General features: G+C 33.3%; 5 protein-coding genes across 6 annotated transcripts; 4 read left to right on the top strand and 1 right to left on the bottom strand.

Moving 5' to 3' along the window:
- Positions 1–289: 289 nt before the first annotated feature.
- On the bottom strand, positions 290–4,044 carry LOC127150213 (uncharacterized). Its single transcript, XM_051087538.1, has 7 exons — positions 3,887–4,044; positions 1,867–1,980; positions 1,520–1,776; positions 1,214–1,429; positions 947–1,138; positions 511–865; positions 290–425 (listed from the first exon to the last, which is right to left on the bottom strand). The coding sequence occupies exons 2-6, from the start codon at positions 1,973–1,975 to the stop codon at positions 518–520; spliced, it is 1,122 nt and encodes a 373-aa protein (XP_050943495.1). The 5' UTR covers positions 1,976–1,980; positions 3,887–4,044; the 3' UTR covers positions 290–425; positions 511–517.
- Positions 4,045–13,360: 9,316 nt separating this feature from the next.
- Positions 13,361–15,110, top strand: LOC103492556 (AT-hook motif nuclear-localized protein 25-like). Its single transcript, XM_008452961.3, has 2 exons — positions 13,361–14,093; positions 14,641–15,110. Exons 1-2 carry the CDS (start codon positions 13,397–13,399, stop codon positions 14,736–14,738), a joined length of 795 nt encoding a protein of 264 aa, XP_008451183.1. The 5' UTR covers positions 13,361–13,396; the 3' UTR covers positions 14,739–15,110.
- Positions 15,111–17,691: 2,581 nt separating this feature from the next.
- On the top strand, positions 17,692–22,729 carry LOC103492555 (cellulose synthase-like protein D4). The gene is made up of 6 exons (XM_008452960.3): positions 17,692–18,484; positions 18,748–19,131; positions 19,444–20,248; positions 20,387–21,132; positions 21,306–21,814; positions 21,927–22,729. The coding sequence occupies exons 1-6, from the start codon at positions 18,024–18,026 to the stop codon at positions 22,388–22,390; spliced, it is 3,369 nt and encodes a 1,122-aa protein (XP_008451182.1). The 5' UTR covers positions 17,692–18,023; the 3' UTR covers positions 22,391–22,729.
- A 2,409-nt stretch (positions 22,730–25,138) lies between these two features.
- On the top strand, positions 25,139–29,941 carry LOC103492554 (protein FAR1-RELATED SEQUENCE 5). 2 transcript variants are annotated; one of them, XM_008452956.3, is made up of 4 exons: positions 25,139–25,366; positions 25,839–28,087; positions 28,947–29,400; positions 29,571–29,941. In XM_008452956.3, exons 2-3 carry the CDS (start codon positions 25,889–25,891, stop codon positions 29,118–29,120), a joined length of 2,373 nt encoding a protein of 790 aa, XP_008451178.1. In that variant the 5' UTR covers positions 25,139–25,366; positions 25,839–25,888; the 3' UTR covers positions 29,121–29,400; positions 29,571–29,941. The 2 variants fall into 2 exon arrangements, with proteins under 2 accessions (XP_008451178.1, XP_008451181.1); XM_008452959.3 differs by having other exon boundaries at positions 25,139–28,087; positions 28,947–29,460.
- A 2,232-nt stretch (positions 29,942–32,173) lies between these two features.
- LOC103492553 (uncharacterized) lies at positions 32,174–33,206 on the top strand. The gene has a single exon (XM_008452954.3). The coding sequence runs from the start codon at positions 32,247–32,249 to the stop codon at positions 32,964–32,966; it is 720 nt and encodes a 239-aa protein (XP_008451176.1). The 5' UTR covers positions 32,174–32,246; the 3' UTR covers positions 32,967–33,206.
- The last annotated feature ends 27,742 nt before the right edge of the window (positions 33,207–60,948 follow it).

Below are 60,948 nucleotides of genomic sequence, written 5' to 3'. Positions count from 1 at the left end.
AAAGGCTTTCCCGACGCCGTGGGATGCGTCGGGAAAGCCGGCGTCGGGAAAACCTTATTCCCGACGCCGTTTATGCCGACGCATCTCACGGCGTCGGGAAAGCCTATTTTCCGACGTTTTTTTTCCCGACGTAATGAACGTCGGGAAATATTTTTTATATATTTTTTTAAATATTTTATTTTTACTTTTTTCCTTATAATATTTTGCTCAAACATTCACAATGATGTTCGGATTGCTCAAAAAAATTTGGCGACGTTTTGGATTAAATTAATAAATATACAAACACAAATTAAAACATAGAATTAAAATTAATAATACGAATAAGTTGATTACAAGAAAATATAGTTTTCAATATACAAAAAACATAAACATAAGACCCAATCTCCCAACGAGGTGCGTATGCGCGTCATTCTACACCTTCGGTCCTAAAAATGGTATAAAAATAACTAAGTTTAATACATAATTATATATTGCAAAAACTTAAGAATAATAGAGACATATACGACGTACCGCAGGGCTAGGGATCATGTGGTGGTCCCTGTTGTGCACGAGTTAGGTCTTCAATCATCTTTTTCATAGCTTCCACTTGTGAAGCTAATGCTTGGTGATTTCTATCTTGTACTTCAATCCGTTCCAAAGCTTCATGAAGTTTAGCTTGTAATTCAATCTCTTTTTGTGTGGACTGCGAACAAGATGTCGACGAACTGCTTGCACTTGCCGTTCTGCGGGCCTTCGGCTTGGGTCCCCAACCAAGGCCTTTTGAGTAGCCTGGTCGTCGACCCAACACCTGATCGCATATCTCATCCTCAGAGAGTGGCTGACTACCCTCTGGGGTAGGCTGGGATTGGAGTTCCAGCATTTGATTCTGCAACAAATTTAAAAATTATGTTAGGTAACGCGCTAAAATATATAATAAAAGTGGATAATTAATAAGGGTATAACTTACATGCGCATCCTCGGCGGCCTGCGACACGAATGTCCCAGCTCGAACGTGTGTTTCCCGGAACAATTCCACACGATCGACCGGCTGCCCTCTTCTTTCAGCGAGCTCATACTGTCGTTGTAGAAACGACTTCGACCCGCTACTATGATTGTAAGGCTGCTTCTGTCGAGCAGCCTTGTTTGTCCGTGATTGCTCCTGCATTAAAACAATTATATTGTTTATTTCTTATACATATAAAAACTTGTTATCATAATTAATCATGACAAATACCTGGAATGCACGGCTGATATAATGGTCGCAGAGGAAGTGCCAATCCTCATCACGTCCAACCAATGCGTTTGGTGGGTTGGCACGAGCCTCCTCCGGGTCGCTGTACTTTTTGAAATGTTTATGACAGTCGGCCCGGAACTCTTTAAAGGTCGTGAGCATCTGATGCTCAACAAACCTGTTCATTGCTTGATCGTTGAAATCAAGCACAAAGAATCGCTGCACATTACAAACATAACACATTAGATTGGTTAAAGTTAGATATGTTTCAAATGAAATCATATATAAATGTGTAGTGCATTTAATTACCTGGAGGTCGCCCTTGACGACCTCAATGTATTCTCTCCCAACGTCCGTCCACTTAAGACAGCGGACGGGAAATGTCTTTCGCACGCACACGCCTATCGCTTGGCTGAAGCGAACGGCGTGTGGAGAAATAGGCTTCTCCGCTCCAGGGGCGATCGTCATCGGAATGCGCCCATTTATTGCAACGTGGCGCTCTAACTCCAAGAGTCGAGACTGCGCACGTCTCCTAGGAGTCGGGGTCGTTTGTTGAGAAGAAGACCCTGCTCAATAAATAGACAATAAGATATAAAGTTAGGAACCCCTACATGAAATATTTGTAAGTTAAAAATGAATAAAATTCTTAGACTCACCCGTATTGTCGCCCACAGATGACGACCCTCCCGCAATGTTATCTAAATCCTCCTCAAACTGGAGGAACATATCGTCCGTCTCCATAAAACTTGATCGTCGATATGACATAATGACTATGGACATATAAAAAACAAACATTCAATAACCAAATACAAACACATAGCTAGAATCAAAATATATAAACTAGATATAAATATGTGCATACGTGGTTGAATAGTCTCGTATCCCAAGCCCAAGTCACGAAGTTTTCGTTTTGCTTCATAAAATGAACTAGGAATAGTACTATTACACATTGGAAACGCTGCTCTTAAAAGTTCTAACAACATGTCGAACGACTTGTTACTCCAACCATTTAGAACTTTCACATGCATCAACTTAACCAAAAAATTCAACGACGAAAATTCAGAACAACCGGGGTACAACTCATTACATGCTTGATTCAATAAGTCCTGAAATATATTATTTGTTGTATCTTCATCTATATTTACCCCAACATTCATCGCCATTTCATCTTCCAAACGAAATTCCTCTATTTCCTCTTCATGTTCTATAGGGGCTTGTAAATCATTTAGCATACCAAAGATATCACCTTCTTCATTAAATTGTGTACTACTAGTTCCTTCATTAAAAGGATTACTACTAGTTCCTTCCTCAAAGTTTTCTGTACCTCTATAGCTTAATGACTCTCCATGATACACCCATTCTGTGTAGTAGGGGGATATTCCTATAGTCAGCAGATGTCTTTCCACACCCTCTAATGAGCTCCAATTTAAATTCAAACATCTCTTGCATGGACACCTCAATCGTCCGTAAGCATCAACGTGAAATTTGGCAAATTCTAAAAATTGGGTCACTCCATGTCTATACTCAAGGGATAACTTATTTCTAAGTTTCATCCAACCCTTATCCATAACTGCAGGATAGCCAACACAACCTAATTATTAACAACACAATACTTCAAAATATCTTCACATCCTACAAACCCCTCCAAACTACAAAGGCTACCATAACTGCAGGATAGCCAACACAACCTAATTATTAACAACAAAATACTTCAAGCTATCCTAACTACCACCCCTTGATACCAGCAAATTCAAAACAAAAAAGGCTACCATAACTGCAGGATAGCCATCCCAAACATAAACAAATTCAAAACAAAAAAGGCTACCATAACTGCAGGATAGCCATCCCAAACATAAACAAATTCAAAACAAAAAAGGCTACCATAACTGCAGGATAGCCATCCCAAACATAAACAAATTCAAAACAAAAAATGCTACCATAACTGCAGGATAGCAAAAACAAATCTTAACACACATATTACATTCCCAATTCAATTTAACTATTAACTCCCCCCCCCCCTTCAAATTTCAATTTTTCATTCAACTATAAATTCCCCTCCCCCCCCCCCCCCCCCCAATCTCAATTTTCAATTTAACTTAAACCCCCTCCCTCCAATTCAATTTTAAATTTAACTATTAACTCCACTCCCCCCCCCCCTCTCCAATTTCAATTTTCCATTCAACTATAAATTCCCCTCCCCCCCCCCCCCCAATCTCAATTTTCAATTTAACTTAAACCCCCTCCCTCTAATTCAATTTTAAATTTAACTATTAACTCCACTCCCCCCCCCCTCTCCAATTTCAATTTTCCATTCAACTAAATTCCCCTCCCCCCCCCCCCCCCCAATTTCAATTTTCAATTTTCAATTTTCAATTCAAATATAAACCCCCCTCCCAATTCAATTTTCAATTTAACAATAAACCTCTCCCCCAATTCAACCCCCATTCAATTTTATTCAATTTTCTAAAACAAAAATCCTAAACCATTCAAATTTCAAATTTCAATTCAACTACAAATTACACACACTCTATACAAAAATACATTTAACAAACAAAAATCTATTCCAAAAGAAAATCCTAAACTAATTTTCATAAAAAATAACCCTAAACTAATTTTTATCAAAAAAAAACCCTAAAACATAAACTTAAATCAAATAAATTTACATATTTCACTTACCTAACGTGGCAGACGGCGACGAGGAACAACGGCGAGGGCGGTCGGCGACGGACGGCGGCGGAACAAAAGGAAACAACGGCGGCAAGGCGACTTCTTCTTCTTCTCCTTTCTTTTTCTCCTCTCCTCTCGGCTTCGGTTCTGTATTCACAGAACCGAAATGAATTTAAAGGGGATTTCCCGACGCAGTCACGAGGCGTCGGGAAATCCCCCAAAATGCGTCGGGAAAAGGGGAATTCCCGACGCTCATTAAACCCCTTTTCCCGACGTTTTACGTGGCGTCGGGAAAAACCCCTATTCCCGACGCCTCTCCCGACGCACTGCGCACGGCGTCGGGAAAAGTCCCTTTTCCCGACGTATTGTTGCCGACGCCTTCGTGGTGCGTCGGGAAAGATTGTTTTCCCGACGCATCTCCCGACGCGTTATTGATGGCGTCGGGAAAGCCCTTATTCCCGACGTTTTTTATGCCGACGTGATTTTCGGCGTCGGGAATGGGCCATTTTCTTGTAGTGATTGCATACATAAACATTATATTTAGGTAAATATTATATGGTAATAAATTATAAAAGTTGGTGCATATTCTTCGGTTGTATCGATCATTTTGTAACTCATTTGGTTGTCCATTCATAGTTTGTCATGTACGTAGCAAATACTTATCTTCACTTTTTTTAAAAAAAAATATTTGATTTTACGTTGGTGTGGTTTGATTTGACTGTAAAAAAGATAGTTGTAGCCCAAAATGCACTCAATTATAGATCAATCAAGACAAAATTTACAATTACTAGAAATAGTAGAGAGAAAACAAACTCAGAGAGAGATAAATTGTTTTTTAAATACCCTCACCAAATTAAACACCATAAGTATGTCTGTTGATCGTCTCATGAAATCACGTATGCCCCTAATAAATCCATATATGATAAATGCACACAAAGGTTTGTTTGTGTATGAATAAAACATATATGTTGATATGTCAATACATCTGTTGCTTGATGTAAAATGGAAACAAAATTGACGGGGCTAAGAAAATAACAAAAAAAAAAAAAAAAAGAAAGAAAGAAAGAAAGAAAAGAAGCACTCTAGGACCAAAACAAGCCTAGTGAAAAGAGTTGATTTAGGCTTTGGCTCAAGTCTCGATCAAGGCCAAGCCGAACAAAAATGCCAACTAGATACTAGAACATGCTTGCAAATGCCGAACCCAAAAAAAAAAAAAAAAAAAAACTACCTTCTTAGGACACAAATGGGCTTGTGTGAAGTGTTTATCCTTGACCAAGGTCGAGGTGAAGGTTAGAGCCTAGCGAAATGGCCTATAAAGTCATATCTCCCTTGTATGCCTCGCTCAACTTGAAAAGATGAAGGATTATCCTATGATAGCTTCAAATTAAAGCTCTATAGGGAGGATAAGCTAAGTTATCTATATTCTTGTAAATATATGATTATAGTCCTAAAGAAAAGTAAGCAATACTTTATTCTCAAATCTTGATGTTGTCGTACTTTCACTTATTATCATGCGAAGACTAAACTTTTTTGAGCCTATCTAGATTTTGGCATCAACTTCTGTAAATTAAAGGATTTGACATTGTTATTAATCACTTTTAGTGATAACTTCGATATCTAGCTCGTACCTATACACATAAAATATTTTAAAATACGTAATCAATTATATATAAGTCATCAATATAAAAATAAAATACTAAAAAAGAGATCTATAACTTATTTCGATTTATTCTAAACTTTTTATAGAGTATTTTAAAAAAATATAGTATTTTTTTGAAAATAATGATAAAAATAGGGTAATTTGTGAAAATATGACAAAAATAGGGTGGATGAGCAAACTATTGTCAAAAATAGGATAGTTTATGTAAATAAGGGAAATTGTGTACGTACATGACTTCTTTTAATCCATGTCAGCCTAACCAGTTTGACAGGTACACGACTTCCATAATAAAAAAAAAAAAAAGGAAACTTATGGATTAAATACGTAATCTAAATTAGAAATAATTTTTTTTAGTCAATTAGTTTAAGTGCATGATTAAATATGTTACCCAAAATAGAAATAAAAATAGAAATTTTTTAGTCAATATTAGAGTTTAAATACATAATTAAATATGTAATCTAAATTATAAATGAATTTTTTTTAGTCAATATTACTGTTTAAATACGTAATCCAATTTAGAAATGAAATTTTTTTAGTCAATATGTTTAAATACGTAATCCAAATTAGAAATGAAAATTTTTTAGTCAATATTACCATATTTATAATCCAAAACGTCGGAAAAAGTGAAAAAAAAATGTCGGAAAAGGATATGCCAACGTCGTAACGTCGGGAAAGGCATTCCCGACGCCGTACCAACACGACGTCGAGAATGCCTCTCCCAACGTCATGACATGCGTCGGCCAAAGTGGCGTCGAGAGTTCCTCTCCCGACGGACCTTATGCCGACGCATGACACGGCGTCGGAAATTCCTTTTCATATATATTTTTTAAATATGTAATTTCTAATTTTTTTCCTAAAATATTTTGCTCACGACATTCTGATTGCTCAAATATTTTTCCTGACGTTTTGGGTTAAATTAAAATAAATTCAATATAAATTAATAAATTAAGAAATACAAACACAATTAAAAAAAAAGATTGAAAATTAATAATACGAATAAGTTAAAAAAATATTATTAAGTTTAATACAAAAAATGTAGTTCTCATAATACAAAAAAATGCAAACATAACAAAAAGTCTCCCAATGAGGCGCGTACGCGTCATTCTACACCTTCGGTTCTACAATGATATAGAAGTAACTAAGTTTAATACATATTATATGTTCACTGTATACTATCATTGCAAAAACTTAAGAATAATGGAGACATATATACGTATCGCGGAACATAGTATCCGTCTCCGTAAAATTATTACGTGGGTATGACGTTGACATAATGGTTGTGGACATAGAAAACAAACATTCAATAAGCTATTCAACACAAACAGACTACCATAACTACGGGATAGTCAAAACAAATCTTAACACACATATTACATTTTCAATTCAAAACATAAACCCCCTTCAAATTTGAATGCAACTATACCCCCTTCAAATTTGAATTCAACCATAACCCCCTACAAAAATTTCAATTTAGCTAGTAACTCCCCTTCAAATTTCAATTTAACTAGTAAACCCCCCTTCAAATTTCAATCTAAGTATAATCCCCTTCAAATTTCAAATTAACTAAACCCCCCTTCAAATTTAAATTTAACTATAACACTCCCTCTCCAATTCAATTTTCAATTTAACTATAAACCCCCCCCCCCCTCCCCTTTAATTTTCAATTTAGCTATAAATCCTAAACCCTAAACCCTTCAAATTTCAATTCAACCACAAATTACACACATTCTATACAAAAATACATTTAACAAACAAAAATCTATTCCAAAACAAAATTCTAAAACAATTTTCTTAAAAGAAACCCTAAAACTTATATTTAAACTAAACAAACTTTATATTTAAACTTACCTAAGGTGGCAAACGGCAGTGAGGGCCGGCAACGACGACGAAACGGACGATGGCGAGCTACGGATGGTGACGAATCTTCGTTTCTCTCTTCTCTCTTTCCCTTTCTTTTTAATTCTATGTAAAATAGAATTGAAACGTTTATAAAGGGGATTTGCCGACACCGCACGAAAGCGTCGGAAGATCCCTTTTACGGCGTCGGGAATAAGGGTATTCCCGACGCTCACTAAATGGTTTTTTCGACCCACAATAGTGCGTTGGAAAAATCCCTTATTCCCGATGTTGTTCCCGATGCACTATGCATGGCGTCAGAAATAAGGTGTATTTTAAATTTAATTTGGCCTTATTCCCAATGTCGTTTGGCCGACGGCGTTTGACGCATTGGGAATACTGTTTTTCCCGATGCCACTCCCGACGCATTGTGCGTGGCGTCGGGAATAGAGTTTTCTCTGACGTGGCTTTCACGACTCGTCTGTCCGGCGTTGGGAATATCCTTATTCTCGACATTCTTTGTGCTGAAGTCCTTTTTGGCGTCAGGAAAACCCTGATTTCTTATAGTGAGTTATGCTGAATTTGAGGAGCTGAAGTAGTTTTCTACGTCGACAGGAAATGCCATTAATGGTGAAAAAAGGAAAGGAGGAAGGAGAAGAAAGACTGTATTGGGGGTTAGACAAATTTGAATAAAAATAAGAAACAAATGATTGTGTTTTTTCAATGGAAAAAAGATTGTTCTGTTTACGTTTTCAAAAAAAAAAAAAGGAAAGAAAGGAAGAAAGAAAGAAAGAATAGAGGAGTTGTTTTGATTTCTTTTCTTTTAGTTTTGATTTTCTAGAACAAAGTTGTGTACGGAGTACGCAACTCCAATTAGAAGTCGTGGATTGGGTTTATGACTTCAATCAGAATTTTGCCGGTAGACGTGTATCCAGTTCATGATTTAACGAAATCGTGTACCAAATACACGACTTTGCTACTTTATTTTTATTATTAGTTTTGCGCCTACCCTAGTTTTGTCAATATTTAAAAAAAAAACATTATTTAAAAAAAATCAACTTTAACAATATTAGAATGTGAGCAGAAAATCTAAATATAGCCACAACTATAATTAACTGTCTTCCTCCTTACCGCTTGGACGAAGCTTAAGTTAATTTTCCACCCAGTAATTGTTGTACTAATAGAAATATTTTTTTTAATTGTTCCACCTTTAAAATTATATGAATTAAAATATTGTATTTTAAAATTTCCTATTGTCTATTTTTTTATTTTTTTTTGAAATAGATAGATGTATTCACTTATAATATCAAGGATCTTTTCTTTTTCCAAGCACTATTAAACTTCGCTTGCATTTTCGATATCTCTTATAGGTTTTATTATAATGGTCGTTTTAAATAGTAGGAAAGCGTACGACCTAGATAATTTAATTTGTACCTATGGCTGATTTTGCTACTTTAATCTTTTTTTTGAAAAAAATTAATTACATATATGGAAAACGACTTTCGTTCTAAGTAATAAAAAAATTATATTTTAAAAAGAGCCATTAAAATCTTAAAAATATCTTAAAAGTATCGTAGGATCAAAAGGATTGTAATGGTGAAAAATCAGAATATAAAATAATTGTTTCTAAAGATTAGGAGAGAGGAATAGGGTTGTTTAGTTTAAAAAGTTATTCCGTCGAACTTGTTTAATGATGGTAAGAAAATTTATAGTAAAAAATAACTTAAAAATGGTTAGCTTTATCATGAATTACACCCAACATGGACCTATGAAATTTAAAAGATAATTATATATATAAAAAAAAAGTACTATTTTAGCTTTCCTCCTCTCTTTTTTCCTTTATTGTTATGATTATGATTATGATTATTATTATTATTAAACTTTTAATGAAAAACAGTGGATGAGGAAAACGCAAATTAAAGGGTCCTTTAGCTTTCTAATTAATAATAATAATTACAACTTTTATGTTCTTAGGGTTAGGTTCAATGAAGCATAATAAAAAATATTATTTTATTTTTTTTCAAAAATTTAAAAGAAAAATTACATTTTTTTATGATTGGATTTGCCTTTTTCCTTTTTTAACTTAAAATATTGTTTTGGTTCAAACTATTAGTCAATAGACATTTTTTATGATTTGGATCTCATAACTAGATTATATTTGTGAACTTTAAAAACTATGAATCCATTTTAAAATTTTCAGTTTTTTTTTCTTTTAATTAAATGTTAAACATAGTTGTAGTTTAATTCTTTTCCTAATTATCTCTAATTATCTACTGTTCGGATAACAAAACGCATATAGTTAGTCATTTTTTAAATATTTCAAGTTTGTATTTCCTTTTTTTCGTCTTTTTTCTATATTTTTTTTCCAAAAAGTTTTATTTGATTGTTCAAAATCATATACTAAATATAAATATAAAATACCGAAGAAAAGTTGTTTAGATTTGGGTTTAGATTTGGATAGCCAAATATAAAGAAAAAATAGCCAAATCTAAACCTACAAAAAAATTTCTAAAAAAATGGTTTATATTATGATAGTCAAATGTAAATGATCGTGTACAAAAAAAAGAAACAAAAGACAAATCTAAATGTAGCAAAAGAACCTTAAATAATGTTTAGCAAAATCTAAATGATCGTGTAATCAAATCTAACGATCATGTAAATCTAACAATCGTATAACCAAATTAAACGATTGTGTAAAAAGAATTGAAAAAATAAATCGTCTAGATTTAACTGTCCAAATGTTAATGACTCAATCTAAACGATGGTGTACCAAACAATAGCCAAAGCCAAATCTAAACGATCGTGTACTAAATACGTTAACAACGTGGTTGACAGGATATTTTTGGTATTTTCCATTGTGATCCCATGGGTTTTTTCCATTTTTAAAATTATTCTATATAGTGTAAATATTTTGCTGTTTTGTTGTATCTTTAAAAAAATCCCTTAATTTTAATATTGAGAAAAGTCTAAGTTAAAAAAAAAACGGAAATTTTCATATAACAAAATACAAAGTATTTACGATTCTCGTAATAAAATAAAAAAAACACATTATGTCGACTATTTCTTTTTATCATATATCAAATATCAATATCCATTTAAAAACTTTTTTTTCAAAGATTATATGCCAAATATGAAAGAGCATGAAAAAAATCAATTCTAAACAATTGGTAGAAAAAATAGCCAAATCCAAACAACCAAACAATCTTTAAAAAATCGTTTACCAACAAATCTTGAAAAAAAAAAAATCGATTTGGCTACCCATTTTAGCTACCCAAGTTTAAAAGAGCCAAACGGTATTTTCCATATGAATTATGAGTTTTCTTTGTTTTCAAATTTAATTTATACAAGTCTGTTTTATTTTTGAAAAGATTATTTAAAAAAGTTATATTAACATATTTAATTTTTTATTTAGAAGATCAACAGAGCATTTCTTTGGTTCATGAGGCCTGATTGATCCACACTTAGTTTTTCATGGGTGTGAATAACAAATATTTGAGATTGGATGTATGACATAATTGGTTATACAGAAACCCAACATCTTCCAAGGAAGAGGAAGACTGATCCTCACAACTAAACAAATATACAAAACTCGACATCAAGCCAATCTAGCGAATTGATTTTACAGTTGATATTTTTATTGAATTATGACAAACATTTTACAGTTGATTACATGATAAGAAAAGGAAAAGGGGAAAGAAAGGTTTGAGTTCAAACTTTTTGGTGGCTCAAGAAAAAAGTGATTTGAACAAAAAAAATTCTCTAATTTCAAGGTTGCCCAACCTCACCGAATTAATTCAATTTCATGTGATCTCCATTCACTTTCTTGGATTTCTAACTAATAACAAATTAACAATCAATTACTTCTTAAAATAATTCCTAAGGTGATTGGTTACAATAATTGCTGCGTGAATTTATTAATAACATCATAAATTTAGCAGTGATATTGGAAAAGTTATCTTACTTTTAAACCCCTAAAGTACTTTAGTTAACAATGTTACTATCTAAATTTGATAATCCAATTTATTAAAAAAGAAACTAAATATAATGTTTGTAAAAAACATGAGAGATATAATATAATTAAGTAATACCTCTTAAATAGGGTATACTGTGTGTTAAATTCTTCTATTTTTCTAAATACTCCTTATTGAATAGTGTTATCAAACCATAAATAATAAATTCTATTTTTTTTTTTAACAATCCATTTTACAATTTGGAATCGTTTTCTGAAAAGTTAAATTAAAAGTTTAAATCTTTTTAACTTGTTAAATTTATGTGTAGTTGATCTCAAGAATTTAAGGGCTAAACTTGTAAATTACCATTTTAAAAATTAATTTTAATTCTTAACCATTGTTATTTAAGACCACATGTGATGTGATTAAAAGGTTCACCAAGAAAAAATAAACCACACACATGGATGCATGTGTTGGTTTTCTTATTCTTCTCTCTCAATTTAACTTAAAAAAAAAAAGAGTACTTCTTTTCAATTCAAACACCATAAGATTTAAGATTGCATTTCCCAACAAACCCCTTTGTCACATTTAATTCTACTCTACTTGTACTTTGGATTTGGGAGTTTATGCAATCTAAATGCACTTAGAGGAATATAGTGTCACATCCTAACATATATAATATGGTATTAAGTTTTTCTCCCTGCCTTAATAAATTTAATTTTTATAAGGAAACTTTAACAAAATACCAAACTATTTACTGTTTCTATAATAAGACTCATAAAGTTAGTCATTTTTTAAATATTTGAGGTTTTGCCCTCATCTTTCTTTTTGCGATTTGTCTTCCTCCTGTTATTTCTTTCATCGTCTGCATTTTTGTCTTTCTTTTCTTTTTTTTTCCTGCAAAATTTCCATTATGTTTCTTATTTTTCAATTATTTATTTACGTCGTTTAATCTTTCCATCGTTTTTCTTTTTTTCCTCTTTTTTTTTTCACTTTTACATTGTCTTTTTAATTTTTCTTTTTTTTTTCGATACGATTTCTTTCCATCGTCTTTTTTCTTTTCTTTTTTTATGTCGTGTACAAAAAATAGCAAAATCTAAAAGATCGTGTATAAAGAATCTTGAAAAAAAATTATTTAGATTGAAGTAGCCAAATGTAAACTATCGTGTAAAATAAATAAAAGATCGTATATAAAGAATCTTAAAAAAAAAATTTGTAAAAAAGGTAAACGATCATCTACAAAAAGTAAAAAATTGTGTACAAATAATCTTAAAAAAATAATTTAGATTGGAGTAACCAAATGTAACTAATCGTTTAAAAAAAGTAAACGTTCATGTAAAAAAATAAAATATTGTGTATAAAGAATCTTGATAAACGATCGTGTAAAAAAAGAGCCAGTGTAAACTATCGTGTAAAAAAAAGTAAATTAAAAAAAAATAAAATATTGTATATAAATAATCTTGAAAAAAAATCATTTGGAATATAGTAGCCAAATGTAATAAAAGAAGTAAAGGATTGTGTAAAGAAATTTAAACGATCATGTACCAAAAGAATTAAAAAAATTGTGTAATGAAATTGAAAAGATAAATTGTAGTCATATTTAAATGATGACGTATAAATTATAGTTATATGTTATTGATGGCGTGGTTGTTTTTAGAATTGTTCTATAGAGTGTAAATATTTTGAGGTTTTTTTATATTTTTGAAAAGACCCAAAATTTTAATTGATATTTCTATGTCTTAGCATAGAATAGCAACAAATAAAGCTACTTACAAAGTATGATTAAAAAACTTAAAGTATGGACAAATTTGGTTATATTTTATAAATAAATTTAATATTGTATTATTTTTAAAAGTGATTCTATACAAATAAATATTTTCTAAGATTTATACTAAATTGATAAATTTAATAAATATGATATGTTTAAAAATAAGTTGGAAACCTAAAAGGAAAAGGAAAAGGAAAAGGAAAAAACGTGTGGAGTTTTTATGTGGACCGATTCAATAAATTCTCCAATTTTATTAACGTTATAAACAACCGAAGGATTTCGTCCACTCCACAACACAAATAATTATGTCCGATCTGAACTCCGCCGTCCACGGCGACTCCTCTCGCTACGCCGATCAATTTCTCGGTTCAGAGCTCCAACTTCAAAATTTCTCACAAACCCATCTTGGCGATCCTAATATATCCCCGGAAACTCACCAGCAAAATCTCAATTCGGCCGATTCAAACACTCCCACCAGCGGCGGTTCATCCACGCGCCGCCCTCGTGGCCGCCCCGCCGGCTCCAAGAACAAGCCAAAACCGCCGGTGATCGTAACACGTGACAGCCCCTACGCTATGAGGTCGCTCGTGCTAGAGGTCCCTGCAGGCTATGATGTGGTGGAATCCATCTCGAGTTACGCCACCCGCCGCCGCCACGGCGTTTGCATTCTCGGCGGCACTGGCGCCGTCACGAACGTCAAGTTGCGTCAGCCGGCGGCTCCTTCGGGTACTGCTATGAGTTTTCGTGGAACGTTTGAGATTGTGTCTCTGACTGGTACGGCGTTGCCGTCATCGGGTGCCGGAGGTCTAACGATTTATTTGACCGGCGGGCCAGGGCAACGGGAAGGGCAGGTCATCGGAGGAAGCGTCCTCGGGCCATTGACAGCATCGAGTCCAGTTATATTGATGGTGGCATCGTTTACGAATGCGGTGTCTGATCGGCTACCGCCGGACGAGGCAGAGCCGCCGGTGCAAGTTCACCCATCGACGTCGTCATCTTCAGGTAAAGCTTTTTATCTTCACGTTCATGAATTAATATATGTTGGCTAAATAGTTGTTGCAATTGTACATGAACACTTGCAACCACCCTTCAACAGTGCTTGAGGAACTAAGTTGTTATTGTACTATCTGAGTTATAATAACGTGCGTTAATTATGTAAAATATTTTAGTTTAGCTAAGAAATATGAACACGATAATAAAAAAAATATAAAGAAATAGTAAACATGTTTTTTAGAATGATAATATTATATTTAATATTGTAAGTTATAATAGCCAGTAGTAGAAGCCTGAAACATGGAGTGAGCTATAATAAAATATTACTCCACCAAATTGAAGTTGGTGGCTAAATGCCCACGTCTTGAAGAAAACTGTTGCTCTTTTTTAATTGTTGCAAAAAAGACATAGATTATCTAATTTCTTGTTTGTTATCGTTCAATTGTAGGTTTGAATCTATCACTCCATATTGAATATGATTTATATATTTTTGGCCGTGTACGGTAAAAATATGATTTTTGAAGGTGTCAACAAAAATTTAATATCGTAACCACAGGTGGTGGCGGCCAGCTTGGAGACATCGGAAGCTTCAACTTTCGTGACAATGGTTACAGGTGGAACAACAATACATCAAGACCTCCGACGACATTGTGATAGAAAAAACTGAGAAATTTCGTTACAAAATTTACAATGTGTTTGGGAAGAAAGAAAATCAAACAAATTTTCCGAAGAAAATTCAGAGGCCTTTTGAATAATGGTCTCCAAAATTTTCTTCTTTCACTTTTATTTTTTATTCTTTTTATTTCAAATAGATTAATTAATGAAGAGTTTATTCCAATATTTCTTTTAACTAAATTATCTTTATTTTTCATTTTATGAGATTTATTTATTTTTCTCCTCTTTTGATTGTAAATGTTGGTTTTTTGATAGGATTATTTGTGAGAATTGAAATCACAGGTGCTCACAACTTAAAAGCTTAATTTTCTTTTAAGAGTGAAATCCATATATATCTAATATCCAGTTTAATATGTGACTTTTTATTTGTCTCAAGTTACAAAATAACTATTTATATATATACAATTCTAAATTATGTACACCATGTTTTGTTTTTGAGTAAAAAAATTGCACGGTGAACATCAAACTATATCAAAATCTTCGAGAGAGATGGTAGTTTGATACTTTTATTCATAGACTAAAATATATCACATTCTTACATCTTATAAACATACAATTTAAATTGATCTATAGTGGTCGGATGAGAGTTTCTATGTCACATTAGGTTAATTTTCAAGCTAAACGAGTCTGACATACTCCATCAAATGGAGAGGATCAACCTTTGTTGAGACTGAGCATATTAGTTTGGGGCTTTGACCCATAATCCTGGGACTTAAGGTGTGATATATTTTTTGTTCAAGTTTTGTCATTTTCCCGATCGAATGGCTTATGAGCTTTATAACGTAGATTATGCTGCTAGTCTAAATCTACTCCTATTGTGTATAGACACATACGTAACACACACACATATACACATGCATATGTACATACATAATACATATTATATTCATATACAAAATTTAAGATGATCTCATATGCCCACGTTTATCATATATAGATTGTTCACTTTAAACATACCCATCATGGCTTTGTTCATATTGAAATCGCCTAAAAGACTTCATGTCAATGAAAATGATTATCATCACTAATTATATAGCAATAAAATATCGATTTGGGTAGACTTTTCTAAAAGAGAATATAAAAAATTTAAAAGTAAAAAAATAAACAAGCTTATTATTTAGATTATATTATAATATTTAATTATTTAGTTATTTGATAATTGGCTAAATATCTTTGTTTAAGTTCTCTTGTTTCGTCTCTTGGGTAGGTTATGTGTTTGTCCTAGATCGTATTTTAGAGTGTCCTTATTTGATTTTGCGGTTCTTGCAAAATATTTCTTTATTTATGTTATTTTGCATATTTGATCCACTTGGGCTGTTCGTCTTTGATAGTAAAAATTTTTCAAGTGGAGATTATTGGATGAAAATTTTGTAAGGAACATTTATTACAATTTAATTTTTTTTTATCGTTAAACATTACAAAATTAATTTTTTGACCGTTAAACGTTACAAAATTAATTTTTTGATCGTTAAACGTTACAAAATTAATTTTTTGACCGTTTGACCGTTAAGAATTAAATTGATCGTTTACAAAATTAATTTGTGAACTTTGTGAATATGACCGTTGGTAATCCGCCCACACTATAAATAGATCCTTCACTCTCATTCTCAAAATACACAACAAACAACCTTCTCTCAAATTCTCATTCCCTTAAAAGTTTTTCGAGCGGTTTATTTTTTAGTGTTTCAGTTCCAATTAGTTTTTTGTGCAAAACTAATTGACGAAAAAAAGGTTGTTTTATCTTGGGGACGGCGAGACATAATTCTATTTACACAATTCGGAGCAGAGCCGCGAAACGTCTTAAAGAGAGTGTGTTTCGCGACTCATCCTTTCACTAATTCAGTTTCTGTTTTGCAGTCTTTGTTCCTTTTAACAATCCGTTCAGTTGCTGCATCGTTTCTTTCATCATTATTTACCAGACTTGGACAATTTTTTGCATCGAAGATCGAAGTGCAACAACCCTGAAGCTTTGTCGATTTATTTTGCATATTTGATCCGACATGCTATTTATGTTCAAGAGTTACCGCATATATTGTTTTGATTGTTCATTCAATGGAACTTTGTGAGATTATTAGTGTTTGTGAGTGTGGCGCAAAGTTTTGAGTAGTTTTGTTGGAGAGTGCATATCCAAGTTTGATTGAGATGGTTTTCTCGACCTTTTGGGAGCTTAAAAATTGTTTTTAAGTGAACGGAGTTCACAAAGAAAATAATGAAAGATTCAACGTGTGCAGTGAGAGGGAGCCTCACAAGATTAGGGAAGCCTAAGTGTTCTTTCCACTAAAAAGTCACATACTTAGGTGGAGCTTAAGTTCTAAAGAGAGGGGAATCACACCGAGTGGGAGCATATAGGTGTTCAAATGAGTTATGCTCTATGGTTGTCATTATAATTTTAATTGTTTACCAAATAAGTACAATGTTGTAATCACTTAACTTGAATTTAATTATTGGTCGATTATCTTTCTTAGGCACATTTTCCTCCCGTCATAGGTGTTGTATCACCAAACTAGGTCACCTACTCGTGTGTTTCTGTTGCTTCTCTTTTGGTTGATTTGTTATTGTCTCCGTTATTGTTGGGGTGTGTTGTGTCCATCTCTAACTAGTGTGAAAGAATAGCTTTCCAAATTTTGATTAACGTTTCAATATATATTTTTTATGTTTCATAGATTTTTCTACGATATAATGAAAATATCGATTCACCATTCATGTCGATGTTGAATCCAAGAAAACCTAAAAATATTCATGGACATGTTGAGCCTCATATTATACTTATACCTAAACCACCTAACTACATCTTAATTAGTTAGGTTTATTAAAGAGAGAAAATTTCAATATAATTTCCTCCACACATACAATCCTTAAAATCGGTAACAGATCCTTCCTAAATTTAGGCTTCAATCAACTTTGTCTTTCTCCATCGTTGGGTTAATCCGTTAATGGTATGTCCCAATAATTTCCCACCATTCCTCTCCTAAACTTCTTGGAACAATGCTCCACCATTGATCCCAACTTCCCTTCTCGAACAATGCTCCACCATTGATCCCAACTTCCCTTCCTTTGATTTCACAATCTTGTAACTTCAAGCAACATTTCCCAGTTCTGTTCTTGTCTAAGCTGAAGATAAAGCAACTTTTTTTCTTTCTTTCCTTTTTGTTGGTGACAATATGGTAAAAGGTCATGGGTTTTACAGACAGGGGACTAAAACGAAAATTTGATTAATTGATAACTCAACAAAGAACTTGGAGCTAAAAAGTGAAACAATAATAAATGGCAAGTTTAACCAACCAACCATCCAAGAAAGCCATTCGCAGTCCGGGCGGGTCTACAAATGCTACGAGCAATCGAGGTTCGAGTGGACAAACAGTTAAATTCGCACGAAGAACGTCGAGCGGCCGATATGTTAGCCTATCAAGAGAAGATCTTGACATGTCAGGAGAGATATCGGGGGACTATATTAATTACACGGTGCATATTCCTCCGACACCGGATAATCAACCGATGGAATCGTCGGTAATTAGCAAAGCAGAGGAGCAATATGTCTCGAATTCACTATTCACCGGCGGATTCAACAGTGTGACACGAGCACATTTGATGGATAAGGTGATAGATTCAGAAGTGACTCATCCACAAATGGCCGGAGCCAAGGGCTCTTCTTGTGGCATGCCTGCTTGTGATGGCAAGGTCATGAAGGACGATCGAGGCCAGGATATTACTCCTTGCGAATGCAGGTTGTAATTCCTCATCCTCGAATCTCTCATGTTTTCAAAAGTAATGATATAACATTAAATTTTGGTTAAATTCCATAAGAAACTTAGAATATAGTATCTGGTTTATAAAATTTCTTCAAATTGTAGAGACTATCTATGAAATCTTATTTGAGCATATGAACTAAACTGTTTAGAGATCAAATTATAGTTTAGCATAACAGTAATCCATCTATCTACTTAAGCTTTTCACAATTGTACGTATTTTGAATGTTGTATTTGTACAGGTTTAAAATTTGTAGGGATTGTCATCTTGATGCAGTAAAGGAGACGGGGCTTTGTCCTGGCTGCAAAGAGCCATACAAAATTGGAGACTTTGATGATGATTCGAATGATTATTCCAATGGAACATTACAATTACAAGGGCCAGATGGGTCTAAGGGTGGTTCACAAAACATGTCAATGATGAAGCTAAACCAAGGTGGAGAGTTTGATCACAACAAATGGTTGTTTGAGTCAAAAGGAACTTATGGAGTTGGCAATGCATATTACGATGACTACGATGGCGAAGACGATAAGTTTCGTGAAGGGATGATGGAGTCGATGGACAAGCCATGGAAACCTCTTAGTCGAACGTTTCCAATCCCAGCTAGCATCATCAGTCCATACAGGTTTCTTTCCTTTACATATTTGGAATGTTTTGGTTGATATGTTAATATGTTCCTATATAAATTTCCTTTGACACTTGAGTCTTATAGGATTAGAATGTCTCTCATTAGATAGTCGATATGTGTAAGTTGACCTAAAATTAAAATAAGTACTACAATTTTTTGTTTTGCCAAGAATTTTCATTACTATATTAATATTTTATCGATATATCTATAAAGTTTAAATTTCAATATCAACATTGTCATTGACATACATATTTTAACCCTTTTGAAACATCTTGAGAGTAATAATATTGAGTGTTTTTTTGGGGGCAGGCTGTTGATATTGGTAAGACTTGTGGTGTTGGGTTTTTTTTTACATTGGAGAGTGCAACATCCAAATGAGGATGCAATATGGCTATGGTTAATGTCTATCGTTTGTGAAATATGGTTCGCTTTCTCTTGGATTCTCGATCAAATTCCGAAGCTATGTCCCGTCAACCGCGCTACTGACCTTCAAGTCCTTCACGACAAGTTCGATGCTCCATCTCCTTCAAATCCCACCGGTCGTTCCGATCTTCCGGGAGTTGACATGTTTGTATCCACAGCAGATCCAGAAAAGGAACCAGTTCTTGTAACTGCCAATACCATATTATCCATTCTTGCAGCTGATTATCCAGTTGAAAAACTTGCTTGCTACATCTCTGATGATGGCGGTGCCCTCTTGACGTTCGAGGCAATGGCAGAGGCTGCGAGTTTTGCGGATTTGTGGGTTCCATTTTGTCGTAAACACAATATCGAGCCGAGAAATCCCGAAAGCTATTTTAGTTTAAAAGTGGATCCAACAAAGAACAAGAGTAGATCAGATTTTGTGAAGGATAGAAGGAAGATCAAGAGAGAGTATGACGAGTTTAAGGTTCGAACGAATGGGCTTCCCGACTCAATTAGGAGGCGATCAGATGCTTTCAATGCAAGAGAAGAAATGAAAATGTGGAAGCACATGAAAGAAACAGGGGCAGATGCTATGGAGCCAATTAAGGTTCAAAAAGCAACATGGATGGCTGATGGATCTCATTGGCCTGGTACTTGGGTTGTTCCATCTGGTGATCATTCTAAAGGTGATCATGCAGGAATTCTTCAGGTATAAACAAAAAATAAACTCATTCTAAACCTGAAATGTCAAAGATGTAGGGCATGTTCTTGAATGATTTGTAAACATGGTAAAAATCCTTTAATTTTTTCTGTCAATCAATGTTTTTTTTTTCTTGATCTTTACCAGGTGATGTTGAAGCCTCCGAGCCATGACCCATTAATGGGAAGTGTGGACGAAAAGATCATAGACTTTACAGACGTTGACATTCGTCTTCCGATGTTCGTGTACGTCTCTCGTGAGAAACGACCCGGATACGATCACAACAAGAAGGCAGGCGCCATGAATGCCCTTGTAAGAGCATCAGCTGTGTTATCAAATGGTCCATTCATTCTCAACCTTGATTGTGATCATTATATTTATAATTGCAAAGCCATCAAAGAAGGAATGTGCTTCATGATGGACCGTGGTGGAGAAGATATTTGTTACATTCAATTCCCTCAAAGATTTGAAGGTATTGATCCTTCTGATCGTTATGCCAATCATAATACTGTCTTCTTTGATGGTAACATGAGAGCTCTTGATGGAGTACAAGGTCCGGTGTACGTCGGAACAGGTTGTATGTTTCGTCGTTTCGCCCTCTACGGTTTTGACCCGCCGCAACCTGATAAAATTACGCATAAAAACGATTCCGCCGAAACACAGCCTTTGCGATCTAGTGAGCTTGATCCTGACCTTGATGTCAATTTACTTCCCAAGCGTTTCGGAAATTCTACCATGTTGGCTGACTCTATACCGGTTGCCGAGTTTCAAGGTCGCCCTCTAGCTGATCATTCTGCAGTCAAGTATGGACGCCCTCCCGGTGCCCTTCGTCTTCCTCGTCCACCCCTTGATGCTGTAACTGTTGCTGAAGCTGTCTCCGTAATTTCATGTTGGTATGATTCACTCTTGAAACCTTTAAAATGCTTCAACTTTCAACTTTGCGTCTAATATATATCTTCAATAAATAAACACAAACTCAAAAACTTAGGAACTAAAACTTATAATTTAACTAAAATAATCAAATCATAATGCTTATTGTCGTCTATATGGGTCATCCATCAAATAGGTACGAGGACAAAACGGAATGGGGGGAGCGCGTTGGATGGATTTACGGTTCAGTGACGGAGGATGTGGTGACAGGCTACCGTATGCATAACCGTGGGTGGCACTCAGTTTACTGTATCACCAAGCGTGATGCCTTTCGTGGGTCAGCTCCTATCAATCTCACCGATCGACTCCACCAAGTGCTCCGGTGGGCAACGGGATCTGTCGAGATTTTCTTCTCGAGAAATAACGCCTTGTTAGCGTCGAGACGCTTGAAATTTCTGCAACGACTCGCCTATCTTAACGTCGGCATCTATCCCTTCACTTCCATCTTCCTCATCGTCTACTGCTTCCTCCCGGCGCTGTCGCTATTCTCCGGGCAGTTCATTGTCCAGACGCTCAATGTCACCTTCTTGATCTACCTTCTCATCATCACCGTTTGTTTAATCTCTTTAGCCATTTTGGAAGTCAAGTGGTCTGGCATCGGCTTGGAAGAGTGGTGGAGAAATGAACAATTTTGGCTCATTTCAGGTAAACTATTTGAATTACATCTTTCATATTCTCTCAACTTTCTTTCCTGTTTTTCGCTTTAACACATGTCTTTCTAAACATCATATCTGAATTTGAAACTTGTTGATCTCAGGCACATCTGCTCACTTGGCGGCCGTGGTTCAGGGCTTGTTGAAGGTGATAGCAGGGATCGAGATCTCTTTCACACTAACGTCGAAGTCGGCTGGGGACGACGTGGATGACATATACGCAGATTTATACCTAGTGAAATGGACATCATTGATGGTTCCACCAATAGTGATAGCAATGATGAACATAATAGCAATAGCTGTGGCATTCTCAAGAACAATCTATAGCTCAGTGCCACAATGGAGCAAGTTCATAGGAGGAGCATTCTTTAGCTTTTGGGTGTTGGCACATTTATATCCTTTTGCAAAAGGGTTAATGGGAAGAAGAGGAAAAACACCAACAATTGTGATAGTTTGGTCAGGTTTAATTGCAATTACACTATCTTTGTTGTGGATAGCAATTAACCCACCAAAACCAAGTGCTGAGGATGCTGCTGTTGGAGCAGGGGGAGGGTTTCAATTCCCTTAAATATATATTGAAAATTAAATAAGAGAGAGAGAGAGAGAGAGAGAGAGAGTTTGTTTTTTTCTTAGGGGTTTGGTGAATATGTGTGTGTTCAAAAGGGTTTTTTTTCCTCTCTTCAGATCTTCAAAAGGGTTTGGTGAATATGTTGCTATTTATGTGAATGTGTAATATATATTTATGTCTCAAATCTGACTTGAAGATCATCTTCTTCAACAAGTGAATTCTGTTTACTATATTTGATCACTAGTTCTTAAGTTTTTCTTTTTTCTTTTAGTGTTTATGTACTCAAAGAAAAGGAAGGAAAGAAAGGAAAACTTAACCTTTGTTTTGTGTTGTTTAGTACTCAAATACCTTGGTTAACATTTTCTATTGATTTTTTTTTTCTTTTTTTGCTTTACTTAATTTTATTATTATTAATTAGTTTCATTTCATGGGGGTATAAATGAACAAATGAGTGAGAAGGTTATAAGTTTGATAAATGTTTATTTTCTTTTTCACACAAAATAGCTTTTTAAATACTTTTTGAAGTGTTTCTATTGATTTAAAAATATTTGTTACGTTTTAATCATGTCTTAAAAGTACTCACCATTTGTCAATTTTAAACTATTTTATTATTCAATAAGATGGTTATCGAGGTATTGTTTTATAAATTTTTATTGAATAAGATATTCACTTGTTATACTAAATAAGGTTTTTTGACTATAGTATATGAATACTTGAAGTTTATGTAGTTTCAAGTTCGAGTTAATAGTCTCTAAATGGTGTATAACATAGGAATAGGGTTGAACATCTTATTTTGAAAGTACTATAGATGCAACCCACTTAGTATTTTAGTACAGATTCTAAATCGTTTATGTGAAGCATGCGAGTTAGGACATCCTAACTAAAGAGTTTGTAATACTTTTACATTATAATATTATTCCCGTTTAAAAATGATTATTTCAATTTTTATTCCTGACCATTCATGATTAGTTTTAGATCTACAAAGGTGATGAGTTTAATTAATTATATATTATTTTATCATTATTTAATTAAAATAATTTATTAGATTAATTAGATTAGCTAATTATAAATTGTTGTTATTATTGTTATTATCGTTGTTGTTATTATTGTTATTATTGTTTTTATTGTTATTGTTATTATTATTATTATTATTATTATTATTATTATTATTATTATTATTATTATTATTATTATTATTATTATTATTATTATTATTATGTGAAAATGTGTTAAAAAGGGGTCGGGCAAAATATTTAACTGAACCATTCTAAAAACGAAAACCCTACAAGGCCCACAATAAAAAAATAGTGTAATTGGGTTAGATGCTCATTTTGATTTGATTAGACAATTTAGATTTAGATGCAAGATTGTTTAGATTTGATTTTTTTCAAGATTTTGTCGTTACATAATCAGAAACTATTTTTTATTTTCTAATTCTTGTTTTATTGAATGAAAAAAATAGAAAAAGAAAAAAAAAAAAGACACACCTAGTTTGTAGGGTTGTTTTTTTTATATGCCCTTGTACATTTCATTTTTCATTATGAAAGCTTGATTTCTAACCCGGGCAAACAAAAGGAGAAAACAAATAGAAAAACAGAAAACAAGCCACCCAATTCCATTCGCTCAGTAAGTATACACGCAGTCAAAATTAACAAATTAATGAAATAATATTGAAGTAATAAGTAGGATAAATTCATGTTTATTAGTAACAGATAAGTCTATCAAAAACTAGGACAAACACACTATCCAAAAATCAGTCCAAAACAGAAAGAAATTTCATGAGAAAGGATTATGTAGTACTAAGAAACTCAAAATCTTGCAAGTGCCCGATTATACAGTGAGAGCTAGAACTTCGAGGTGCAGGTTTTAGATCTATCATATATCAAACTCTAATGCATTTGCAAGATCCAATGAATCATACTATTAAAGACGGATAAGTTGGAATAAGTGTAAGCAAAGATTGAAAGAAAACACGATTACAAACTCCAAAGTATTACAATGAATCATATTATTATAGGGAAACTTGTGTAAATATAACAAAACATTAAAAAATTTACGGTTCATATAAAAAGTTTATAAAATTAGTCATTTTTTAAATATTTCAATTTTTTAAATATTTCAGGTTTGTCCTTCTCTTTTCCGTCTTTTCCTGAGATTTCGTTTTCTTCTTTCCTTTTTTTCTGCGATTTATTTCCATTATCTTTCTTATTTTTTAATTCTTTTTATTTACGATCGTTTAATCTTTCTATTGTTTTTCTTCTTTTACTTCCTTTTCTTTTTGCGATTTCTTTCTATCCTTTTTTTTCTTTTTCTTTTTTCAAATCTAAATGATTATGTAGTAAGCAAACGTAAACAATCGTGTTAAAAAGTAAATGATCATGTAAAAAAAATAAAAGATTGTGTATAAAGAATCTTGAAAAAAAAATTAGATTGGAGTAACCAAATGTAAAGTAAAAAAAGTAAACGATGGCTATTTGTAGCCATATCTAAACGATGACAAATATATTAGGCACACGCTATTGATGGCGTGGTTGACGACACATTTTTTGTGGGCATCTGTGTTTTTTCTATTTTTAGAATTGTTCTATAGGTGGTAAATATTTTGCAGTTTTTTTATATTTTCGAGAATACCCTTTATTATATTTATAAAAAATTCCTTAAAAAATTGTAATTTAACTAAAATAATAATAATAATAACCATGGTTTTTTTAATTAAAAAAGAAAAAGAAAGGTCTGGTGGAATCTCTCAATCCAAAGATGGGTTTCAATTATTTCCGAAATCAATCAATCTTGTGTTGGTGACGGCATACGAACTTTTGTGAGAGTAATCGGCGAACTATTGGAACAAAACCTCTCTAAAATTTTGAAACCTCGAGGCTGTGATTCCATACGAAGAATCCATCGCCAATCTCCAACACTCCCCGCTTTCTCACCGTCTCTTTGCGATCATCCTCCACTTTTCCACTTTATTCACGGGTATTTTTCATCTTTCACCTCTGTTTCTTCATCTCTTTCTCTCCCTGTAGTATCCCTCTTCCCTTTTCGCTCCTGATTAACCCCCAATTTCCGCGCTTCTTTCGGTTTCCCGGCAAAATTCAATTAATTTTCTAGGGTTTTTCAACCCAGGAACCGGAACCCTTTAGTGGGTTATGCAGTTATGCTTCGCTTTTGATTATCTGGTTGTTGATTGAGTAGTTTCTGGGAAAAGTTGGAGATTTTAGGTCTGAAATGGTTTTTTCAGTAATGGGTTTTGGTTGTTTTTGTGTTTTGTTTAATGGGTACTGCGGCTTGCACTCGAATATGAAATGACATGGCTGTTTATGTTCTTTTTCTGTCTTGGCATGCTCTTGTTGTATGGTAGATTAATGGGATTGAGGGGAGTGTTGTTTTGTTGTTGCTGAGTGACTTATCTCTTCTAGTCATAACTTTTAATCATCTGGTTGGAAAGGGTGTAGAGTTTGCAGACCAAGTTGTGATTGAACATTCACTGTGTTTCACATGGATAATGAGGTGATTGAATTTGATATTGGATTGGGAGGAGGGAGTGGGAGGGAGGGAGATGACTACTCTATGGGTATTGTACATCATTCCATTGAGGAGGAGGAAATGGTTGATAGCCCTCCTCTCAGCAGTCTTGGTGGTGGTGGTTGCAGTGGTGAAATATATCTTCCTGAGGGTGATCTTTTGGATCTTGAACCTTATGAAAGAATGGAATTCGAATCTGAAGAAGCTGCCAAGGCTTTCTACAATTCATATGCTCGACGTGTTGGGTTTAGTACTCGTGTCAGCTCCTCCCGTCGGTCTAGGCGTGATGGAGCAATTATACAAAGACAATTTGTTTGTGCCAAAGAGGGTTTTAGGAATTTGAATGAGAAACGCACTAAAGACAGAGAAATTAAGCGTCCTCGGACGATTACAAGAGTGGGTTGCAAAGCATCCTTGTCTGTAAAAATGCACGATTCTGGAAAATGGATTGTCTCTGGATTTGTTAGAGAGCATAATCATGAGTTAGTTCCTCCTGATCAGGTTCACTGCTTGCGGTCTCATAGGCAAATATCAGGTCCTGCAAAGACCTTAATTGATACTTTACAGGCTGCTGGGATGGGTCCTCGTAGAATTATGTCAGCGTTGATAAAGGAGTATGGAGGAATCAGTAAAGTTGGATTTACAGAGGTGGATTGTCGAAATTATATGAGGAATAATCGTCAAAGGAGTTTAGAAGGAGACACTCAACTGCTTTTGGATTACTTGAGGCAAATGCATTCTGAAAACCCAAACTTCTTCTATGCTGTGCAAGGTGAGGAGGATCAGTCTGTGGGAAATGTCTTTTGGGCTGACCCAAAAGCTCGGATGAACTATACTTACTTTGGTGATACTGTTACATTTGACACTACCTATAGGTCAAACAGATACCGTCTGCCCTTTGCTCCGTTTACTGGGGTGAATCACCATGGACAGCCTGTGTTATTTGGTTGTGCTTTTCTAATAAATGAATCTGAAGCATCATTTAATTGGTTATTTAGAACGTGGCTTTTGGCAATGTCTGGTCGTCCACCTGTGTCAATTACTACTGATCATGATGCAGTAATACAGTCAGCCATTACACAAGTTTTCCCTGAGACCCGTCACCGTTTCTGCAAATGGCATATTTTCAAGAAATGCCAGGAGATGCTGTCTCATGTGTTTCTTAAACACCCAAGCTTTGAAGCTGACTTCCACAAATGTGTAAACTTGACTGACTCTATCGAGGAATTTGAGTCCTGCTGGCTTTCACTTGTTGACAGATATGATCTCAGGGATCATGAATGGCTTCAGACAGTTTACTCTGCTCGGAGGCAGTGGGTTCCAGTGTATTTGCGGGACACGTTTTTTGCTGAAATGTCTATTACACAGCGAAGTGATAGCATGAATTCATATTTTGATGGGTATGTGAATGCTTCAACCAATTTGAGTCAGTTTTTTAAACTGTATGAAAAAGCTTTAGAGAGTCGGAATGAGAAAGAAGTGAAAGCAGATTATGATACAATGAACACTTCCCCTGTTCTAAAGACACCATCTCCAATGGAAAAACAAGTTTCTGAGCTTTACACCAGGAAGCTATTCTCAAGGTTCCAAGAGGAGTTAGTTGGGACATTAACTTTTATGGCATCAAAAGCTGATGATGATGGAGAAATTATAACATATCAAGTGGCCAAATATGGAGAGGATCATAAAGCACACTATGTGAAATTCAATGTTTTGGAGATGAGAGCAAGTTGTAGTTGCCAGATGTTTGAGTTCTCAGGTCTTCTGTGCAGACATATCTTGGCTGTCTTCAGAGTGACCAATGTTCTTACACTACCATCTTATTACATATTGAAACGATGGACAAGAAATGCAAAAAGTAATGTGATATTGGAGGACCATGCAAATGATATCTACAGCAACTATCTTGAATCTCATACTGTGAGATACAATACCTTACGCCATGAGGCTTTTAAATTTATAGAGGAAGGAGCAAAGAGTGTGGATATGTATAATGTGGTTAAAGATGCCCTTCAGGAGGCTGCTAAAAGGGTTGCTCATACGACAAGGAATGATGGCAAAATTTCTACAATGAATGGGCGAATTAAAGTGGACCCTGTAAATGTCAGAAGCTATGCGAATCATAGTAGTAGCAGGGATCATGATGAGAGCTTGAGTAAAAATATGTCTGAGGTAGGTGCTCACTTTCATTTGTATCTCATGTTTGTCTTTTATTTTATTGGAATTCGTTCTCTAAGATTTCTATATATAAGAGAAGGGAAATTTCTACTCCTTTTAGCATCTTACAATTTAGGTTAGTGATGGATGGAGTTTGTAATCGTGTTTTCTTTCAATCTTTGCTTACACTTATTCCAACTGATCCGTGTTTAATAGTATGATTCATTGGATCTTGCAAATGCATTAGAGTTTGATATATGATAGATCTAAAACCTGCACCTCGAAGTTCTAGCTCTCACTGCATAATCGGGCACTTGCTAGATTTTGAGTTTCTTAGTACTACATAATCCTTTCTCATGAAATTTCTTTCTGTTTTGGACTGATTTTTGGATAGTGTGTTTATCCTAGTTTTTGATAGACTTATCTGTTACTAATAAACATGAATTTATCCTACTTATTACTTCAATATTATTTCATTAATTTGTTAATTTTGACTGCGTGTATACTTACTGAGCGAATGGAATTGGGTGGCTTGTTTTCTGTTTTTCTATTTGTTTTCTCCTTTTGTTTGCCCGGGTTAGAAATCAAGCTTTCATAATGAAAAATGAAATGTACAAGGGCATATAAAAAAAACAACCCTACAAATAGTTCTGAATTACCTGCAAGAATGGACTCTAATTCATAAGAATAGCACCAAGCTGATAATCGAATCACTTTGTATTTGTTTAATTTTTTTAATGCTTCTCTTTAATCAACTTTCATCTGAGTTTCATTATTGGACTCTGAGTGCTGGCTGGGCAATCTTTCATTCACTTGCATGTCAAGACATGCATGATTTTCTTCTGACATTTTTTACTCTTGAAATTCTTGGCAGGATGAGTTGGACAAAAAGATCAATGAACTTACCAATGAATTGGAGTGTGCAAATCGCAAGTGTGAAGTTTATCGGTCTAACCTTTTTTCAGTGCTGAAAGACATTGAGGACCACAAGTTGCAATTGTCTATTAAAGTGCAGAACATTAAAATTAGTATGAAAGACAGCATTTGAGGTGTAGTAGAAGTATATAGTGAGTCTTTGTCTCATCTCAATACCAAATATTGTGTGTTTTTAACCTAGGTCTCATTGAGAAGTATCTTAGTAATGGGGATGTAAATTTGTTTTTTGTCGAGTAATCAATGCTCCTACATCTGTATGCAACAATTAAGAGGTGATAGTTTGTTGATTTACTGTCCCGGAGATGGATGACCACGTTTCTATTTTCACTGCAAGCTTTTTCTAGCCATCCAATGGGGTCCTCTTTGAAGTATATGATGATACTCTCTCACTGGTACGAGAAACATCTTGTCAATCTTGTTCATCAATTTGAGTCCGAAAAAGAAAAATACACGTAATAGTTGCTTCCCGGTTCGATTTGCTTACTTATTATGATTTTATTTGAGTTTTTCTTCATTTCATAATTGATGTTAATTCTGAATTTTCCTTATTTTGATCTTGTAGGGGGAGAAAATAACTGGTTTTGAAGATGATAGTGCCATTGTTCATTTTATTGATGGCTATCCTTTTCAGATCAGGATCCTTGCTCGGGTCAGCATCTTTTTCTACATCAATTTCTGAGGTGAAAAATGCTGTGATATATTTCTCGATCCCCCCCCCAAAATTTCACAGGCATGATTTGGCTTGGAAATAAGAAATGCCAGATGCCCTTCAATTGAATGTACAGGAAATTTTTTTGTAGATTTGGTGGTGACTTTGCTGTGTTGATGAATTAGTAGCAAGTCTATCTAGGAAGATGTAATTGGCTGCTGCTCAGTGGTAGCAAACTAGATGTAGTTTTATACCATTCTCATCGATCTATCTTTTACATTTCACTTGGATTGTTTTCCCTGGGTCTGATTTCATTTTCTGGTTCCAAAGAAGTTAGGAGTTGAAATTTGACACAAATAACCAAACTGCCAATTAAGAAGAAACAGGAAGGATTAGACCTTCTGGAGACAAGATGTTCTTTATCTTTTTCTTCTTCTTCTTCTTCTTTTTTTTTTTTTTGGTGGGACTGAGAGCTGAACTTTTGGCCTCATAGTAATAAAACATTAATTTGTAATTTGGATAAAGCTAGAATTTAGTATTTATTTTTGGTATTGTTTTCTATAACTAAAACTATTAGGACTCTTCCTCAAATTTTAGGACCAAGTCTTGACTTTTATCCAACTATACAAACCAAAACTGTAATAAACCCACAATTTGTTTATTGTTTCTTAGAAAAAAATGGTTAAATTAATAAATGCATGGATTTTGTTTGACTTTGATTTGATTTGGGACAGAGTAACCTCTTGTTTTTCAGTGTACTTCCATTAACCATCAAACAAGATTTGATGTCTTATAAATCTTGGAATTGGAACATCCTCGTAGTCCCCAAAATTGGTAAAAGAGTTGTTGAGTCGAGAAAATGAGGATTATTAAATAGGGAAAACCTTAACCGCTGCTTGGGTTGTACCCAGTTTCTTTTATGCTGCCCAGCTGCACTCATTTTTTGTGCAGCTCGGCTGCTGTCTAAATGTAACGTGCCATGTGAGATAAAGAAGAGGAAAGTAGAGGGTTAGATTACTTAGATTGAATATGATATATGTGATATCACAGATAACAAGTGTGGCCACAGGAGATATACCAAATCAACTAGTGAAGGTATGGTTCAAATTATCAAAGTAATATGATGTTTTGTGTCACAACAAAAGCTTTGTATATCTGAAGAGTGTAAACTTTTTTTTCCTATCTTTTTTTTTCCTAAAGTAAAAAGGGACTATCGGAGACTTTGAGTTGAGTTTTAAAGTACAAGTTTAATATATTGAAATTATGAAATTTGCATTTGGGTTATAGTTTTTACATTAGAGAGAGAAAGACGAAGATCGGGATGAATATCCAAACACTTTAGTTATTGCGGTTGAAATTGGGAAGAGTTTAGTTTTACAAACTCCTTTCGGTCATTATTTACATTAAACGATTTATTAATTTACTATTTATTTATTCTAAAGACTCCATATAATTCTTAAATGTGACAAGCAATTAATGAAGTATGAAAATTTTTTCATACTAGTGGAAATTTTCTCAACAAAATTGGTAGAGTTGAGTTATTTTACACGACTAACCTGAACACTTATGCAAATCAAATTATTTTTCTTTTAAATTGTTAATTATGTTCCAATGCTTCTTAAGGCAGTTTCCTCATTTCTTCTAAAGCGAAACAGAGAAAGATAAATATTCTCCCTATCTTTTCTTTTTCCTTGGAACCAATAATAATAATAAAAGGATAGGATTGTTGAAAGTGAAGAGTTTGAGCCAAAGCTCTTGAAAATGAAGTTTCTCTTTTAATTTCAGGTAGAAGCTGATAAATCAAACTTTGTTTTTCTAAGATGAGGATAAAATACAAAGAAAAAATTCCTAATGTTTTTGCTCTAAACAAAGAAACTAAAATCACTTCAAAATTCTATCTAACATTAGATTAGGATAAACAAAAATATTAAAGTACATTAAAATGCTCTCTGAGTTCAATTTTGGTCAAAGGAATAAATCAATATCACATTTTAAAAGTGATATTGATTAACTAAACCAACACCTTCTTCCATGGAATCAGATTCTAACCAATTTCATCTTCTTCTTCTCAATTCTACTTTCTTCATCTTCATAATTGCACTTACATTGCCAAGTTATTCTTGTACTTGTAAATTCTAAGCAAAGTATCTACTTAGATGATCACTTCAAAAAAAAAAAAAAAAAAACCAAATTTGCAAGACACCTCCAAGTTCAAAGTACAATTGTAGTTATAATTGCACTGTCGGACTTTCGATGGTAAAAATAGGGTCCTCAAACTTACAATAATGTCGTAGAAATTGGATTCCTAAATGAGAGTCGGGTTCAATTTTAACATTATTTGTACAAGTTTCGTGCCTCAATTTTTATAATTGGAAGTCTAAGGGTATAATTGCAACTATCATCTTACTTTGAAGTTGGTTTTTACAATTTTTTCAAAATATACCCACTTTTTTAAGTATTCAAATACAAATCAAACTGACCCTTCTGATCCTCGTCCATGCATTTATAAAACTATTACTCTTCTTTCCATAAATCTATTATTCATTTCCATAGAAATAACAATCAAGAGGAAGAAAGAAAGAAACAATAATGAAGATTGAAAAAGAAATGTTTCACCCAATTCATCCATGGCACAAGCTTAAGCTGAATCACAGTGATAACCCTTTCAACTGTGGTGGTTGCCATGAAGCTGGCATTGGCTTCAATTACCAATGCCTCCAATGTGACTTCACCTTGCACAAGCTTTGTGCCGTGGCACATCCCAAGATCACTCACCCTTTCTATCCGAAATGCGCTTTTGAATTCTATTCTTCCCCGCCCGGTGCATGTGCCAGGTACTGTGACGCTTGTCGAAACGACGTTTCAGGGTTTGTTTACCATTGTAAGCGTTGCGGTTTCGATCTCCACCCTTGTTGTGCAAGCCTTCCTCAAGTGCTCGATGATGGCGAACGTAGCCTTTACCTTAGTATGAAGCTCTCGGGGCTGTGCCACCGATGCGGAGGCAAGGGACCAGGATGGTCTTACAAGTCTAAATGCAGGAATTATAACCTTCATTTATCATGTGTGAAGGAATTGCTAGTAGAGAGCTGGCAAGCCATGTACCTAAAAGTAGACAAGAACAAAGTCATTGAGGTTCAAACAAGGATTCCAAGCCTTAAGGGGACACTCCCAAGTAACCAAAGGGAAAGAGGAAAGGTTGAGCAAGGATTTCAGATGGCGGGTCGTGCCGCTCGGTGCATCGTCTCCGCTATGCTTGGCGACCCGACAGCCATGATTGCTGCAGTTGTTGGTAGCCTCGTATCGAAGTAGAAAGGAGGCAAAAAAAAAAAAAAAAAAAAAAAAAAAAAAAAAAAAAAAAAAAAAAAAAAAGAAAGAAAGAAAAGAAAAGAAAAAGAAAAAGAAAAGAAATGAAAAAGACAGAACCAAAATCATGCTACGTAATTTTAATTTATTTTGTTGTCTTCGTGCTTGTTTGGTTTGTGTGTAATGTTCATAAGATATTGTTGTTGAAAAGAGTTGTTTGTTTGTTTTTTTGGTTAATTTTTATAAAGGTAACATACCACCAAAATATTTATGATCCGTCTAACAAATTATTCATTCTTTAAATATTATAGGTTTATCCTTCCCTTTTTATTGTTGATTTTTTTCATCGTCTTTTTTTTTTCACTGCTATGTCTTTCTATCGTTTTTCTTTTTTTTTTTTCTGTTTTTTTTACGTCGTTTAATCTTTCCATTGTTTTTCTTCTTTTCATTTTTTTCTTTCCGCTGCAATTTCTTTCCATCAATTTTTTTAACGTCGTTTAAATTTGAGTAACCAAATATAAACGATCATGTACAAAAAATAACAAAATCTAAACCATCGTGTATAAAGAATCTTGAAGAAAATCATTTAGATTAGAGTAGCCAAATGGTGTAGACAAATCTAAACGATCGTGTAGCAAAATAATTAAAAAAATCATTTAGCTAAATCTAAACAATTTGTACTAAAGAATCTTGAAAAAAATAAACAATCGGGTAAAAAAATAAACCGTCATGTACCAAAAGAATTTAAAAAATCAATTAGCCAAATCTAAACGATCGTATACCAATTTTTTTAAAAAAAATCGTGTAAGCAAATTTAAACGTAGTCGATCATGTAACTAAATTAAACTATAGAATTGAAAAAATAAATTGTATAAAATCTAAATGACCAAATTTAAACGATGGTGTACCAAACAATAGCAAAATCTAAATGATCATATACCAAATATATTATGTGGGCGTTGTTAACGGTATGGTTGATGAGACATTTTTGGTATTTTTCATGTTGGACCTGTAGGCTTTTTTCGTTTTTACAATTGTTCTATACGGTATAAATATTTTACCGTTTTGTTATATTTTTTAAAAGACCCCTTGTTTTTTTTATATGTTTTTCATTTAAAATCCTTTCTCCCCATCCTTTGGCGAATTAGATTAGGAGAATGATCGGTAAAACAAATAAAAATATTAAGGAATATAACAAATTTTATATTCTATGAATGATATATGATACTGACTAAGATATTCATAAAAGTCTATCAATGTCTATATCATCGATAGAATCTAAAATTATTTTACGTTTTATGTATATATTTTGGTTAACTTTGTTATATTTTAAATGTCCTTGTTCGTGGCATTAGAAATTGTATAAAACAGCATAGAAAGTTATTGAGAAAAGAATTAATGTTCTTTTGTACTTTGGTGTACTTTGATGAATTTAAGATAATTGTATTCAAATTTGGAAAGATATGTTGAGAGTTGCATGAAGTTGATTGGCCATGAATTAAAATACAAATGAATCAACTAGATAAGACATGTCTTTTCTTAGTTTTATAGCACATTTTAAATGTCGATGTGAAAAGCAAACTCAGAGATGTTAAGTTTATGGAAATATGTCGCTACAGAGATTTCATGTTAATGTGATATGAATATTTTAGAGAAAAATATTATATAAAAAAAGGTTATTAGAAATATTAAATTTACTTGTAATTTTAATAAATCTTAAATTTAATCTAATGAAGTTGATTTTTATAGAGAAAAATTTTCATTAATATAACAAACTACTAAAATGTTTACGGTCCATGTAATAAAACTCATCAAGTTAACAATTTTTTAAATATTCCAGGTTTGCACTTTTATCTTTCTTCTTCTCTCTGCGATTTTTTTTATCGTCTTTCTTCTGCTTCAATTTCTTTCCATCTTTCTTCTTTTCCTCTTTTCTTTTACATCGTTTAGATTTTAGTAACCAAATCTGATTTTTTTTCTATCGTCTTTTTTTTTTCTCTTTTTTTTATGAGTGCATCATCTTTCTTTTTCTCTTTTTTTTACGTCGTTTAGATTTGGATAACTAAATCTGATTTCTTTCTATAGTCTTTATTCTTTTTCTCTTTTTCTTTTACGTCGTTTAGATTTGGGTAACGAAATCTGATTTATTTCTATCGTCTATCTTCTTTTTCTTTTTTTTTCTCTGCGTGCATTGTCTTTCTTCTTTTTCCTCTTTTTTTTTTTTTTTTTTTTATTTTTATTTTTTTTTTTTACGTTGTTTAGATTAGGGCAGCCAAATATAGACGATCGTGTACAAATCTAAACGATCGTGTAACCCAATTAATTAAACCATCGTGTAACCAAATTAAACGATAGAATTGAAAAATAAATCGTTTAAATTTGACTATCTAAATCTAAACGAACAAATCTAGATGATTGTGTATCAAACAATAGCCAAATCTAAACGATCGTATACAAAATATAGTATGCACATTGTTGATGGGACATTTTTGAGATTTTTCATTATGCGCCTGTGGGCTTTTTTCATTTTTAGAATTGTTATATACAATGTAAATATTTTGCCGCTTTGTTATATTTCTTAAAAGACCCTTTAAATAATCATAATAATTTTCATACAAACAAACACAATACAATATAATGAAAAATTTTAACCAATTAAATTTTGTTTTCTCAACGAAAATCGAGTCAAGTAAAAATTATAATTTGATTTAGTCGGAGGAATTAAAATTTCTCAAACTCAATCCAATCAAAGCATATAATAGAAAATTGAGCTGAAGAAGATGTTAGGCCCCTAGCCCATTAGGCAACTGAGCTCAAGCTCGCCTAAAATCCATACAAATCATCTTATTTCTATAAATAGAGGTCTTCCTCTTTGATTTTAATGGGGAAGAATTGACGATAAAAGTGCGAAAAATCCAGATTTAAAGATTCAAGTTCTTATTCATCTCCAGATTATCATCTTTTAACAAAATGAAAACAATTCCAAAAAATCAAAACTCAAATTGAACTCAAGTTTACAACCATTCGAAGATCAAATACTTGGAATGTTTAAATCTTACTGAATCCGGAATATTTAAGTTTAAATTGATCTTAACTTTATGACTTCCTAAAGACTTGCACTCAAATTATAAAGATTGAAAAAATTTGAAGAACGATTGAAACCAATCGACAAGCTGAAGAACAATCAATCCATACCAATCAACAAGTTGAAGAACGATCCAAGCCAATCAACAAGCCAAAGGCCGATCCAAGCCAATCAACAAGTCAAAGGTCGATCCAAGAAGATCTACAACTCCATAGGCCGATAAGGATCCTTAAGCCCCAAAGATTGATTATCCAAAAAGATCAACAAACTTGAAGATCAAAATTTACTTTTTTTGAGAGAAAGAACCAAAGAATTATGTTATAGAGATTATATTCACCATACTAAAATTAATACAAATTTCATGTATTAAATTTCTCTACAAATATCGTGTGAGCAATATTTTTTAAACGTTTTAGTGAAATGCTAATAGAAAATAAATTGTAATGAAAAAATCTATAACAAACTAGTAGTAAAGGCTAAATTTAAGATTTATTGAAAATCTAGAGACTAAAATTAGACATTTGAAAGTAAAATAACTAAAATTGAACCGTTTTAGAATACATTAGGGACTAAACTGTTGCAATTTGAATGTACGATGACTAAATTGTTAAATATCAAAGTTGAGGGACTAAATTGAAACCAAAATTTAGGGACGACTAAATTGTTACTTTTATGAAAGTTGAAAAATCAAAAAGTATTTGTCAATCTTTCTGATAAAATTAAAGTGGGTAGAGCCAAAACTCCCGACTATTTCGTTAATAAATCATAAACATAACACAATTGATTAATCAAGAGTAAGATGTTACATTTTCAACCAAAATGTTAGACATTTGAATCATCGTCTTTCCCTACCGTTAAAAAATTGACTTAATTAAAAGAAAAAGAGAGAAAACCTACCCCAACCAAACTTTTATAAGAACTATAAGCATGAATTCTTGAGTAAGTCATATACCTTTCAAGGTCACCATGACCATGAAAGTAATGGGAAAGAAATTACATTTATCTTGAGAGAGTAAATAACATTCTTCAAAACTAAACCTAAGACTTTTCTTTTCTTTCTCTCGACCCCAAAGAAAAAAAACGTAATTACAATAGACAGTACTTTTTAATACTAACAACTAAGTATATAATGATATATTTAAAGAATTCGTAAATATAATAAGACTTTTATTAGTCAAAAAATGGTCTATTACATATAGATTTTAGGAGTTCAATCTAAATTTTGTTGTATTTACAATTTTTACCTTGTATTATATTTGCTAATATTTTGAGTCTAATTATTATATTTATAATTAGTATAAGATGAAAGTGAACGAATAAGAGTGTTTGAAAATATTTTCAATTCTTTGATTAGAAGGAAATACTAAAAAGAGACAAGATTTTTATTTCATTGCAAGTATTATGTGACCATTGAATTAATGGAGTTTCAATTATGGGTAGAATGAGCAATTGTTTTTCCTCTCTTTTGAGCTGTTAGTTTTGGTTAGTTTGTCTCGTTGTTGTTGATTTTCTTGCTCGCAAGAAAATCAATTTGCCTTTTTTAAAGGTGTTGTTGTAGCTTTAACAGCTTTGACATTGATTCTGCACTCCAATCATATAATCACATGCATAAAGCATATGATCCTATTGATGAAAATTATGTGTTTATGTATATGTATATGTATTTATATGATGATAAAATTGACAATAACTTAACTATACAATGAAAAATAATTCAGTTGAATTTTAAGAATTATAATCTGTCACTATCTCTTATTACAGTTTATCTGTTTTATAAACCTTAATTAACTGATAAATACTATTTCATAACTTTCATTTGTTATAGTTTTTATTGTTTTACTTATTTCATCATTTTTTTTCTAGTGTGTTTACTATTTTGTTCTTAAATTAAAATATTTTACTCGAATACATGTTTGTTATTACCGAATTATAATAATATAGAACTATAATAATCAACTAATTGCTTCAAACATTCCTAGAATGTGTTTTTAGAATCTTAAATGTTACAATTTAATTTATTAGCAAAATTATAGATTTTGCATAATTGATAAAATTTAGGTCCATAATTCAGAACTTAGATTTGATGCTTAATTTCCTTTACATCACCTACAATTTGGCAATGTCATCTTTGTTTGTTTTGAAGGACTCTAAGAGTGAAAGTTGTTCACACAAACCAATATAATTTTTAAGCACTCTTAATTGTAGAATCTTTATGATTGAGTCACCGAGAAGAAATGTGCAATTTGTTGTAATAGATAGTAACTTTCAATTTTTATATCTTCTTTTGACTATATTTTCATAGTCTTAGAACCCTTCTCATTCTCATTCGAACCTGACCTTTAGTTTTTACATATATCTCTTAAAACCTGCGGCGTTACCACCATAATAGTTTAGATTCAATTTCATATTAAAATTTTAGTATTGTTTTGAAAAATTTTACAATCTCAACTATAAAAATCCAAAAAACAAATTTGAAAATAAAATCCACCAAAAAAAACATATTTGCTAAATGCATTCAATGATCTAAAAACAAGAATTAAGCACCAAATAAATTGAATACCAATCCATGTATATTTATAAAATGTCTCTTTTTCAACGGATTTGTTCAAAAATAAAAAAGAATTAATAAATTACTTTGAATTTTATAAAACAAAGTTATTAAAAGATAAAATTAAATATATTTGAGTTTTCCACGAACAGTAAATATTTCGTCAAATGTTTTATTTTTTACGATTTCTATCTCTTCTTTAATTAATTAATCAACTTATATTTAAATGTCCCTATTTTTATTCCCATGCATGAATATTTTGTTTTTCACAAATGATTTAAAATGATTAATAAATATTTCTCTCTCTCATGTTAAATAATTTTATGTAATTTAGAGTATTAAGATATTTAAACATAAATTATAGGTCCAAAGTGAAATACACAATCATTGTCTTTTCGGGTTTTATATAATAATAGAGTTATCTTCAAATATATCAAAATAAACAAAAATATTTACAAAAAAATATAACAAAATATTTCACTGAAATATCGCAATAAACCAAAATAGACTACTATATGTATATATGTGTATCATAATATAAATATATTGATCTAATATTTTCTAAATATTTTTAAAAATCTATAATTTAAAATAAAATTTCAAAGAAATATTTCAAAACTAAGTGTACTTTATTTACAAATTAAAATATAAAGTAACAAGAAAAGTTTATTGAATATAAAGTGATCAAAAGTTTCTTATAGAACAAAAGTAATCAAAAGTTTCTTGAATTCCCAAAAAGAAAAAAAAAAAAAAAAAAGAGAAAAGAAAAGAAAGAAAGAAAGAAAGAAAGTGATAAAAAAGTTTTCTTTTTCCTCTTTTTAATTTCTTTTACATATATTATTTATATAGTTGATGGTGGTTGTATTAATAATTATAGGTTACACTTTAGAGTTGGTAAAATGTCCAAAAATAATTGAAAATTAAAATCATAAAAAAAAAAAGAAGACTTTATCATTCATGCTTTTTAACTTAAAGCAATGTGAACAAATATATATATAATCAACTTACTGGTTGTTAAAGAAATTCTTTTTTAAAATAATAATGATAAACATATAATATTTGACATACATTTTCTCCTCTTAGAATAGAATAGAAAGTTCATCCTCTATTGCACAATTTTTTTAATAAAAGTAATAACCATTAAACCCATTTCAAGGTTTTGTTTTTCTTTAAATTTGTATTTAAACTAAAGTTAATTATAATATATGACAATTTTAAAAATAATAATTAAATTTTATAGTAACAATTTTTTTTAAAATTGTAAATATAGCAGGTGATGATTAAATTGCGCTAAAAATAAATTCTTGCAATACAATTTATTGGAGATTTTGAATCTAATTGTTATATTTGTAACTATTTCTTGTATCCATCGATACTTTTATCCAAATTTCATTTTACCAAATGATAAAACTTACCATTTAAGTCAATTTCGATTAAATCTAAGGATATTATTTTTAATAATTTTTCAAAAAATATCGTTTTTTTTAACAGAATAAAGAAAAAGAAACTATTTGTCCACAAACCTCATCCATACTTTTATTTGATATATTTTTCTAAACAAAACATTGCGATTATTTTTTAACGACCAACACCAAATGTTGATTTGTTCTTAGTCTCCTCCAAAAATTTTAAGACTAATTCTATTCTAATTATAAGGTTGAATTGTCGTTTCTTCTTGTTTTTGACATCATACGTGTTGTTTTTCTTTTGGTAGTTAGATTCTTTATATTAAATTTCTACCGGACATCTTCATATTTTCATGAGAAAAAACCCATTAAACATTTTAAAAAATCACCCACCTGAATAGAACATAAATAATAAATATGCTCATTTGATTAAAGAAACATAAAATGTTTAGGAAGCTTACATAAATGTAACAAAACACCGACACTATTTACGGCATATATAACAAAGTCCATAAAGTTAATCATTTTTTAAATATTTCATATTTGCCCTTCCATCTATTTTTTGCAATTCGTCTTCCTCCTACTATTTCTTCCATCGTCTCGCCTTTCTTCTTTCTTATTCTATTTTTCTGCAATTTCTTTTCACCATCTTTTTTATTTCTTTATTTACGTTGTTTAACATTTCCATTGTTTTTCTTCTTTTCATTTTTTTCCGCTTTTCCATCGTCTTTTTACTTTTTCTCTTCTTTTTGTTCGCTGTGATTTCTTTCTATCGTCTTTCTTTTTTCCTTTTTTACGTCGTGTACAAAAAATAGCAAAATTTAAAAGATCATGTATAAAGAATCTTGAAAAAAAATAGATTGAAGTAGCCAAATGTAAACTATCGTGTAAAAAAATAAACAATCATGTAAAAGAAAAAAAAGAGATCGAGTATAAAAAATCTTGAAAAAAAATCATTTAGATTGGAGTAGCCAAATGTAACGATTGTGTAAAAATAAAAAAAATAAAAGATTGTATATAAAGAATCTTAAAAAAAATTATTTAGATTGGAGTAACTAAATGTAAACGATCGTTTGAAAAAAAATAAACGGTCGTGTAAAAAAAAAATCATGTATAAAGAATCTTGAAAAAAAATCATTTGAATTAGAGTAGCCAAATATAAACGATCGTGTAAAAAAAGGTAAACGATCGTCTAAAAAAAATAAACGATCGTGTAAAGAAATCTAAACGATCGTGTAGCAAAATATTAAAAAAAGTCGTGTAACAAATTTTGAAAAAAAATCATTTAGATTTGGGTCCCCAAATATAAACGATCGTGTAACCTAATTTAAACGTAACCAAATTAAATGATCGTGTAACAAAATTAAACGATCAAATTGAAAAGATAAATTGTAGCCATATCTAAACGATCGCGTATCAAACAATAACCAAATCTAAACGACCGCAAATATATTACGCACGCGTTATTGACGGTGTGGTTGACGGGGCATTTTTGGTATTTTACACGGTGAACCTCTAAGCTTTTTTCGTTTTGAAATTATTAGAGTGTAAATATTTTGTCGCTTTTTTATATTTTTGAAAAGACCCCAATGTTTACTTATCAATTTAAATAGTATCTTACAAAATATCCATCAATATTGACATTTTATGGATATTTTAATTAACATTAATATTTACATGAAATTGAAATTGCAACATTTTCATTGACATCGATATTTTAAACTTTTGATAGAGATAAGATGAAAGTATAAATATATTTTGTGGCCACCGACAATTTTACGTAGTGTCAGATTACAGTGTATATTAAATAATGTTTTATTCTAAACAAAATATGGTTGTAGCATACTAGTTGCACCCCATACTCTCACAATCATTGGGTCGTGACTTTGATGACAAGTGTCACAAAATAGATTTCTATGATTTTCTTTCTCCAAATATCAAATTTGTTCCTAAGTTTCAATAATTTCTTTCTCAAATATTGCTCTGTCATTGATATATGTAGAAACATTGCTATTTTGTCATTGATATGCAAAAACAAGTACTAAATTGCTTCTTTAGTGACTTGTTTGAATCAGAGTATTCATTTGCCGAATTGCTCTGTGTGACTTGTTTGAATTCGAGTAATTTATTTAGTGCTTTTGATGGACAAAAACTTAGTTAATTTATTTAATTTTATCTAAAATTTATTAGATAAATTAGATAATAATTATCATAAATCGATTTCAAAACATAAAAATTTGTAGATTGATAATTGTAATCCATATTAAATTAATTAATCTTTCAAGCTATTAATAATTTTTTAACAATTTTTAATATGTTTATTATACAGTACTCCATACAAAATTTATGGATCCGTCACTGTTTATAGCTATATATATATATATATATTTATATAATGTATATAGAGATAAATTTTGATGCAATTAAGTATAGTATTGTAAAAAGAATTAAAGAACAAATATATTATGAAACCGACCACGCATATTTATATTGCCACAATTTAGACTTCTTTTAAACCCATTCAATGAAGGACATCAAGTCAATAACTTCATTTTTTTCATTATTGTTTCAATAAATCACTTATTCAACTAATAAAAATATGAAGTGTTTTTAAAAAATATAAAAAAAATAGGAAAATATTTAAACTCTATAGAACAATTTCGAAAACGAAAAAATTCTAAAGAACCACCATGTAAAATATCAAAAATGCCCCGTCAACCACGCCGTCAACAACGCGCGCCTAATATATTTGCGATGGTTTAGATTTGGTTATTGATAGTTTAAATATAACTACAAATTATACACGATCGTTAGATATGGTTACAACGCGATCGTTTAGATATAACTATAATTTATACGCGATCGTTTAGATATGACTACAATTTATATGCGATCGTTTAGATATGACTACAATTTATATGCGATCATTTAGATATGGGTACAATTTATCTTTTCAATTCCATCGTTTAATTTTGTTACACGATCGTTTAGATTTCGGGACCCAAATCTAAATGATTTTTTAAAAATTTGGTACACGATTTTTTAATTCTTTTGGTACATGATCGTTTAGATTTCTTTATACGATCGTTTAGATTTATTTACACAATCGTTTACTGTTTTTACACGATCGTTTACATTTGGCTACTCCAATCTAAATGAGTTTTTTTTAAAGATTTTTTATACACGATCTTTTATTTTTTTACACGATCGTTTACTTTTTAAGCGATCGTTTACATTTGGCTACTCCAATCTAAATGATTTTTTTTCAAGATTCTTTATACACAATTGTTCACATGAGATTTTTGGAGAAATTTGATTCGTGGAGTTGAACTTGTGATGATGTTGTATTTACGTTGATTTGATGCGATGTGGTCCGATCTCTAGAATTTGATCCTCTGATTCTCTTTCGGCTGGATGCTTATGCTTGATTTGAGGAAGCGAAGCACTTGATGTTTTTGGAGTTGGAGTCTTGGAAGAAAACTTGTATCTTCAAAGACGCTTCAATCTTTGAGGGTGTTCTTGAAGTTGGAGTCTTGGAAGAAATCTTGTATCTTCAATCTTCGAGGGTGTTCGACTTCAAGAGTTGAGGAGTTTTCTATCTCTTGGGATAATTCTCTCTAGACCTTCTGAAGTAAAAAATTTTCCTTTAGAGCTTCTGAAGTTCAAATTTCTTCCCTTACAAATGAAAAGAACTCTACTATTTATAGAGTTCCCTGGTGGGCTTTTATGGCCTTGAGTCTGGTTTGGTCCATGGACCATACCCATAGGCTCAATCTCATGGATTTGAGTCCTATTTTATTTTGGGCTAAATTAAGCTTATTTTTGGGCTCAATTGAATTTTAGTCAAGTAAATAATATTTAATCAAACTAAAATAATTAATTTGATCCAATTGCCATAATAAAGACATGTGACATCATTAGAATTGTCCAATTTGTCTTTAAATTTAATTTGGGATACATGCCAATTTTTAGTTAATCCCAAATACAATTATTTTAGTAAATGATGTGACAATTTGTGATTGGTTCCAAATTTTCTTATTCAAAAAATGCACCCTTTCGAGATTTATGCACGTGTATGGGTGGGTGAATCTTGAAAAGATAAATTTAAAGTCTAAATACGAGCATTTTTTTTGCTCAATTTGACATATCTAATTAATCAAACTATAAATTTAGTACATGAGTTTGTTTTAAATTTGAAATAAGGGTTGGGATATGGCCAATCCTTAATTTGAGAAAGGTTTTATCCTAAATTTACTTTAATTTGAGGATAAAAATTTAAATTTGATGATGATTTGCTTTTTTTAGATAAAATTTTGTAACCATATTTTAGTTTGAGATAAGAATAAGGTTTCTATCATATCCTAATTTGTCTTGAGTATGGACAAGAATTTGAAATGACCAATTTTAATATTGGGATAAAATGGCCAAATTTAATTTTGAGATAAATATGAAATCTCAATCTTGGGATAAAGTTGGATTTATGGCTCCAATTTAAATTTGAGATAAAACAAATGGAGATAAAATCTAAATTTAAATTTTAATTTGGGGGTAAAATCTAAACTTTGAAATATTCAAATATGCTTAATTATCTCAAAAAGTGGAACTCGAGATTTTATTCCAAGAATAACATGAGATAATTGAATTCTAATTTTATTTTAAAAAAAATTAAAATCATTAAAATATGTTTAAATATCTCAAAAATGAAATCCGAGATTTTATTCCAAAATAAAATAACACAAGATAATTGAACTTTAATTTTATTTTAAAAAATTAAATTATTAAAATATGTTTAAATATCTCAAAAGTAAAATTCAAGATTTTATTCCAAGATAAAATAACATAAGATAATTCACTTTTAATTTTATTTTGTTATTTAATAATTCCAAATCCTCTTAGGAATTGGACTTGTTAGCTTTATAAATAGATCCATACCTTGATGATTCTTTACTCATCAAACAGAACAAAGGTATGAGAAAAATAACTTCTCTTTTCCTTCTTTTTTTTTCTTTCTTCTTCTTTTTTTTTTTTTGCAAGCCTTTAAAGGTCCCATGCAAGTATATATGAGGTTATAGTCTCATCGACGTCCTACTTCTTTGACTGTTAACTTTAGGAGTTTGTTCATGATAAACATGCAACTCTATCATGACACCCTCCTATTTCTTAGGGTTTGTTCATGATAGCGATGAGTCTCTATCATGACACTCTCCTGCTTCTTAGGGTTTGTTCATGATAGACATGCAACTCTATCATGATGCCCTCATGTTTATTAGGGTTTGTTCATGATAGCTGATGAGTCTCTATCATGACGCCCTCCTGCTTCTTAGGGTTTGTTCATGATAGCCGATAAGTCTCTACATTATGCCCTCCTGCTTCTTAGAGTTTGTTCATGATAGCCGATAAGTCTCTACATTACATCCTCCTGCTTCTTAGGGTTTGTTCATGATAGACATGCAACTCTATCATGACGCCCTCCTGTTTCTTAGGGTTTGTTCATGATAACCGATAAGTCTCTATCATGACGCCCTCCTACTTCTTAGGGTTTGTTCATTATAGACATGCAACTCTATCATGACGTCCTCCTGTTTCTTAGGGTTTGTTCATGATAGCCGATGAGTCTCTATCATGACGCCTTCCTCCGTCTACTTTGCTTTCATATATTCTTTGCTCCATGATCATATCATCAGCATTAACTTGCTTCTGGTGAACTTCATTGGCCGAACAATGATTTACTGCACAGAACGATGCTTGTCCGACGTCTGACACCTCGTAGTACTTTCAAATAGGAATCAACCAAGAGAGAGATGGACTTGACTGCGCTGCATTGAACATGAAGATCAACTGCACCGCATTGAAGATGATCATCGTGTGTGCTGCATTGAAGAGGATGATCGTGTGCGTCGCATTGAAGATGATGATTGCTTGGACTGCGTCGCATTGAAGATGAAGATGATGACTGTTGGGAAAAACAACACAGAGCATGCAGTAGCGAAAGACTAAGGATCATGCTCTACTCTATATGCATCTAAACGATTTAGAAATTAACATGCAACTTCTAAACGAAAGACCTAAACGATGAGTGAAAAAGGTAAACGATGAGCTTACCTTTGAAGTTCTCAACTTCTACTTCCTTCTATAACTTTTTCTCTGCCTTCAGATCACGAGCAAGGACAACCCCTAAGTTGACCTACTAATCTCAAGACTAAGAACTGAGTTATGGAACTCGTTTCTAAGAAGGAAATCGTTTTTGAGAGAAGGGAGGAGGTAGGTGAATCGTTTAGGTAATTTTTAAGAAAACATCAACCTCTTCTCATTCTGTAATGAGAAGCTTATATATAAAATTTTACATGCAAATTGCATGCAAATTATTTCATATAATTTCAACAAGTAATTAATCCATTAACTATTTAATGGAATTAGTGCAACTTTTTGACTTTTTGCTATTTTCCCCGTCTTGACTAATTCTAACCTCCCGAGTATGAATCCGCATTCATTTTTCTAAAATTCAAATCATATTTAAATATAAATCCGATCAAAGTTTTGATTTCCAAAGTCAAAAGTCAACATGTTGACTTTTACAACTTTGACCGTTTCAAAACTTTCCAAGCTTTTAAATATGAAACTACATTCATATTTACTTAAATCATATTTAAACACAAAGCTTAAAGTTTATATCTACAGATTTATATCTTATATACTTGTCGGTTTCTCTTTTTTTTTTTCTAATTCGAACAATTCGAATTCTTCCAACATATTGTTCTTAGTTGAATCCATATGAGCTAGTAGCAGAACCTAATGGACCTATAGATCATGGGCTCCAACGATTCGAGATTAACTGGCTAAACTCTTTTAGACCAAGCTTAATCAACATCCGTTAACTAATGAGTCATTCCACTAAAGACTCATAGTTGCACTCCCCTCACTATAGATATATTTCTGTCCACCTGATATAACCATGATGAGTAAGTCGATCCTTCACAGGTTGTTCGTAATCTTGGCTCGGTCAAAATACTGTTTTACCCCCGAGATTACATCTTGCTCCTTAAGACCCACTGATCCATTATTGAACAATTGGCTTAAGGTTCAACCTATAAACCTGAATCCTTCTCGAGCCAATGAGAAGGTGGGGCCCTTTGTTCAAGACTTGGATTCAGTCCTTAAGGGAACAACCTATCTACTATCCAGAAGTGGGTAGGAGTGAATTCCATCTTGCACCCTATGTCCCTAGCTATCCACTCGATCTTATCCCTGAAATGAGCTGCTCTCACCTATGCAGATCTAAGGATACTAGCGAATGAACAGAAGTTCATAGTTAGCTTAGGATTAAGATCAAGTTACCTAGGTCATCATAATTGAAATAGATAGTTTATAGTTTACGGTGTTATAACTAAAAGTGACTATTTCGTGGTTCCAGTCTTATGCAAACCATTTACATAGGATGCCCTCACTCCCATGTCTCTACATGAACAATTTAGGATTACATCGTTTGTACTAACTACGGAGCGGGCCGCATCTATAGTGTTTTTCCAGAATAAGGCGCCCAACCTTATTCATACACTATAGACTATTTGGGCTATTAACTCGAACTTAATCCATGTTTATGTCTTTACATAAAGTTCAAGTATATTGACAAACTTAGTAAAACAGCCTCGGGACCTTAGTACTTACTAGTTTTAAGATTATAGCATTCAATAATAAACTTTATTGAATCAAATAACAAAGTACAAGTTTTAGGACATAAATTCTAACAAACTCCCACTTGGATAAAAACTCCCAGTAGGATATACAAAGTTAGAATTTAAATAATGAGAGAAGAGTATATATATGAGTACAATAAACATATATATATATATATATATATATATATATATATATATTAAACTAGGGCACAATCCCAATAAGTCTCCCACTTGTCCTAGGTTACAAACAACGTAGACCTAAACCATGTAGGTGACTCTCAAACACTTAGCCATGAGAGCTTTTATAAACGGATCAACCATGTTTTGCTCAGAGGGGATTTTTGTTACTGTAACATCTCCTCGATGTACGATTTCTCGGATAAGATGGTACTTTCGTTCAATGTGTTTTTCTCGTTTATGACTTCTAGGTTCTCGAGAATTTGCAATTGCACCACTGTTGACACAGTATAAGGTGATTGACAGATGCATATTTGGAACAACTTCCAAATTTGTTAAGAACTTTTAAATCCATACTGCTTCCTTTGCTGTTTCACAAGCTGCTACATACTACCTATCTTCTATTCATAGTAAAATCTGATCCCGATGTAGACTTTCTAGCATCTTTATTAGATTGAAAATTAGAGTCAGTGTATCCAATAAGGATCAAATCCTTAGAACCATATATAAGCATGTAGTCTTTTGTTCTTCTAAGATATTTTATAATATTCTTAACAACTGTCCAATGATCACGTCCACGAATGGACTGATATCTACTAACCATCTCTACTAAATAGCAAATGTCAGGTCTAGTACATAACATTCCATACATCAGGCTTCCAACAATAAAAGCATAGGGAATGTTACTCATATCCTCAACTTCTTGAGATGTCTTTGGACATTGTTCTTTTGATAAATGAATTCCATATCTGTACGGCAATAGACCCTTTTTGGAATTCTGCATCTTATATCTTGACAACATTTTGTCTATATAAGATGTTTGAGACATGGCTAGTGTTTTGTTCTTTTGGTTTCGAACTATTTGGATACTAAGAACGTATTGAGCATTTCCCAAATCTTTTATTTGGAATTGCATAGCTAGCCATTTCTTAAGGCCATAGTTTCACATCATTCATCGCCTGTTTATAGGTCAATGGATCCTCTATCCCATCATCAGGTATGACGATTTGAGCTTCACTTAAACCCAAATAGCGATCAGGCTGTCATACAACCCTCCTGCTACGTCGAGGTTCTCCCAACTCTTGAGAAGGATGTGTTTGACCAATATTCCTAGTTTTATCAGCTACTTTAGTGGATGAACTAGGTCTATCTGTAGTATTTTTGGAAATTTCTTCTAATAATAGTTTACTGCAAGTTTGATGATTTCTTATGTGGTCTTCCTCTAAGAACGTAGCATTTGTCGACACAAATACTTTATTTTCTCGAGGGTTAAAAAAACAAACCACCTTTAGATTCTTTTGGATAACCTACAAATAGGCATAATTTTGAACGACGTTTCAATTTTTAGGGTTTTGCACCAACACGTGTGTTGGACATCCCCAAATCCTAAAGTGATGTAAACTACCTTTACGCCTTTCCATAGCTCATAAGGTGTTTCAAAAACACTTTTAGAGGGAACATTGTTTAAAATATAGACAGCTGTTTCTAAAGCATGTCTCTAAAAAGAATCTGAGCAAAGCTCGTCATCGAGCGAACCATGTCCAACAAAGTTCGATTTCTTCTTTCTGATACACCATTTTGCTAAGGTGTACTAGGTGCAGAGAGTTGTGATTGGATTCCATGTTCTATTAAATAGTCTTGGAATTGCAAGTCCATATACTCTCCACCTTGATCTGATCGAAGTGTCTTTATTGTTTTACTTGATTCATTTTCAACTTCAGCCTTATATTCTTTGAACTTTTCAAAAGAATCAGACTTGTTCTGAATTAAGTAAACATGACCATACCTTGAATAATCATCAATAAAACTAATGAAATATTCATATCCTCCCCGAACTTTGACATTCATTGGTCCACAAAGGTCTGAATGCACGAGCTCTAAGGATGTTTTGGCTCTAAGACCTTTTCCAGTAAAAGATTTTTTGGTCATTTTTCCTTCAAGACAGGAATCACATGGAGGTAAGGAGTTATTTTCTAACTGACTTAAAAGTCCACTTTTAACCAATCTCCCAATCCTATTGAGATTTATGTGTCCAAGTCTTAAGTGCCATAAGAAGGCATTGGAAGAAACTTTTTGTCTTTTATTCTGAGTTTCAGCTGTTCTAATTTGCTCGTGTTTGTCTTAACTTATATAAGTTGTTTTCAAGTATAGCAGAACAAACATGAATACCTTTTCGAAAAATGAACGCTTCATTAATTTGAAAAGATATTTTATACATATATTCTAACATATAAGAGACAGATATTAAATTTCTCTTCATCTAAGGAGCATACAAGACATTCTTGAGCACGATATATCTATCATTAAAAAACAACTTCAAGTCTCCCACTGCTTTAGCTGAGACCATTTCTCCAGTTCCAATTTTGAGAGTGATCTCGCCCTTAGAAAGCTTTTTCCAAGAACTATTTTCCTGAAATGAGAAACAAATATGATTAGTGGCTCCTGAATCTAATATCTGGGTAGAATTTTCGTTTTCCACTAAACATGTTTCAAGAACAAGTAAATCATATTTACCTTGTGCTTCTTTCTCTACTTTTTTCTGAGCAAGGTATTTTGGGTAGTTTCTCAACCAATACCCATTTTCACCACAATGGTAACATTTACTTTTTTCTGCTGTCTTCTTACCCTTGTTCTGTTTGGGAGTCTTCCCCTTTCCCTTATTTTCTATCTTTCGATTAGGTTTTGAGGGTCCAACTTTAGATTTAGAGGAAGATCCTCTTGAGAATTTTCTTTTTGTAGTAGCAACATTTGCTTCTACTTCTTTTCCCTTATCTTTGGTAAGATTTTGGAAACGCTGGAGCTCATTTAGAAGGGTTGTCAAGTTAAACTCTATCTTGTTCAGGGATGCATTTATTTGAAATGGTATGAAGCTTTTTGGAAGAGACTCTAAGATAAAGCTAACCTGATTAGCCTCATCGATGACACCACCATTTACCTCAGCAATATTGAAGTGCATTATCATGTCCAGGACATGTTCTCTAACAGAGGTCCTCTCCTTCATTGGCTTAGTGTAAATGTATTTGATTGCCTCGTGTCTTAGGGACCATTTTGGTTGTCCAAACATTCCTTTTAATGAATCCATTATCTTTTTAGCCGTGGCTAAGGATTCATGTTTCTTTGCTAAAACATCAGACATGCTAGCAAGGATGTAGACACGGGCTTTCTCATTGGCATTTATCCATCGATCATATGCCTTCCGACTAGTTTGGTTTACATTTGAGGTAGGGGTTTGAGAACATTCCTCAGTTAAGACAAATCTTAAATCATCAACCACTAGTATTGTGTTAAGATTTGATTTTCATGCCGCATAATTATCGCCGTTAAGTTTTTCGGAAGCTAACAATTGAACTATCGAGCTATTCATGCTGAAAAACAAACATACTTTGTTTAGAAACTATAATTTAATAAACCAATCTTTTAAGCAAAACTTAATAAAGTACCCATCCTTTTTATGTTCTGCAACGATAATTCAAAGGTTCAAAATAACCTCTACCGAAGAATAACCGATTACTCGTCCTTTGAATCTAGACGATCTTGACCAAATGCTAACTCACAAATATCTTATATTTTACTTAGCATTTAGTTACCGTTATTTCGGTCAAGAATATACTAACTTTTTAGTAATTCTTGTAAGTGTAACCCTCCATTTTCAGTCTTCAAAGTTGAGAATCATTATGCTCCAGAAAGTGGGAAGTCAATATGAAAACTTATCTAAGAAGCCCTATCCAAATGTAGAGTTCGCGGTGTTCCGAAGCTTATAATACAACCCTCCAAAAGGTACGTCGCTCCAGGGCAGACAAGCAGGCGCATTATAAGAATCTCACTGTGCGACCCAATGGAAGAGACCATGGGATGTATTGTCATATATCCCTTACCACTTACTATGAACTACTTCCCCCATTCACCTTATTCATAGCTCATGCAAACACTCTCCGAAGGGAGTTCGCTCCTATGCACGACCCAAAACCCTACATGAACCTCACGGTGTGAACTCTTTGGGACACTATAGCTAAAAGTACAATACTTTTCTCCAGCTGAAGTGTTCAAAAAATATTTTTTGGGTAAATTATTCAGGATTTAATTTAGGCTAACTTAAACAAATCCTAAATCTAGGTAAAACATCCGAGCATAACTTTTATACTGGATTTTAACCTACGATGTCTAGGTGATAAATCAATTTTATTACCTTACATCTCTCACGCATGCTCATAAAATTAGGTTAACTAGGCTTAAGAACTGATTACGATCTCCAGGTAGGTGTTCCATAAACCGTCAACTTAAAAACCTCCACTCCTTAGTCATCTTATCTAACTTTTTTGACAAGATCGAATCAGGTGTGCCTCTTGTAACCTAGTTTTACAAGATATCGACCTAAATCTAATTTTGGAAGATATGGTATTAACCTAAGTGAGCATGCATTTTATCTTTATTATAGATTTTAAAATCTAATGTATCTTATAACACTTATAAAACTCTTAGATAAACCTATAACATTCATCTAGGCATTCAATAATTAATATGATATTTTTTATTTATTTAACTTTTAAATAAATCAATAATTGATTAATTTTGTTAAATCATATTTAATAAAATTAATTCAATTAATCTTTAAATTAATCATATTATTTAAATTTTAACAATTAATTAATCATATTAATTAATTTCCATATTAATTTCTCAACTTGCATGAACATGTTAACCTATGGTGGGATTTTAAAACTATATGTCATACAATATATATACACATACAATTTTAGTAATAATTAAATCATACATCACATGCAAGTTAATTAAAACACCCTAAAATGGATTGGTTTTGGCTCTCTAAATTAAGTTAAAACTAGATTGTTACAATAATAATTTTGACGGAGTACAATAACCGCTTGATATTCTTTACACGATCGTTAAGCAGGAAGATGGTATTCACGGACATAAGCGATACGCATACCATACGCGATCGCCGAGCGGATGAGCGATCGTTTATAGGTGCCAAAGATATGCGTACCATACGCGATCGCTGAGCATGTAAACGATCGTTCAAGTACTTGTGCTGCGCGTACCATACGCGATCGCCGAGCGGATGAGCGATCGTTTATAAGGTAAACGATCGTTTATAGGTGCCAAAGATATGCGTACCATACGCGATCACTGAGCATGTAAACGATCGTTCAAGTGCTTGTGATGCGCGTACCATACGCGATCGCTTAGCGGGTAAACGATAGGGTTTTAGGTGAGCGATCGTTTATAAGGTAAATGATCGTATATAGATGCTAATGATACGCGTACCATACACGGTCATTGAGCATGTAAACGATCGTTCAAGCCCTAGCGATATGCGTACCATACGCGATTACTTAGCGGGTAAACGATGGGGTCTTTTACAAATGATACTCGTACCATACACGATCGTTTAGTTGGTAAAACCGATGTTCATTGGCATACGCCATGCGTATACCATACGCGATCGTTGAGAGGGTGAAGAATAGGTCTAAATCAACTTTTTCTCGGGTCTGAGCTTCGAAATAGCACTTCTTCTTCCCGAATGAAGCAATTACAACCTAAATTCAACTCTAATGACTCCAACAAATTACAGACTCTTTGCAAAAATTAAATTAAGCCATCAACAGGGCTGCTTACAATAATTAATGCAAATTAACAACTTAATTTAGAGCCAAATCCATAACTAATCCATTTTAGTTTAACTATAGCAATTTATCATATAAATTGTAAAGAACCCACCATATGCATATGAGTAAAACTAAGTATGCTCTGATACCACATGCTGGGAAAAACAACAATCAGGCATGCAGCAGCGGAAGACTAAGGATCATGCTCTACTCTATGTGCATCTAAACGATTTAGAAATTAACATGCAACTTCTAAACAAAAGACCTAAATGATGAGTGAAAAAGGTAAACGATGAGCTTACCTTTGAAGTTCTCAACTTCTACATCGTTCTACAACTTCTTCTCTGCCTTCAGATCACGAGCAAGGACAACCCCTAAGTTGACCTACTAATCTCAAGATTAAGAACTGAGTTGTGGAACTCGTTTCTAAGAAGGAAATCATTTTTTAGAGAAGGGAGGAGGTAGGTGAATCGTTTAGGTAATTTTTAAGAAAACATCAACCTCTTCTCATTCTGTAATGAGAAGTTTATATATAGAATTTTGCATGCAAATTGCATGCAATTTATTTCATATAATCTCAACACGTAATTAATCCATTAACTATTTAATGGAATTAGTGCAACTTTTTGACTTTTTGCTATTTTGCCCGTCTTGACTAATTCTAACCTCTCGAGTATGAATCCGCATTCATTTTTCTAAAATTCAAATCATATTGAATATAAATCTGGTCAAAGTTTTATTTTTCAAAATCAAAAGTTAACATATTGACTTTTACAACTTTGACCATTTCAAAACTTTCCAAGCTTTTAAATATGAATCTAAATTCATATTTATTTAAATCATATTTAAACACAAAGCTTAAAGTTTATATCTACAGATTTATATCTTAAATACTTGTCGGTTTCTCTCTTTTTTCCTAATTTGAACAATTCGAATTCTTCCAACATATTGTTCTTAGTTGAATCCATATGAGCTAGTAGGGGAACCTAATGGACCTATAGATCATGGGCTCCAACGATTCGAGATTAATTGGCTAAACTCTTTTAGACCAAGCTTAATCAACATTCGTTAACTAATGAGTCATTCCACTAAAGACTTATATTTGCACTCCTCTCACTATAGATATATTTCTGTCAACCTGATATAACCATGATGAGTAAGTCGATCCTTCACAGGTTGTTCGTAATCTTGGCTGGGTCAAAATACTGTTTTACCCCCGAGACTGCGTCTTTCTCCTTAAAACCCACTGATCTACTATTGAACAATTAGTTTAAGGTCCAACCTATAAACCTAAATCCTTTTCGGGCCAATAAGAAGGTGGGGTCCCTTGTTCAAGACTTGGATTCAGTCCTTAAGGGAACAACCTATCTACTATCCCAAAAGTGGGTAGGAGTGAATTCCATCTTGCACCCTATGTCCCTAGCTATCCATTCGGTGTTATCCCTGAAATAGAAGGCTTATTAGCGACAATGAGCTGCCCTCACCTATGCAGATCTAAGGATACTACCAAATGAACAGAAATTCATAGTTAGCTCAGGATTAAGACCAAGTTACCTAGGTCATCATAATTGAAATAGTCAGTTTATAATTTACGGTGTTATAACTAAAAGTGACTATTTCGTGGTTCTAGTCTTATGCAAACCATTTACATAGGATGCCCTCACTCCCATGTCTCTACATGAACGATTCAGGATTACATCGTTTGTACTAACTACGGAGCGGACCGCATCCATAGTGTTTTCAAGTGCCCAACCTTATTCATACACTATGGACTATTTGGGCTATTAACTCGAACTTAATCCATGTTTATGTCTCTACATAAAGTTCAAGTATATTGACAAACTTAGTAAAATAGCCTCGGGACCTTAATACTTATTAGTTTTAAGATTATAGCATTCAATAATAAACTTTATTGAATCAAATAACAAAGTACAAGTTTTAGGACATAAATTCCAACAATGACTGCCTCTGTTGTACGGTATTAAAGATGAAGATGATGATCATCTCTACTGTGTTGCATTGAAGATGAAGATGACGACCATATTTAAGATGAAGATGATGATCGTCACGGCTGGGCCTTCTTGAAGATGATGATCGTCTGCGCTGCATTATTGAAGATGATAATTGCTTGCGCCACATGAAGATGAAGATGAAGATGTCGATTGCCTCGGTTGCAACATATTTGAGACGACGACCTTCTCGGCTGCAACATATTTGAGACCATGACCTTCTCAACTGCAACATATTTGACACGAAGACCTTCTCGGCTACAACATAATTGAGACGACGACCTTCTTGACTACAACATATTTGAGACGACAACCTTCTCCGCTGCAACATATGTGAGACGACGACCTTCTCGACTACAACATATTTGAGATGATGGCCTTCTCGATTGCAACATATTTGAGGCGATGACCTTCTCGGCTGTAACATGTTTGAGATGATCATCCTCTTGATGCAACCTATTGGAGATGAAGATCTTCTTACTGCAACATATTTGAGATGACGATCTTCTCGACTGCAACATATTTGAGATGACGACCTTCTCGGCTGCAACATATTTAAGACGGCGACCTTCTCAGCTGCAACATATTTAAGATGACAATCTTCTCAACTGCAACATATTTGAGACGACGAGCTTTTCAGCTGCAACACATGTGAGAAGATGAAGATGAAGACCCTCTCGGCTGCAACACATGAAAAGATCCTCGTCTGCAACATATCGAAGAGGAGTAGAGCTCGCTGGTCAACATTTTGGAGAGAGGCGAAGCTGCACCTGCAACGATAAAGTTTAAAACCTTTGAACTTGAACTTGAAAAAGCAACGACGAAGTTTCTTGAGGAAGACGAAGCTAGCTATCTTAAGAGGATAGACAATTAAACATCTCTGTTGTCACCAAAGAAGCCACCGAGGCCTAGCTACGGTTCATAAGAGTCTGGAGGCTACACGCAAAGATTTTAAGAAATCCAAGGGGAAGCTTTAACTTTTTCCCCCATTCTTTTTTTTTCGTTGTATTCTTGTAAATGCAAATTTTTTGTTGAATGGTAATGAAAATGTTCTTATTCTGGTGTATCTTCTCATGAATTTCATTTTGTACTGTTTATGCATCCTTTACTATGCGCTTACATCATCACAACGAAGAATAATATATATATATATATATATATATATATATATATATATATATATATTGCGTGTGACTGAACTTAAAGTGAAATTTAAGCTGCCTACGTACCCTTTTTATAACATAGGGATAAAGTCATAACTAGTTCAACAGATTTTTTTTTTTTACTTGGCAACAACGTTAAGCATAAAATTCCTTAAGAAATTTGCCGTTGATTGGGCCAATTTATCAACAATCTTGTATGCGCCGTTTGTGTACACTTCTTTGACAATGTAGAGTCCATCCCATTTAGGTGTGAACTTATTTCCTGTATGTCTTGTTGTGATGATTGGTCTTCTTACAGCCAATACTAGGTCACCAACTTGAAAGGAGCGAGGTTTGACATGTTTATCAAAAGCTTTAGACATTCTCGCTTGGTAACATTCCAATGCTTGTTGAGCTTCTAATCGCTTTTCATCAAGTGCTTCTAACTCTTGAAGACGTAACTTGACATTGTCTTCAGTAGTCAACCCCTCTTGCACTACCATTCTTAATGATGGGATTTCTCTTTCGAGGAAAAGGATAGCCTCTACACCGTAAACGAGCGAATATGGTGTAACCCCTGTAGGAGTGCGCTGAGTGGTTCGATAAGCCCACAATGCTTCATCAATTCTTTCTTGCCAATCCCTCTTCGACTTGGAGACAATTTTCTTCAGAAGATTGCATAACGTTTTATTGAATGCTTCTGCTAGGCCATTCGCAAGTGCGTTATACATAGATGACTTGTATTGCTTGAACTTAAATTTTTCACATAATTTATCAATCATGTTATTGGAGAATTGCCTTCCATTATCTGTCACGATCCGGTGAGGAATACCATATCGATAGATAATATGGCTACGAATGAAGTTCGCCACGTTCTCTTTCTTGGCCTCTCTCAAGGGAATGGCCTCAGCCCACTTTGAGAAATAATCTGTTGCTGCAAGGATAAGAATGTCATGCTGATGATTTCGATGTAATAGGGCCAACCAGATCAAGTCCCCAAGCCTCAAACGGCCAAGAAGCCACGGTTGGATGTAGAGGCTCTGGAAGTTGATGTATGAAGTTTGCATGGTATTGACAAGCTTCACACTTCTTTACATAGTCTATTGAATCTTGAACCATCTTAGGCCAATAATAGCCCATTCTTCTCAACTGAAATTGAAGTTTCGGTCCCGATTGATGTGCTTCACAAACACCTGTATGTGCTTCATTTAGAGTTTTTATTGACTTTTCCTTTCCGAGACATCGAAGAAAGAGTCCTTCAAGAGAACGACGACATAAGGCTCCTTTGTAATAAATAAAGCGTGCAACCCTTCTTCATACCTCAGTTTTATGACGAGAATCCTTTGGAAGCTTTCCATGCTCAAGATACTTTATGATAGGTTGACGCCAATCTTCTTCATCAATCAAATGAGATGTCGTTACGTTCGCTTCCTAACATTCAGGTAAAATTGGAGGCATAATCAATCGTTGACAAAGTGGTATATTTAGAGCTACGTTATCTGGCATCATCAAGGCAGTGGCCAAATTTGCCAATGCATCTACTCTCTTGTTTTATGTTCTAGGGACATGCTCCAGCATCACACTGTCAAACCTTTCCATTAATTATCGAGCATAAGCGAAGTATGGCTTCAAGTCTTAATGTTTCACATCATACTAAAGCGATAGCTGATTGATTATCAACTTTGAATCACCGTAAATTTCTATGAGTTATACTCGGATCTCCAATGCCATTTGAAGGCCAACTATCAAGGCCTGATATTCAGCCACATTGTTTGAGCACAGTTTAGCGAGCATAAAACTATAAGGCAACATATATTTTTCAAGAGAAATGAAGATGATGCCTGCCCCCGCCCCACTTCTTTATGCTGCGCCATCAAAATACATAGTCCAAGGTTCTATAACTTTCGTGAAGAAAACTTCACCATCTGGCAAGTCTTCACATAACTTCCAATCTGAAGGAATTGGGTGGTCTGCCAAAAAATCTGCCAACGCTTGTCCTTTTATCGGCTTTTGGGAAATATAGACGATGTCGTATTGCTGGAGTAGAACTGCCCATTTGGCTAAGAGTCCAGAGATAATCGGCCTAGATAGAACATACTTTATAGGGTCCGCCTTTGCTACTAGATGAACCGTGAAGGCCTGTATTTAATACCTCAAATTATCGATGGCAAAGAAAAGTGCAAGGCACATTTTCTCAATGGGAGAATAGTTAACTTCGACCCCAACTAAGGTTCTGCTTAGATAGTAGAGAGCACGTTCCTTTCCCTTCTCCTTCTCTTGTGCCAACAATGCTCCTAGAGACCTTTCTTGTGCAGCAATGTACAATATTAATGGCTTGCCACGTATTGGAGCTCCTAATACTGGGGGATTGAGCAAGTATTTCTTTATACTATCAAAAGCATTCTGACAAGCCTCATCCCACACAAAATTTTTTCCTTTTCTCATCAACTTTTTGAAAAGGTTGGCACCGACTAGCCAGGTTGGAGATGAACCTTCGAATGTAAGCCAATCGTCCCTAGAGACTTCTTAGGTCATGAAAATTCTTTGGCCTTGGCATCTTCTGAATGACATCAATCTTGGACTGGTCTATCTCGATCCCTCGGTGTCTTACGATGAAGCCGAAAAAATTTCTTAAAGTTACACCAAACGCGCATTTGAGATGGTTCATCCTCAACTGATATTTTCGCAAGCGGTCGAACACAGCTTTTAGATCCTTCAAATGGTATTGTCGTCTCTTGGGTTTGACCACAAGGTCATCAACATAGCACTCGACATACTTATGTAGCATATCATCAAACACTTTTTGCATAGCACGTTGATAAGTGGCGCCAACATTTTTCAATCCAAAGGGCATCACCTTGTAACAATATATTCCCTTTGGAGTCCTGAAAGTTGTCATTTCTTCATCTAAAAGAGCCATTCGTATTTGGTTATATCCAGACGACCCATCCATAAAGGACAGCGCCTCGTGTCCAGTAGTTGCATCAACCATGATTTTTGTAATGGGTAAAGGAAAATCATCTTTAGGGCATGCATTATTCAGGTCACAAAAGTCTACACAAACACGAAGCTGCCCATTCTTTTTTCTGACAGGGACAATATTTGCTATCCATGTGGGATATTTGACTTCGCGAATGAATCTTGCTTCAATCAACTTGTTGACTTCAACCTCGATCTGGGGAATAAGCTTTGGTAAAAAACGTCATTGTGCTTGCTTAATCGGTCGATATCCTGGTTTAATTGCGAGATGATGGACTGCTACCTTTGGATCAAGTCCTGACATCTCTTTATATGACTAAGCAAAAATGTCCTTATACTCTGTAAACAAACTTATGTACTTACCCTCCTCTTCACTAGAGAGAGATGCACTAATGAAAGTTGGGCGTGGTTCTTCTATTGTACCAAGGTTTACCTCTTTCAGCTCATCTAAGGTAGATTGGCCACCATCTAGACTCTGTGGGACATCTTCCGTGTCTTCTTCAGGGGTTTCAATCTCTAATTCCTTAAGAATGGTGATGTGATGACATGAGATTTCACCTTCTCCATCTTCTGAGTCTTCCTTTTCAGGATTAGTTAGTATAACATCATGTCTTTTCACCTTCAAGGAACCTTAACTTGTATTGAGAGTAACAAAAGTTTTTCTTTTCATTCGAGAAGGAACATTGCTACGAATTTCTCTCTCTCTCTCTTTACCTCGCAAGGGAACTCCTTACCATGGCAACTCTCGATGTCTGTATGCTTAATTCGACGCCAAACCGACGTGCGAAATGTTGATTCCTTCTTCTTTGTGTCTATGTTAGAACCAGCCTGGACATGTGGGCCTCCATCCCCAAGACGATTAAAAATTGAAGCACGAGGTGTTTGTACATTTTTCTTTTTAGCCATGCTTAGCCTTTCAAAGGTTGATGGTCTTCTAGTCATCGAGGCCTGGCATATACCTTTCTCTTTTTTTAAGGTCATAGTTAGCCTTTGAAAGGTCGATTGTCGATCAAGGTTAGACGTTGACTGATGATCTTTTCTTTCTGTCTCTGTCATGATTAGTCCTTCAAATACTGGGCGCGTGCAACATGTGGACTAATTCGATCAAATGCTGAGATTCTTTGACTGTCACCTTCTTTTTCTTTCATACTATCAACCTCCTCTACAGTTATATGATTGTTGTCAACTACTTTTTCTTTTCCCTTTCTAGTTATACGAATTGGCTCTGGCGACTTGTATCCGAGTCCTTTTCTTGACATGGGGATAACATGTCCTTCCCGTAATAGCTTCTTTTTGGTTGAGGAAAGCTTAGGTTGTTCGTGATTTTCAAACTTTTAAA

The sequence above is a fragment of the Cucumis melo genome, chromosome 1 (assembly GCF_025177605.1).
Source record: "Cucumis melo cultivar AY chromosome 1, USDA_Cmelo_AY_1.0, whole genome shotgun sequence".
In the NCBI taxonomy this organism is placed as follows: domain Eukaryota; kingdom Viridiplantae; phylum Streptophyta; class Magnoliopsida; order Cucurbitales; family Cucurbitaceae; genus Cucumis; species Cucumis melo.
Note: the sequence above shows the minus strand (reverse complement) of the source record. Positions and strands in the feature narration are given on the sequence as shown.

Bases quoted from the DNA above. Each gene is read 5' to 3' on its own strand.
- LOC127150213 (XM_051087538.1), bottom strand. From the start codon at position 1,975: ATGTCATATCGACGATCAAGTTTTATGGAGACGGACGATATGTTCCTC. The intron at 1,777-1,866 runs GTGAGTCTAAGA...TTTATTGAGCAG, and splicing joins ATCTGTGGGCGACAATACGG to GGTCTTCTTCTCAACAAACG. The intron at 1,139-1,213 runs GTATTTGTCATG...GTTTTAATGCAG, and splicing joins ATATCAGCCGTGCATTCCAG to GAGCAATCACGGACAAACAA.
- LOC103492556 (XM_008452961.3), top strand. From the start codon at position 13,397: ATGTCCGATCTGAACTCCGCCGTCCACGGCGACTCCTCTCGCTACGCC. The intron at 14,094-14,640 runs GTAAAGCTTTTT...TCGTAACCACAG, and splicing joins ATCGACGTCGTCATCTTCAG to GTGGTGGCGGCCAGCTTGGA.
- LOC103492555 (XM_008452960.3), top strand. From the start codon at position 18,024: ATGGCAAGTTTAACCAACCAACCATCCAAGAAAGCCATTCGCAGTCCG. The intron at 20,249-20,386 runs GTATAAACAAAA...GATCTTTACCAG, and splicing joins ATCATGCAGGAATTCTTCAG to GTGATGTTGAAGCCTCCGAG. The intron at 21,133-21,305 runs GTATGATTCACT...TCCATCAAATAG, and splicing joins GTCTCCGTAATTTCATGTTG to GTACGAGGACAAAACGGAAT.
- LOC103492554 (XM_008452956.3), top strand. From the start codon at position 25,889: ATGGATAATGAGGTGATTGAATTTGATATTGGATTGGGAGGAGGGAGT. The intron at 28,088-28,946 runs GTAGGTGCTCAC...AATTCTTGGCAG, and splicing joins TGAGTAAAAATATGTCTGAG to GATGAGTTGGACAAAAAGAT.
- LOC103492553 (XM_008452954.3), top strand. From the start codon at position 32,247: ATGAAGATTGAAAAAGAAATGTTTCACCCAATTCATCCATGGCACAAG.